Genomic DNA, 70,718 nt, shown 5'->3' with positions numbered 1-70,718 from the left:
GGCAATCTGAACTACAGAAAAATGAACTTGACATTGCAGGAAGTTCTAGACGGGCACCGTGCCCCTCCCCCTTTACGCGTGAACACAAATACGTGAGGTGCTGAGAAATACCGTATTTTTTGCTCTATAAGACTCACTTTTTCCCTCCTAAAAAGGGGACGTGTGTGTGCGTCTTATAGAGCAAATGCAGGCTGCGCAGCTATCACAGAAGCCAGAGCAGCAAGAAGGATTGCTGCTTTCATTGCGCAGTGATCCCTCTTCTGAGATTCAGAATAATTTTTTTCTTGTTTTCCTCCTCCAAAAACTAGGTGCATCTTGTGGTCTGGTGCGTCTTATAGAGCAAAAAATATGGTGATTATGTAAATAAATAGAATCATATTCTTATGGCATGAGAGAGAGCTGGAGAGTCCCTGTGACTTGTGAGGAGACCCTACCGGGAGCCTGAAGAGGTCAGTCAAGGCAGAGGAAGCCCGAGACACCTCGGGTACAGCAGGGCCTTGTTTAGGCTGCTCAGCCTCCCCACCTAACAGCTGGTCCCTGGGGCAGAACAGCAGCGGTCCCAGATTTCCCCCACGTCCTCCAGCTGGCCCCAGAGCTTCAACCCTAGTTGAAGAGCAATTTGGGTGGAGGGAAAGAGAGCAGGACAGCAGGGGGGAAACGGGTGTTTAGAGGCTTTTTAGAGTGTACTCCTAAATTTATGCAATTTCACTTACGTGCGTGATGAACACAAGCCCTGTAAGGTCATCGTCTAACTCCAGTCCTTCTGTAGTACTGGTGGGACTTGCAACATAATAAATAAGGAATATTCTGTATGGCAGATTTTCCACTTGACAAAAAAGAGCCTTAATAAAAACTACCCTTACGTTTAAAAATGAAGACTATCTTACAAGAGACTTTGGGGGGATTTTCAAAATTACCTCTTTCAGTGGTCTTGAAATATGATGAAATATAACCTATGAAAAGGTTGACAGCTGGGCTACTGAAGGTCCAAGTTTCTTTAACCTTGGTTCTCGAACGTAATCTGTTCCAGAATTTTGTTCAACTTACGAAACGTTTTAAAACCAAGGCATGGCTTCCGATTGGCGCAGGTGCCCAGGAAACAATAGCTGACAGCCGCACTGGATGTTCAGCTTCCGAAAAACCTTCAAAAACCGGAACACACAATTCTGGGTTTTCAGCATTTGGGAGCCGAAATGTTTGAGACCCAAGGATCCACTGTAATCATCTTCAAATGGATTTTTCTTAATGACCATCTACCCTATTGCTTACTGTTTTCAGAAGTGATAAAGTTTGTGTATTATAAATGAAAAACCTAGTAGAACTCTTAGTGAAAACATTTATTCTGCCAACGATACATCTCATTTCCATCATATCTAATTTTGAGATCTGACAACAAAATCATATACGGTTTTCTTAACAGAAGAGCATTCCGGCCGTTAAGATAATGTCAAGTAAAATATTGAGCATCCCAAAACCACTGTGCCTTTTGCTTAGTCCATGCGAGCTTTCAGTGTTCGGGTAGTTATCTTGTCTTTTTCACTGGTGAAGAGAGAAAAGAGGAGGAGAAATGGAGGTGAAATCTCACGCTGATGCCCAGCAGTGTAAATCATATTTTTACCTCTTGGGGAATTTCCATCAAGCATCGGCCGCTCACTAGAAAAACAAGGAGCTTAGCTAGGTTAGTCCAGCTCCCTTGTCGCAGATACTGATCATTTTCTCACTGGTGCAAGCAGGAATGCCTGCTGCTCTCTACACCTACTGCCAACTAGGAGGGGAAACTAAATTAACTTCATCACTTCCATGGGACTCATTTTTCTGGGTCAGCCTTGCTGGAGAGCTACTCTCCCTGCAGCTAAGCCATGAAGATCAATCAACCTCATGGACATGTTTTGCGGCAAACGTACTAAAAAAAAAGAGACCCAACCGCAACAAACCAAAAGCATACTTACATGACATGAACTATCACGCCCATGCCTGACACGGCGTCTCTGTCCACCGCATTGAGCATGGCTTGCCCTATGGTTTCAAAGAGGTCGTCTGGTTCCTGCATTCAAGAGGGGAAGAGAGAAACCCTTGTCTTGTACTTGGAATTCCTTTAGGTGTGTTGTATCTAGAATGAGCTTTGCACGAGGAATTACGGTAGATCACGTGGCCCTTAAGTTTTAATTTGACAATTTTAATCTTTAGTCTTTTAAAGGCCCTTAAATTTGTAATCTGACAACATGTGAGGTGGGGTGGATTACAATATTATTATTATTATTATAATTATTATTATTATAATTTGTATACTGGCCTTCATCCAAGGATCACAGGGTGGTTCACAACATAAAAATACTAAATGACAGCACAAAATACGCAACGAAACAAAAACAAACCAATCACACACCCCCCACAAGCACACCCCAAAGGCCATAAAATGTTTAATCAGCCAAAGGGCCAGTAACATAACAACAACAATTTATTATTTGTTCCCCAGCCACTCTGGGTGGCTTCCAACAAGGATCAAAAATACATCAAAATGTCACACATTACAAACTTCCCTGAACAGGACTGCCTTCAGATGTCTTCTAAATGTCAGGTAGTTGTTTACCTCTTTTACATCTGATGGGAGGGCATTCCATAGGGCAGGCACCACTACCAAGAAGGCCCTCTGCCTGGTTCCCTGTAGCTTTGCTTCTCGCAGTGAGGGAACCGCCAGAAGGCCCTCGGCACCGTTAAGAGGCACTGTGCATTAGCGAGAGCAGCCGTTTTTAGAGGCAGCCCCACAAAATCTTGCCCTTGCCAAGGTAATGAAAGCAGAAACACTGATGCCCATGCTTCTTGTGTGCTCCTGGCTAAGACAGCATCCTACTTACCATGTCTGGCTCCCACAGGGACTCGCACATGCCGTACATCTGCTCTGCGCAAGTCCCGCTGACTACAAAGTCCTCCGTTGTCATTGGGCAGCCGATCAGGTCTAAGGAGCAGATGAAGGGCTCGTACGTGACCGGGTCCAAGCCGGCTATCACTGGCTCCGTGTAGTAAGGTCCAAACCTGAAAACAGCAGGAAAAGGTGTGTTAGCTATCCATTCAGTAAACTCGTCCCAAACACCATCTAACCATGACAAAGCTATGCTAAAAAAATGCTATTAAAAACCCAACTTCGAGAAAAAGGGAAGCGGCAGGAAAATACATCCAATCACATTTCCATTGGGATGCCTAAGCAGTCAAGTTTAGGTTATGCTTAGAATTGGCCAGATCTTCAAATATCTGGAGAGAAGGGCAGAACTCCCCAGTCCCTCCAGTTCAGGTGTAGCTTGCTAGAGCTACCCAGAGCACTTTTTGCGGTACACCAGTTTTGGCCTGACATGTATATTGATTTGTGTCAGGTTTGCAGAGTCCTCCCCTCCCTTTGGTAACCTCACAGACAAGAATTAACGGAAAGTTTATATTTTATGTTGTCGTTTAGTCGTGTCCGACTCTTTGTGATCCCATGGACCAGGGCACGCCAGGCACTCCTGTCTTCCACTGCCTCCCGCAGTTTGGTCAAACTCATGCTTCAAGAACACCGTCCAACCATCTCGTCCTCTGTCGTCCCCTTCTCCTTGTGCCCTCCATCTTTCCCAACATCAGGGACTTTTCCAGGGGGTCTTCTCTTCTCATGAGGTGGCCAAAGTATTGGAGCCTCAGCTTCAGGATCTGTCCTTCCAGTGAGCACTCAGGGCTGATTTCCTTAAGAATGGATAGGTTTGTTCTTCTTGCAGTCCATGGGACTCTCAAGAGTCTCCTCCAGCACCATAATTCAAAAGCATCCATTCTTCGGCGATCAGCCTTCTTTATGGTCCAGCTCTCACTTCCATACATCACTACTGGGAAAACCATAGCTTGAACTATACGGACCTTTGTTGGCAAGGGGATGTCTCTGCTTTTTAAGATGCTGCCAATGAACCCGCCAGCCAGCAGATATTCCAGGAGTTCAGTTGCAGCTAGGGCTTCAATCTGCTCTAGGATTTATCTTCAGTTCAATCCCATGCATTCACCCCCCCGCCCGCATGTTACTGAACTTCTTAGCTGAAATGCAATTCTTTTAAATCCTTTACCGTCTCTCATACAGCAGGTTAGACACCATACTCATCAGGGTCTGCGGTTTGATTTGCCGGCCTTCTTTCAGCTCGTAAAGATTCAGCCGGAACTTGAGCCTTTGAGCGCTGTTAAGAGACAAAAACTGGTGTTTATTTCATTTTAAGGCCCCAAATCCATTTTCCACTTGGTGGCTGAGGAAGCACAATGTACATATCTCAGGACATTCTGCAACTGCTCCCCATGCCATGGCGGATAGTTGTTTATTGGAGAATTTTGGACTAATTTGAGTAATCTCCAGTTTCCTTTATGCTTGCTTGCTTGAATTTTTTTATAAGACCAAGATCATAGTCTTAGTTGTTGCAGGATACAACACAGATCTATGCAAGTACTTTGCAAAACCTGCACTGGCTGGAAGCCCAGACTTCTCTACTACTCACAATTTGATAACTTCAGCTTAAAATTTAGAACTTTGAACCTATTGTCTCTACGAATTGGGGTGGGGGAGATTATTTAATGCCAATATGTTATTGCTCTTAAACACACACCCTGTGAAAAAAATTAGGCAATGTCATTTAATAATCCATTCCTAAAACATGTTTGCATTTGATCTGATTTGAGTTTCAATTCAAAATTGCATTGTTCTAAGACAAGGATATTGCTGGACTACAAACCCCATTATCCTTGACCATGGGCCATGCTCGCTGGGGATAATGGGAATTGGGAGTCCAAAAACATCTAGAGTTCACTGGTTTACCATCTCTGTTTTAAGAGGGGAAAATTTAGCTCATTTTTAAAATAATAATAATAATAATTTTTAGTTATACCCCGCCCTCCCCAGCCAAGGCTGAGCTCAGGGTGGCTAACAAGCAATAATAAAAACAAGTTGAATGAATACAACTTAAAAACAAAATTAAAATACAACATTAAAATACTGAAACATTAAAACATTAAAATAATATTTAACAACAACAACAACAACAACAACAACAACAGGAACTTGGCTTCTGTTTTCTAAAAAAGCAAACAAAAACAAACCCTCACGGTACTGAATATTTTACCCTTCAGTTCACAGGATATGTGTGTGTTGATGATCTATAACATGCTCAGCTGCAGGGAATTTTTGCCTCTGGAAAAAACTGTCCCTGTCCAACAGCACAAGTGATGAGAAAAACTACAAAACATTATCTGTACAGTGGTACCTTGGGTTAAGTACTTAATTCGTTCAGGAGGTCCGTACTTAACCTGAAACTGTTCTTAACCTGAAGCACCACTTTAGCTAATGGGGCCTCCTGCTGCCGCCGCACCGCTGGAGCACGATTTCTGTTCTCACCCTGAAGCAAAGTTTTTAACCTGAAGCACTATTTCTGGGTTAGCGGAGTCTGTAACCTGAAGCGTCTGTAACTCAAGGTACCACTGTATTTGTTTTCTATTTTCTGATATTCGCAACTTCCAAGCAACCTTGCCAAGAGAGCCACTATTCCCTTCGGGAAGAGTTGGGGATACCAAGACCGAAAGAGCAGCAATTCACAAAAATCTAGCCACAAACCTCCCAAAAACAGTTCCCAAGGCCCCTAGCACTAGACAACACCAATTTTCCTGCTTTGAGCAAGAACAAATACTTACACTGTCTGAACATCAGTGGCGAGTCCAGCCAAACCGATGAATAATCTGTCTCCCATTGGGAAAATTTTCTGGAAATCCGTAGTCACCATCTGGGCTTGAATGCCAAACCTCCGGTCAGCGGCAATGGCAACACAGTTTTTCCCTTTCATGGCCATTACGGCCCCACCATTATAGGACATAATAGACTGGGAAAGGAGGGAGAAGGCAGGCTGGTTAGTCAACATTATTAAGGAACCAATTCGGCAACACTTTTTCACTGGGATGGAGATTCTCCAAAACAGACCACTATGTGTGAGCCTCTTCGGTAGGAAGGTCAACTACACACATGTAAGAAAAGTGTGTCAGAGATCTGACATGGTTCCCACTTTCCTCCAAATGATGTTAGAATAGAGTCTTGTCGTCTGTGCAGCCCAGGACGACAAGACCAACTCTGCCTCGCCGATGCGGTTCAGAGGAAAGCAGAGCAATACGTTAATCACCAGCTTGGCTGCAGTTGTTGTTAGAAAGAAGAAGAGGAGTCTGGATTTAATATCCCGCTTTATCACTACCCAAAGGAGTCTCAAAGCAGCTAACATTCTCCTTTCCCTCCCTCCCCCACAACAAACACTCTGTGAGGTGAGTGGGGCTGAGAGACTTCAGAGAAGTGGGACTAGCCCAAGGTCACCCAGCAGCTGCATGTGGAGGAGCGGGGAAGCGAACCCGGTTCACCAGATTACGAGTCTACCACTCTTAACCACTACACCACACTGGCATACAAAAAGCATACAAGGCGCCGCCCAACTGTGTTAAGGACCCCACTCCAGATTTGTGCACTCCTTAACATTTTCTTCTCCCAAAGATATCCCCGCAAGGCAGCAGACGCTTAAGAGCAGAATCTTCTTTCTCAAACGTGGGCCTCCAGCTATTTTTGGACTACAACTCCCATCATCCCTAGCTATAAGGTAAAGGACCCCTGGATGATTAAGTCCAGTCAAAGGCAACTATGGGGTGCAGCGCTCATCTTGCTTTCAGCCCGAGGGAGCCGGCGATTTTCCACGGACAGCTTTCTGGGTCATGTAGCCAACATGACTAAACAGCTTCTGGTGCAATGGGACATGGTGACGGAAACCAGAGCGCATGGAAATGCTGTTTACCTTCCCGCCACATCGACTTACACTGGTGTGCTTTCGAACTGCTACGTAGGCAGGAGCTGGGACAGAGCAATGGGAGATCACCCCGTCACAGGGATTCGAACCTCCAACCTTCTGATCGGCATGCCCAAGGGGCTCAGTGGTTTAGACCACAGCGCCACCCGCATCCCTAGCTATAGCAGGACCAGTGGTCAGGCATGACGGGAACTGTAGTCCAGAAAACACACACCAGCTGCAAGCCCAAGTTTGGGGAAAACATTGGGATGAGTCCCATGTGCCCCTATGTCAGCCTTTCTCAACCTGCGGGTCCCAAATGTTGTTGAACCTCAACTCCCATCAACCCTAACTAGCAAGGCCAGAGCTCAGGGGTGATGGGAGTTGTAGTCCAACAACATATGGGGACCCACAGGTTGAGAAGCTACGTGCACAATAAAGAAAGCCTCGATTCCCCCAACCCCGGGCCACTTTACGGGGCGCCAACTTTCGCTATCGCTCCTACCAGAGCCATCGCTTCCACAGCGCCATCAGGACCACTGGTCTAAAAGCATGATGGGAACTGTAGTCCAAAAAACACACACCAGCTGCAAGCCCAAGTTTGGGAAAAACATTGTCCCAGATGCACTAACTTCCTAGATGGATGAGCCCCATGTGCCCCAATGCAGACAATAAAGAAAACCTCGATTTCCCCAACCGGGGGGGGGGGGGCGCCTGGAACCACTTTCGCTATCGCTTCTACCAGAGCCCGGGGACGATCCCGGGCTGGATCAGGCCAGAGCCCAGCGCACCCACCCTCCTCTTTCCCACGGGATCTGCGGGAAGGGGAGCCGCCTTTCCCCGGCCTCTCCGTCCCCCGGCGATTCGCACCCCAAGCCTGGCCGAGGGCTCCCATCTTGGCAGAGGCGGGATTCAGCCAGGAGCAGCCGATCAGCGCCTCGACCACCTTGGTCCAGTGGCACCCCGTTCCGCTGGCCATTCCCCCCCCCCCCGCAGCTCCCCTTTAGAACCCACCATGGTGGACGCTGGTAAGAAAACGAGCCCTTATCCCCGCGCTCCTCTCGCTTCCTGCCGCTCGCTGCCGCTAAGGCCCGCCTCCGCCTCCCTGCCACTGGCTAGCGTGGCCACTCGCGCCGCTTCCCATTGGGTAGCTGGGAGCCGTCAGTCAAGGCTCGGCCTCTACCCTCGGGGCGGCCGGCAGAAGGATGTGAAGAGTCATGGTTCCTCCTTCCTCGCAGCACACTCGCACGTAGAGATAGAAAAATGGAGAGAGATCAATCTTCTCTCGTGGAGAGATAGATTCCGGGTTCGCAATGGATTATTTTTTTCAATTTTTTTAAAATATATTTCACAAGTCAGAGCTATAACAATACAAAATACATACCCATATTTAGAGATTTCTCCGAATCTCTAGACTGCCCACCTTCCCCTCCCATGGGTCCTGTTATCAACCTTTTCAACTGCATATTATTTCCTCGTCCAAATTTTATGTCTCTCTCTCCATTTTATCCATAATATCTTCTGCGTTACAAGTGTTATTGCAATCCTAATGTTTTTATCTGGAATGGGTGACAATTTTAGTCCCCAGCCCCAGGGGAAATTCAGGATCACATTCTGCGCTTCGTTTGGAATATATATATCTAGAATTTGTCTGAATATATATATATTTCCACATGACATATTTTTTTCATTATTGCCTGTATTGCATTATTGCCCATGTTGCCTTGTGTTCCATTCGCTGGAATACACCCACAATGTGCTTTTACATCTAAAAAAACTCAGGTATAAACTGACTGCAAGGACTAAGGGCTGAGATAAGAAAGAAAAGAAACACGCGTTGCCATCTAATCGCACGCTAAAATTATGGATTTCTGCAAACAAACACCTAACAGAGAAAAACCACTTTTTAAAAAAGTGGCAGAAAGGAGGCTTAATAATATTTCAAATAAATAAGGAATCGGGATTGGGAAATGATGCGCGACTCTTCTATTGCCTTTGATTCCTATCTCTATGAACAGCAACCGGAAGTGGCGTGAGATAATAATAATAATAATAATAATAATAATAATAATAATAATAATAAATTTTATTTATATCCCGCCCTCCCCAGCCGAAGCCGGGCTCAGGGCGGCTAACAACAATCAAATAATCAGTCAAATGATCACAAAATCTAAAAATATTTCATTATAAAAATTAATTAAATCAAATTGATGGCAACCAATTAAGCAAAATTCTGTGCAGGTTGCCAGAGGAGGGAGTCAGGCTGCGCCCTGACCAAAGGCCTGGCGGAACAACTCTGTCTTGCAGGCCCTGCGGAAAGATGTCAGGTCCCGCAGGGCCCTGGTCTCTTGTGACAGAGCATTCCACCAGGTTGGAGCCGCAGCCGAGAAGGCCCTGGCTCTAGTTGAGGCCAGCCTAACCTCTCTGAGGCCTGGGACCTTGAGGATGTTATTATTTGCAGACCGTAGGTTTCTCTGTGGGGCATACCAGGAGAGGCGGTCCCGTAGGTACGAGGGTCCTAGGCCGTATAGGGCTTTAAAGGTTAAAACCAGCACCTTAAACCTGATCCTGTACTCCACCGGGAGCCAGTGCAGCTGATATAGTACCGGATGAATGTGATCTCGCAGCGAAGACCCCATAAGGAGTCTCGCCGTGGCATTCTGCACCCGCTGGAGTTTCTGAGTCAGTCTCAAGGGCAGCCCCACGTAGAGCGAGTTACAATAATCCAGTCTGGAGGTGACCGTCGCATGGATCACAGTGGCTAGGTCAGGACGAGAGAGATAAGGGGCCAACTGCTTAGCTTGGCGGAGATGGAAAAATGCCGCCTTTGTTATAGCTGTAATCTGCGCCTCCATAGGGAGGGAGGTATCGAAGATTACACCCAAACTCTTAACGGACGGTGCTGGCACTAATTGCACCCCCGCAAGAGATGGGAGTTGCCCCCTCGATCCCATATCGTCCCGCCCCAGCCAGAGGACCTCTGTCTTCGAAGGATTTAACTTCAACCGGCTCCCACGTAACCATCCAGCCACAGCTTCCAGACATCTGGTCAGTGTGTCTGGGGCCGAGTCAGGATGGCCATCCATCAACAGATAGAGTTGGGTGTCATCAGCATACTGATGGCAACCCAGCCCAAAACTCCAGACAAGCTGGGCGAGGGGGCGCATAAAGATGTTAAAAAGCATCGGGGAGAGAATTGCACCCTGAGGCACTCCACACACCAAGGAGTGGCGGGATGACAATTCCCCCCCAAGCGCCACCCTCTGTCCCCGACCAGAGAGAAATGAGAGCAGCCATTGAAGGACTGTGCCCTGGATCCCCATGTCAGCAAGGCGGTGGTCCAGGAGTTCATGATCGACCATGTCAAAGGCTGCTGACAGATCTAGAAGAATCAGCAGCCCTGACCCGCCTCGATCCAGCTGCCTGCGGAGATCATCTGTTAGGGCGACCAGAGCCGTCTCGGTCCCATGACCAGCGCGGAAGCCGGACTGGAATGGGTCCAGAGCAGATGTTTCATCCAGAAACTTACCAAGCTGTTCAGCAACCGCTCTCTCAATCACCTTACCCAGGAATGGAAGATTCGAGACCGGGCGGTAATTGGATAGATCTGAGGGATCTAATGATGTTTTCTTTAAGAGCAGACGCACCACTGCCTCCTTCAGTTCCCCTGGGAATATCCCGGTGCCAAGGGACAAATTGATGATATCCCCCAGGGGGGCCCGCACCTCGTCTGGACACGCTCTAATCAGCCATGACGGGCACGGGTCAAGAGGGCAGGTGGTGGGCTTTCCAGCTTGGAGGAATCTGTCCACATCGGCTGGAGATATCCGGTCAAAGTGGTCCAATACTGGACCCGAGGACAGTCGAGGGGCCTCCAGTTCCTTTATTGTATCCAAATTGGCAGGGAGGTCATGGCGGAGCAACAGGACCTTCTCCGCAAAAAAGCTCTCGCAAATGCCTCACAGCTGTGTGTCAGATTGTTATTTAAATTTGGCTGTCCTTCAAGGGACGTTAAAGACCGAATTATACTAAATAATTGTGCCGGGCGAGAGCTAGCGGATGCAATGGAGGCCGAGAAGTAAGACTTCTTAGCGGCCTTCACTGCCATCTCATAGGTTTTCATAAAAACCCTATAAGATGTTCTTGAGGCTCCGTCACGGGCACCCCGCCAATTGTAAGCCTGAATACTCCCCCCCCAACCAAGTATCCACAGAGATAATAAATGAGAGAGATGTCTCATGGTTGGTTCCCCAAATGGCAGCAAATTAGGAAGGGTTTCTGACTTTCGACTGGTTAAAAATTGCAAATATGTTGTCTGCCTTGTATTTTGACGGCCTACCGAAAGCCTTCCTTCTACAAGGCTTGTAAATCGAGAACAATTTGCATCTGCACCGCAATTGAGTTTTTAAATATATTTTAAAGACTTTTCTGTATTTTCTCTCTGTGGTTTGGTACCCAGGCCTCCTTTGGGAGGAAGGGTGGTATAGAATTTAATAAATTAAATAAACTAAAAAGCACCCCTTTCCTCCCAAAAAAGGTTACTGAAAAAGACCAGGGAGGAGGAAAACAGAAACATACCCTCCAACATTTCTCCGATAAAAATAGGAATGTCCCATTTCATAATTATAATTTTACTATTTACACCTCACCCATCTGACTGACTGGGTTGCCCCAGCCACTCTGGGCAGCTTCCAACATATATAAAAACATAATAAAACAATAAACATATTTTATAAAACCTTCCCTATACAGGGCTGCCTTCAGATGGCTTGTGGGTCGGATAACTCCATACCCTCCAATATTTCTCTAATGGAAATAGGGACGTCCTAAGGAAAAGTGGGACATTCTGGGAATAAATCAGAAACTGACGGCTTCTCTAAATCAGTGGCATCCCTGTGTTATAATAATTTGAGGTCTCAAATATATAAATTTAATGTTTATAAATTTACAAGGCAAACACATACATAAATATATAAACCACATCTCTGAAACAGTACAGGAAGACACAGGAAGACAGTCCCGAAACCATTTTGACACTCCCAAACTGACCAAATGTTTCTCTGCAAGGAGGGAGGATATGAAATAAAACCTCCCCATTGTCTCTTTACTCACAAATCCTGCCTTAAGGGCACTTTAAAGATTTGAACAGGGCGAGCTTGTGACCTGGACTCAGGAATTAAGTATTTACCATCACAATAGGATGGCCCGGCTCTCCATGTAAACCCATTAACAGCCAGGTAAACCCAGTAGTGATGTATGTAAGTGAGAACTGGATCATAAAGAAGGCTGATCGCAGAAGAATTGCCTCCCGCAGTTTGGTCAAACTCATGCTGGTAGCTTTGAGAAGCTTTCTCCTTGTGCCCTCAATCTTTCCCAACATCAGGGTCTTTTCCAGGGAGTCTTCTCTTCTCATGAGGTGGCCAAAGTATTGGAACCTCAGCTTCAGGATCTGTCCTTCCAGTGAGCACTCAAGGCTGATTTCCTTCAGAATGGAGAGGTTTGATCTTCTTGCAGTCCATGGGACTCTCAAGAGTCTCCTCCAGCACCATAATTCAAAAGCATCCATTCTTCGGCGATCAGCCTTCTTTATGGTCCAGCTCTCACTTCCATACATCACTACTGGGAAAACCATAGCTTTTACTATACGGACCTTTGTTGGCAAGGTGATGTCTCTGCTTTTTAAGATGCTGTCTAGGTTTGTCATTGCTTTTCTCCCAAGAAGCAGGTGTCTTTTAATTTCGTGGCTGCTGTCACCATCTGCAGTGATAATGGAGCCCAAGAAAGTAAAAATTCTCACTGCCTCCATTTCTTCCCCTTCTATTTGCCAGGAGGTGATGGGACCAGTGGCCATGATCTTAGTTTTTTTGATGTTGAGACCAACTAAGTTTGTTATTGGTATCAGCTTTCGTGTGCATGCACACTTCTTCAGATACATAAGCACATGAAAGCTCATACCAATAATAAACTTACCGTAGTTGGTCTCTAAGGTCCTACTGGAAGGAATTATTTTATTTTGTTTCGACTATGGCAGACCAACACAGCTGTTACTAGAACTATGAAAGGCATACACAAAGTACCGTATTTTTTGCTCTATACGACTCACTTTTTCCCTCCTAAAAAGTAAGGGGAAATGTGTGTGCGTCTTATGGAGCGAATGCAGGCTGCACAGCTATCCCAGAAGCCAGAACAGCAAGAGGGATTGCTGCTTTCACTGCACAGCGATCCCTCTTGTTGTTCTGGCTTCTGAGATTCAGATATTTTTTTTCTTGTTTTCCTCTTCCAAAAACTAGGTGCGTCTTGTGGCCTGGTGCGTCTTATAGAGCAAAAAATACGGTAGTTCCTGCAATCCTGAAGTCTGCCCACCATTCCCTCTAACAAAGGGTAGAAATTCAACAAGTAAAGCCTCTAATCATTGCATCTCTGATGCTATGAGGCATTTTAAAACACTGGGACCCAATCAGGAAAGAAACAACGTCTTTGTCTAGGATTGGGTTTATTTGTTGTGTTTTGGCAGGTTATTTGATCATTGCAAATCGGTTAAACGAAAGGAAGCATTTAAACCTCCCTGGCGAATTATACTTTTCAGATTATTTCTGCAGGCTTCCACCCTCTTGTGCATCAAAGATTATACCTCCTGCATTCAGGAAAGTAGGGATTGCTAAAAGGAATACCAGAAAAGGCCAATTGGGGCAGGATGAAACCTTGCAAGGCTCCGAATAAAAGGGCTGAAAACTCATTTTCATGAAATAAGGGAGGAAACGATCGACATATGTTTGCAACAGGAGCGGGAAACCTGATTTTAAGAAACTGTGTTCAATTAAAGGAATTTGCTTTGATTTGCAATAATCTGGAAAATTAATAAAAATAATTGGGGGGGGGGAGAAAACTCATTACCCCCCCCATCAGGACCCCCACCTACAATGTCTGAAAACCTGCATCTGGTTTGGAAGAATGACAGATGAAGATGATGGATTTTTTTGAGCTAGCCAGCCTAACCGGAAGAGTCCACGACCAGGAGGAGGAGGAGTATCAGGAAGAATGGATAAAATTTAATGATACTGTACTTGGTTAAATATGTTAAGTTAAATTAGCCGAAAACAGCTTGCAGATGCTTAATTGCCTTAGGATTTTATTTATGTTAAGTGATGAATTAATATGTTTAATTTCATAAGGTGAAGATCTAAGGATGTTAATGTCTAAGTTAAATTTTATAAGAACTGCGATTTGGAAAACCGTTAAAAGGATATGCTGTGAAATTCAACCAAGGGGAAGCGAGGAAGTCACTTAACGATGTTAATAAGAGTAATTTTCAATAAGACTATGATTTATGTTTGTTTGTCTTATGTGTTTGTTTGTTTATAATGTTGTGAAAACCAATAAAAAATTTTGAAAAGAAAGGAAGAAAAAGAGAATGGAGAATGGAAAGTTGCAGGTTATTCTTTGTGGCCTCTACCACCTTTTATGCCAAATTGAGCAGGAATAACTAAAAATGCACGAATCCTAGAGAGGAGGCAAGACGTGCTCTGGGATCAACGGGGCAGCTGCGTTTTTGGGGGCCCCCCTCGTTTTGCAAACCGAGGGGAAGCCAGTTGAGAAACAAAAGACACCGTCGTCCCTGGGTGGGCTCGAACCACCAACCTTTCGGTTAACAGCCGAACGCGCTAACCGATTGCGCCACAGAGACCGGCTTGTGGCGGAGAAGCGCTTGCCCTGCATTGCTAACTCTGAAGCCTAGTTTGAAAAAAAAAAGAAAATCAACAACGGTTCTGGATTCGCCCGCTGGAGGCGGAGTGAGATTGGAAAGGTTTGGAAGAAAAGCCAGCGCGCAACACGATCTTCAGGTTGTGGCTGGTAGTGCAATGGATACAAGGCAGACTGCAGAAATAAAATGCATGCAAAAAAATTGGTATACCGTATTCTATTCTATTCTCCTTTTTCTGAATTTTTTTTTTTTGGGGGGGTACATGGCTGTCTTTTTTAAAGCAATCTTCGCATGCAAGAGCTGGCATTGCTGCACATTGCAAAATCAGCTTCCTCTTCTATAGCTGCCGTTCACGCGCCACGCACTGCGCTGGCATCGCTCTTGCAGAGATAAAGGCGCTCTCTCCACGCAAGATCCTGCTCCACGCGTGTCTTGTTGTGTCGTGTGCGTGGTGGCCCAGCAGAGGGCGCGCCTCCTCCCTGCTCTTTGAACAGCATCCCTAGAACTGGCGCAATAGCAGGTCTCTATCCAGGTCTTGGTTAGCAGCGAGGAAAAACTCCCCCGCGAAGCTCAGCGTGGAAAACCTGTTTTATAAAACCCTCTTCCATTGCTCTCCTAAAGCCAACCTTTTATTTTCAGTTCCCCCCCTGTTATTTTATTTCCATTTCCCTTATTCTTCCTTCACCACCTTTATTTTCTTAATAAAGAAAATAATTTAAACCAAAGCAGTTTAAATTAGCGTTTTTTGGGGATTTTCTTGTGTTGCTTTGTTATCCTTGGGTGATTCTCAGAGTCTGCATGCTCTCAGAGCAAAAATATTCAAAAACATAAAAAGTTGGGGTAGCTCAGTCGGTAGAGCACGAGATGCTTAATCTGAGGTTCGTGGGTTCGAGCCCCACTCTGGGCAAAAAGTTTTCCTACGTTACAGGTGGGTTGGACTAGATAATTCTCGTTGTCCCTTCCAACTCTACCTTTCTGTGTTCCTTAGTATCTGTTGACTTAGGTTATTTTCCTGTGTAGTTGCTGTTCCTCTGGCTATTTTTTTAAATAATAATAATAACATTGTGCCTTTTCGACAGCCCCCTCCAATGTTTGTTTGGTTAAATATCCTTTGCCAGTTGAGCTGTTGAACTTCTTGTTCCAGGTAGATAAATGTAAGTGGTATCTTTCTTGGAGTCAGTTTGGGTTTGGTTGGGGCTATGGGAACGTGTAGCGGTGAGTTCCGGATGGTGTTAAGACTCCATCAGCCCCCAGTACGGTGGGAACTGTAGTTCCCTAACCCGGGTTGGTATGCAAGCTTTTGTGTTACACAGAATTCTTGGTCAGGCAGAAGAGCAAAGACGGTGGAGAGGCTGTCCCTAAACTGTCAGTCTCTGCACCAGTTGAGGGTGCGGAATTAGAGGGATTAAGAGTCCTTCTGAGCTGTGCCACAGACCTGGATAAAACGACTTCACTTCTCCGCACCATTATTCGAAAGCGACCTGTCTAGCCAAAGAATTTCGACAATGATCACAATTCATAAAGTGATGCGCCCAGTCTTTGGAGGGGACCTGTATGCATAACCAACAACCTCAATCGCTTAGAGTCCATTGCGGGGTGTGGACATCAGCTCTTCCCTTTGCTTTCACTTGTCAGGCGACAGGCAAAAATTCAACGGGTGCAGCTTTTCCCCGTTGCAGCGTGGCAAAAGGTGGCGCTTGTCCCCCAAGAAACAGAGCATCTGTATCAAGACAATGTTTAAAAATAAGATTGCGGATTTAGGGGATGAAAACTTCACCCTGGTGTGGCCTGCCTTAGATTAATTCAGATCCTCTCCAACTTCTGCATGGATTCTCAACTGTTCTGCTCCTGTCGTTTTCTTATTGCACATAAAAGAGTATCATAATAACCACAATTCCAGCCTTTCAAGGTACTGTCGTTCCCCCATAATCGCCTAGGAGTTATGCTTTAGTCACACGCCCTCATATTCAAAACGTCAAAAAATATATCCCCTTGGTGGTTGCTCGGAGAGTCTGCAACTTCAGAATCGTGTGCATTCTGACGTTCAAAGCCACAGCGAGATTACTGTGATCTTTCATCGATCAGCTCACCCAGGAGCTCTTAAAAATGCTGCTATTCTTGCGCTTGTGTGTGTGTGTGTGTTATTGACAAGACAGAGGATGAGAGGAGAGAAAACTGGAGACTCATTGCTGAGCTTCAGAAAATGAAGTTATTAAAACTTTGCTAGGACTCTACCTGTTGTCTTTGTCCAGGGAGTTTTCTTGGCAGGGATACTGGAGTGGCTTGCCGGTTCCTGCTCCAGGTGGATCACCTTTGGTCAAAACTCTCCACTATGACCTGTTCATCTTGGGTGGCCCTGCACGGCATTGCTCATAGCTTCCTCTGAGTTATTCAAGCCCCTTCGCCACGGCAAGGCAGAGACATCACCTTGCCAACAAAGGTCCGTATAGTTCAAGCTATGTTTTTCCCAGTAGTGATGTATGGAAGTGAGAGCTGGACCATTAAGAGGGCTGATCGCCGAAGAATGGATGCTTTTGAATTCTGGAAGAAGTTCAAACCTCTCCATTCTGCAGTAAATCAGCCCTGAGTGCTCACTGGAAGGACAGATTGTGAAGCTGAGACTCCAATACTTTGGCCACCTCATGAGAAGAGAAGACTCCCTGGGAAAGACCCTGATGTTGGGAAAGATGGAGGACACAAGGAGAAGGGGACGACAGAGGACGAGATGGTTGGACAGTGTTCTCGAAGCTACCAGCATGAGTTTGGCCAAACTGCGGGAGGCAGTGGAAGACAGGAGTGCCTGGCGTGCTCTGGTCCAGGGGGTCACGAAGAGTCGGACACGACTAAACGACTAAACAACAAATGTCTCTAGATGCAATTTCTTAAGCTTTTGTATCAACAACAACCCGCCTCCCACAGAAGACCAGCTGATCTCCTCCCTCGTCTCTTTTAGGTGCAAATTCAGCTTCGCTCAGTAAAAGTTGGTCTGGACGCTCCTTGGGAGTTTGATAACGACCACACGCAAATGGGGACGCAGATTTAGGATGGGGACCATTTTAACAAAACGACGCGTGCATTTGGGGGTTGTTGTTTTTTTAAGACTGAGGGAGGAAATGCGTGATCATGACAATCACATCCTTGGCTAGCAATAATTCTCTCTTGGCTAAAGACGCGCAGTTCTTTGAAGAGGAGTAATATTTTTGATACCATTCCCACGACCCTCAAGATGCGGGGAAGGGAAGACGCGTGCAAGACGTTCTGATTGAGAACGGCCATAAAACCGGATTTCCTCTCGGAGGGAAAAGCGACAAGGAGAATTGGCGGACCTTGAAGATTTATTATACCATGAACTTTCGTGGACCACAGTATATAACCAGATGCATTAAGTATTTTTTTTCCCTGAGGCACAGAATGCACGTTGGTCGGGGTGGGGTCTGTAAGAAGAGGGGTGAGAGACCAAAAAATAAAAAATGTGGAAAGTGCAGAGAGAGTGTGAATTACCTACTGAGCAGTGGGGATTCGCAAAACAGCTGTTGATACCACAGGCATTCTGGCATTGGTAAGTCAACTAGCACACCCTTTGGCGCGATTCAGTCCATCAGCGGTAGCGCAAAACCTCAAATATGACTACTTTAAGGTCAATTACAGGGTATTATGGGGAAAAGAGCCTTCTGCTCTTTTGAGGGCTGGATTCCACCCATCTCATCCACCCATAACCCTTATTGAGTCCATTATTTTATCAAACTTTGAGTAGACTTTTTATTTTCTGGGGAAAGACGCATTGGAGAAACTTCTGGCTGACCAGATGTGCATGGAAGCAGGGCTGCCAGCCAGATTTTGAAAAGGTCTAGTCCCCGTGTCTTCCCCTCAGACCCATATTTCAAATAATATACATCCACGGGCGGTATCTCAACTCTCCTCGCTCCTTTCAGAAGCCCTTTTCAGACTTCATTCCCCAAAGGAACCTGGCCGATTCACGCGTTCAGCAGAATCACGCGTACAACTTCCACTTACTGGTGAGAGGTACCGCATTTTTTAAAACATAAAATGCTTGCCTGCAAAACCAGCTCCCGGAACAGAGAAAAATATTGCATTCCAGGGAGAAGGGGATCACTCCACCTTTCTCTCTGAGAGTGTTTTTTTCTGGGGGGGGGGGTGTCCTATGATGGCAGACGGACCCTTAAAAACAGGCGATTTCTCTGCACACCGGCAGCACGAAGTGGTAGAGTCCTGTTGTTGTTGCTGTTGTTGTTGAGTCATGTCCGACTCTTCGTGACCCCCTGGACCAGAGCACGCCAGGCACTCCTGTCTTCCACTGCCTCCCGCAGTTTGGTCAAACTCATGCTGGTAGCTTTGAAAACACTGTCCAACCATCTCGTCCTCTGCTGTCCCCTTCTCCTTGTGCCCTCCATCTCGTAATCTGGGGAACCGGGTTCGCGTCTCCGCTCCTCCACATGCAGCTGCTGGGTGACCTTGGGCTGGTCACACTTTTCTGAAGTCTCTCAGCCCTACTCACCTCACAGAGTGTTTGTTGTGGGGGAGGAAGGGAAAGGAGAATGTTAGCTGCTTTGAGACTCCTTCGGGTAGTGATAAAGCGGGATATCAAATCCAAACTCTTCTCCAAACTCTTCTCCAAAGACTTCGCTTCTGTTGCGCCCTCCCAATCATTTCACCACCTTATTTCCCCCCACTGTTGCTGCCCCTGGCACCTGCCCGATGGGCCATCGCACCCCCTCGCAGACACCCCCCTTCCTTCCGTCGCCATCCCCAAAATGCTCTGCGAGGACGCGAGGTCAAATTGACGCGGCGAATCGTTAATTCGCCGCTCGATCCGGATTAGGCGCGCGGTGGTGTCACTCCGGACTGCCACGAGTTTAGGCTCTCCAAAGGATCCGGCGACGTTGGCGACGACCTTGTAGCTTCGGATCCTCACCTCTGTGGATAGGAAGCTGGAACGCGCCACTTAATCCGTGGTTCATCGCTTGCTAAAAATCTGGATCAATCAATTTATCGCGTGTCATTTTCCTTCCCTGACGGTTCCTGTGCCCCGTACCGATTTACAAGCCTGCCTGAACCAGAATTAACTCGTTCCGCAGTAACCACCCCCTCCTCCTGGTTCTGATGGCAGCATAGAGCGACCCAGAGGGTTCACACGTGACGGCCACCACGCCATCGCGATTCCTAGGGATTCTCATCGTCTGTCCGCACATAAATGTGCTTGCAAAAAAGCTGGGATATATGCGATCGGGCTTTTTAGTTACTAGCGTTTAAGAGCTGCGCGCTGGCCGCGAGGAAGTGGCTTTTGTAGGCAATCTGGAGCGGCCACCTTCAGTTTTTATGCCCCTGTCCCCAGCCAGAGAGCTTAAGCTTTCGTGAACACGGGTGCCACAAAAAAATCGCTTGGTGGGAGAAAACTCGTGGATGACATTGCTGCAGACTAAGTCCACTGCTACCTCTCCGGAATGGACCTTGCAGGTCATCTGTCATGGATATATTAGCTGAGATCCCTGCATTGCACGGGGGTGGACTAGATGACTCGAGGGTTCCCTTCTCATTCTACGATTCTGTGACTTTAAACCGGTGGCGCCACTGAAGAACACGGCCTTCTCCAGCAAAGTCCCACTCCCCACTGGGGGAACCACCTAAGTGCATGTGAAAAAGGACATCTCAGAAAGATCTAACATTGCGAAGCAAATCAGGGCTTCGAATCTCCCTCCATAGAAAAAGTTAAAGTATTTTAGAAACAATCGACACCCCACCGGCTCACCCCTCCCCAAAAATATTTCCTTGGTGCAAATCCCACCTTGGGCATGGGCGACGTCTCCGAGAGAAGCGTGTTCTCGTGCTTGAAAACACGCGGGGGAAGCAGGCAGCTTCTATATGGAGTCCAGTTTGTCTTGTTTAGTCACGAAACGGTTGGTAGTTAAAGTTTACTAGTTGCAATGCACCCTTCTGCTTTAGGTGTTTTTGTTTTAATCTTAGTTTTGACGCCCTGCGTTTTAATTTACATGCTCTTTGTAAAAAAGTGGGTCATTCCTCTCTGTAAAACAGAAACAAAAAGCTGTAATCTTTTTTAAAAAACAACAACAAAGCTCCGTTTCCATTATCTTTTTGCACGCGTCTTTAATTGGTTCTTTGGGATTCGTTATACAGATTGCAAACTTTTAGCGAACTCTTTACTCTGCGGGGAAGGGAGGACGTTAGTGCCTGGTACAAGTCACGGTTATAAAGTAACACATACAGACACAAATATTTACACCTGGGAGAAGAAATATACGGTAATTCTCGTTCTCAGATTGTCCATAGTCTCTCTCTCTCTCTCCCCCTTTCCCAAGTTCTGAATTTTAAGGGCTGCATCGAACTGCGTCGTGGATTTGAAGCCGACTCCTGTTTAGAATTCGAATTCTTTTATACACGTGACAATTCCGCAAGCCTCCAACCAATGCATGTCTTCTTCTTGGAAGGATCACCGATTTACGCATCTCCCCGCGTAGCTCATGGAAGAGCAGAAAATCGGAGAACTGCAGTACGGTCCTTTTGTATATTCCAGAGATTAAAATACCAGGGTTGTTGTTTTTTAATTAAACTTTTTTTTTTTTGGAGGGTGTGTGTGCGTGTCTGTCCTTTTGCCTGCACCGGGTGCCTTTTCCACTTTCCCTCCTGCGCGTCTTTCCTCCCAGCAAAAAAAGACTCCGGGCCGACCGTGTGTGTGTCTTTCTGGGTGTGTGTGTGTTGTGTGTGTGTTTGTGTCAATCGGTCCCCCAAGCCGTCGCTTTTGTTCCCCGCGCGATCGCAGGCTTTTCTCTTCCAAATCGTGGCTTTACAGTACTTCGATCGACGCGTTTTTTTGTGTGCTTTCCTTTTTGCTTTTGGACGGGTGGCAAGGTTGTTTTTGTATTGTCTGGATGCGAAGTCTGTCTGTCTGGAGGCAGAGGCGGAAGGGAAACCCGCACATTTTCCTCCCCACCCCCTCTCTCTCCCCCCCCCATCCCCAGATCCCGAGTCTCTCCACCTCCTCCTCCTCATTTATTTATTTCCAGGGACTTCGCTCTTTTGCAAACACCCATGAAGGAAGGAAATCACGTGAGGCTCCCAAAAGGGGGCGGGGCTTTTTGTCCGGAGGAAAAGAGGTGGGGGGGAGGAGGGGGAGGAAGAGGAGGAGGGGGAAGGGCCATTTTGTAGATTTCTCCCTCCCTCCCTCTTTCTGTAGCCCGGCAGAGAGAGAGAGAGAGAGAGAGGAGAGGAGAGGAGAGGAGAGAGACAAGGCTGCCCAGAGAATCTCTCTGCCTCTGGAGAGAGAGAGAGAGATATTTATCTATACTATATATATTTATATGTATATATTTAAACATTCCAGTCTGATCAGTGTAAGTGGGGCGAAAAGGGGGGCGGCGTCGGTTCCTCCCCCCTTTGCTTCTCCTCTCTCTTTTCTCTCTCCCCATCCGGTCTTTCGCTGCCTCCGTGCGCCCCTCTAGAAAGGACCCGGGGATCAGGTAGGGCTGCTATACTTTCCCCCTCCGAAATCTATGTGTGTGTGTGTCCCTTTTTTAAAAATTAGCATTATTTGCTCCCGGGAACTCCCCCGCTTGCTTTCCCCTGGCGCCTTTTCCCTCCTTGCCCTTTGTCACTCCTTCTCTCTCTCTCTTTCCCTCTCCTCTTTTCCTTCTCTTTTTCCCCCCCTCCTCACCCTGCCTGGTTTTCAAGATGGCCGATCTTTTCTCTCTCTCTCTTTCTCTCTCTCACTCTCTCTCTCGAAATTTTGCCAGCCCTCTCCGGCTCCGAGGAGCCCGCCTTTGTTGTTGTTGTTGTTGTTGTGGCCGCGGGTCGCTTTCCCCCTTCCCCAAATCGCGAAAGGGGGGGGGGTACCTCCGGAGGCTCTCCAAAAAGGTCTCCTCGGGTTCCCCCTTTGGAAAGCTCAGCTCCGCCCCCCGGGACCCCCTTTCCCTTGTGTGTGAGTGTGTGTTTGCGCGTCTGCGTCCCCCCCATCGCAACTCAGGAAGCCGGCGGCCAGCGTGGCTCCCTTCCCCGGCCCAGGGCTGCCTCTCTTCGGCTGCTTCAGCCACCAGCTCCGGCTTCCCCGGAGAGGCCTTTACCGCTTCGCTTGTGCGTCTGGGGCGTGTGGGTATGGTTTTTTTGGTGTGTGTGTGTTTTGTGTGTGTGCGCAAACGGCGATCGCGGTTTTGACAGCCAGCATCTTGCAGGCCGCGGTGGAAAAAAGACTGTCCTCTGGTGTGGAGCTCGAGAGATCCACTCCTTTGGATCTCTCGAGAGATCCAAATGTCAGGCGATCCAGGGAGCCCCAAAGAGAAAGGCGCACGCGATGGCTCCTTCGGGCGCGCAGCAGCAGCAGCAGGCCCGGGTGATTTGGAGAGGATTGGGATTTATATTGTATATATATATATATCATTTAAAAAAAAGGGGGGGGAGAGAACCACAACATGGCGCGCAGGATGTTGTGGAGAGCGTTGTTGGTCTGGTGTGTGTGTGTGTGTGTGTGTGTGTGTATGTATGGATAGGGGGAAAGGGACATATTTCTTCTGCCTTGTGTTTCAACCAGCAAGGTGAGGACGGTGATGGTTCTTCCTTTCGCCCCAGACCGGAGGGGGTTTAAAAGTCTGATCTGGGGAACTCTAGAGGCAGAAAAGGGGTGTGTGTGTTTCTGTCATTCCCCCAAATCACATGGGAATATGGTTTTGTGTTGTTTTTTTGCGGTGTGTGTGTGTGGGAGGGGTGATGTTCGACAACATAGTTGTTTCCAAATGCGGGGAGGGGGTGGGAAAGCTGATCGGGCTGGGGCAGTTTGAGGCTGGAGATGCCAAAGCAACACTTGCTGGTATTTATTATTATTATTATTATTATTATTATTATTATTATTATTTGCTGTCGCGATGTTTGGCGAATGGACGAAATAAGGGAAGTAGGTGGGGATTGTGATTGTGTGTGTGTGTAAAATGTGAATGAGAGAACAGTTGTAGTGGAAAAGCCATATCACTACATATTTTTCACTGTGTGGCTACATAAATAAGAGCAGAATCCTATGGATGCCTTCTGGGAACACTACAGGGTTTAATGGGGCGCTACGTGTGTTTAGAACAACACCCTAAACTTCCCCCATCAACCCCCCATTACTGCCTTAATTTTCTTTTTTAAAAGACACCTGGTGGTAATTTAATTAGCCAGTTGCTCTTGACGCCCTTGCAAAAATAGGATGCAATGTCAGAACAGACATGAGGGTGGACTTTCAGAAAAGTACCTTCTCCTACTCTCAGTTTGTGATGGTTCATTCATTTCTGCCCCACTAAGAGTGGGGCGGGGGAGGAACCTCTCCTTGGTCACCGGATCAAAATCGCATTTCCCTCCAAAATTCTGATTTCTTCTTTGTAAGCCCCTTCAAAGAAACGTCTGGTATGTAGCTCCAGAATTCAGGAAGGAAGGCGTCTCGTTGTCTTCTCTAGAGTATAATAAAAGCAGACACCGTGTCGGTATTTTCTAGAGTGCAGGGAAGAAGCACCTTTCTGGGCTTTGCATTCCGTATTAGCTTCCAGAATGCAAGGAGGAAAGGATTGCCACCACCTCTATATTTTACTCCAGAATGGAAAAGACACCGTTTTCAATGTGGGCCTTTAGACGGAAGAAGTGACCTTCCAAGTATTTGCCTCTTAAATTCTGGGAATCCGGAACGGGAATTTGAAAAACGGGAGGTTCTAGGATGCAAGGAAGGAGAGGGGGTCATCCTACTTGCAGAAATGTCCGGGGGAAATTAAGGGTTGGATTTCCATATGTCTATTTTGCTGGAGGTTTCATGTTCCAAGCCTTTCTATAGAACATTCCCCTCTAGAATTCCAAGATAAGTTTCTGGAGAACTCGAGATAGGAGTAAGATAGGGCTCAATCCAGATAAAGTTCAGCACCGCTCATTGTCTGTTAAAAATGCTTAATTTCTTGGTTGGACCTTTTTAAAAATAGAGATGCTTCTGCCTCCAGAGTCTAAAGAGATCCGCTTTCAACCTTCCTCGTGCCTTGTTTCATTTTTCTACCTTTAAATGTCGGGAATTATTGGCTTAAAAATAATAATTAATAATTCCCCACCTTCAGATGGCTTGAAAGTCCTTCACGAAAGTGGTGGCAAGGGGAATAGGAGGAGAGGCTGTTTTATTCCTCCTTTATTATCTTCCTTTCCTCTGTTCTGGGACAAGGTTATTCTCTCAATGTCTCCTGACACCTGCCCGTCGTTCTTAACCCTAACCTTGCAGTGTAGGCCACACAAGCAGAGAGAGAGAGAGAGAGAAAGGCTGGTGTTCTTGCGTTTAGGCGGAGCAAAGCTTGTGCGTTTTTCTATGTTTTGCCGTTGTGTTAGCGCGACGAGGATGGAGCGTCCTCTCAAGACCAGATCTTAGATTATCGACTGGGCTTTGTCGTTGAAAAGAGGATCCCTGCATTGCAAGGGGGTTGGACTAGATGACCCGGGGTCCCTCCCAAAGCTGCAATTCTATGAGAAGGATGGAGTGAATGATCAGTTCAAAGCGCTGTCCTGGGAGCGGAGCTTCTTCGACTCTCTGACGGTGGGTTTCACCCTCCAAGCGTCCCCCACCCCTGCGCATCTCAGCTCCCAGAAGTTGCCCAGTGGCAGGGTGCCGGTAGCCCGGGGTACCCGCCTCGCTTTCTGCGCTTCCCAAGAGGTATCTGGTTCGGCTGGGCTGGGTGGCGGGCCTTCTTTGGTCGGATCCAGCAGAGGACTTCTCAAGTTGCCTTCCTTATCAAGGTGTTTGGATGGGGGGAACGGGACAATGTGGGCATCTTCTGCCTACACTTAAGATTGCGCACCGTCGGCTGATGGCGAAAGGGTCGCCGTTTCCCCTGCGCAGAGGCCGGGTGAATCCTAAGCGCCTTCCTGCCCTGGCCTTGGGCCGCGCAAGAGCGTTTCCCGCAGGATCGCGCGCTCTTATTCCACGTGGTGCTTGCTGGAGCGCCGCGGAAGTAAGTACAAATGGGCTTACTCCCAGGCCAGAGTGACATAAAGGATGCCAGCCCAGGGCTCCCCTCCTTCCTGTACCCATTGACCTGGGAGCAAGTCGCGCTGCGCACAGGGAGATTTACTCATGAGGAAACTGGCCAGGATCGCGCTGAAAGCAGCCACCCCCCTGCCCAGGAGAGAAGCGAGGGTCGGAGCTGATTTTGGCTTGGCTCTTTTCCTGTTCTTTGGACTGGCGTGTATTTAAATCGGCGCCGAGACCCAGTCTTGCTGGCGATGGGGGTGGGTGGGTGGGTGGGGGGTTTGTTGTGTCTCGCTGGCGGTTTGTTGAGTCTTGCTTGGGGTTTTTGTTGCGTCTTGCTGGCGGTTTGTTGTGTCTGCTTTGGAGAGCGAGTTGCCTTTTGAACCCACGTGGGATCGAGAGAGCTGATGGCCGCAGGGAATCCCCTCGGGGGAGATCGCTTCTGAGAACGCGAGCAGGGGGGCTGGGGTGGCGCGCGTCCCCGCTGCAGAAAGGCTAGGATTTTAGGATCTCTCTCTCTCTTGCCTTCAGAAGGGAAGCATCCGACGCAGGTATTTGCCCTGCTCCCCGGAGGTCAAGGCCATGGATTCAATACAGGCTTAACTCCCGAGTAAATCTCTTTCCGGATTGCAATTTTTTATAGTCTCAAATCCCACCCCATCCTTTGAAAACAGTATTCCACTTTGACATGGGATTTTTTTGGAGGTGTCTCCAAGATCTAGCCAAAGTTAGGCCTTTTAAAACACCCCATTGACTTCAGTGGGAGCGTATTCCTTCTTTTTGCTTTGAAGATTTATACGCCGCCTTTCGATGGAGTGATGGCAGGTTGTAAAGCGAAGAAACGCGAGTGCCTGGGGCTGCGCAGGCTGGTGTACATGTTCGTGGCTAAGGCATCATCAGGGAATATCCCAATAGCTCTGATTCAGGGCTAAAGGGCATGGGTTTTGCGGATAGGTATTCTGTTCTAGGTTGTCAATTGGCCTTCAGCTTGGACAACAAATCCCAGTGCTCCAGAAAACCGGGAGGGCTTGACTGGAGAGCGCAAGCTTAGCAATGGATCTGGAGATGTAACGAACACCCGGATCTGTTTCCTTCGCCGAATTCTAGAAGCTAATAAAATGAAGGGACTGTCCTTCAATTTCTGTGTGGTGCACAGAAAGCCGGCTTCTTCCCAGTGCAGAAATCAATAATAAGATCTCGAGAAATAGATTGATGTACAAGGATAGGGGCTGCGTCGTGCAGAAATCAGTAGAATCTGGAATGGACGGGTTCTAGACTGGATTACTGGATGCAAAAGAAACATTGGGGGGGGGGCGTGGAGTGTTTTCCATACTTGCCCGGTGAAATATTACATGCACTCTCCCGGGGAACCTCGGAACTTGTTTCAAAGGGCCCTTCTTGGGTCCCTGAGCATATGGAGCAATGAAGAGTGGCTCTGAGCACATGCAGAGTGCCCGTTAACTATTGAGTAATCGCTGTCCTCATACATCTTAGAGGAAAATGTCAGGCAGTCTGAAACCCTGGTCAATTTTTTTAATAAAAAAAAGCAACAACTAGGCAGTGACCAGGAGGCATTAAATAAACCATCTGAAAGATCCTTTCGCTCCACCCGTTTGTTTTCTCGTTTATTTAGGGATCTAAGTATTATATATTTCGCAAACGGCTTGGTGTGCGAGATGGTGATCCTCAAATTTCTGGAGGCTTGCCTTGGAGTTTGGGGGTGCAGGTGAGAGTGGCAGGAGGCGTTGCCCTAAATTTACAGATCTGAATCTAAGCTCGGTATAGTTCCTTAGCTTGCCCCTCCGGACTCACTTTTCCAAGAGTCCCGGCCGCGATGATGGGAACTGTAGTCCAAACCACCTGGAAGAGGCAGCAGGTTGGCGCAAAAATAGTAGTAACCTTGACCCGGATTAGGGAGAAGAGTTTCCGGGCTTCGGGGAAGTCGGAGCCCCGGGGAAAAATTTAAAATAAAAGAAGGATTAAAGAAATGTGAATGCTAACCTTTATACTGGGGAAGAGGCCAATGTATTTAGGATGCAATTCGGTGCATGGGTAGGACATCTTGAAGCCGCTGTTGCGCAGCGCAATCCTATGCCTCTCTACTCAGAGGTAAGCCGGAATGAGTTCAGGCACTCTTTGCATAGGATGGGAGCGCAACAACCCGGATTGCAGCCAGGGCTGGTTGCAGTCTCTTGCACACTTACATGCGGGGAAGCCCCATTGCTGCCCCTCCCTTTGAAATAGACCTTCGTAGGATCTGCTCCGCCTCCAGCGCTGCGCTGCGCTGTTTTTCCGAAGATCCCTCCGTTTCCTCACTTCCTGGTTGGTTGCATCGAGCAAAACAGGCTTTCCAAAGTTTGCAGGCTTAGAGAAGGAGGCTGCCTCCCGCCCGGGAGAAATCCTTGCTATTTATTTTATCCGAAGGTTGCCTTTCAGAGCAAAACCCCACTTTCTTTAAACTCAGGGGCACGTGCTTCGGAGCGGGGGTGCCAACCTGAATAAAATATTGCGGGCGCCCAGGTAAGCCCCGCGCCGCATAATGGATCACATGATGCAATGCACACACCCCGTTTGAATGGGGATGCCCATCAACTTTGTGGGAGCTCGGCCCCTTCAGATATTTTATTGTGGGGGTTGAAGTCGGCTCCTGTGCTTCGGGATCCACAGCTGCGCGCTGTCTGGCAGCCTTTTCCGACCGATCCTGTCCTTTTTTAAGCAAATAAATAAATGCCCAAATGGAGCCCCTTTTAAGGGTCTTGCTCCTTTAACAACTGCAGGAAGGCACGATCTGTCTGCAGCTTCTAGATTCTGCAAATGTATTCGTTGAATGTATAGCTTGGCTGTGGAGCTGACCGGACCCAGATCTCTTCAGCTTCTGCAATGTTACAAGATGACAATCTTCCTAGATGATGTTGGATTGCAACCATCATCCTTGCCCATTGGCCGCGCTTGGTTGGGGATGCTGAGAGCTGGGGGTCCAATATCTGGCGGGGTGGGGGCAGACGTTTCCAGTCCCTAGCGGTGCAATGATAAAGGGAACTATCTTAAAGTAGTTCCTTTATCAGATGAGTTTTCGATTCATTGGGGCGGGGGAGGCAAGGGGATGCAAGGACGCCCCCCCGGACCACTCCAATTAGAAGAGATCCAGGTTTTGAGTGACCCCAGCATTAACTGGAAATTTAAAATATGAAGCATGGTTTATTTGTATGTAAACGCCGTCATCATAAATAGGACCTCCTTCTCCCCAATGAGGTGTAGAATGGGAACATCAGTAGCTCGAAGGGGCCTAGAGAAACTCCCTCTGCCCATCTCTGCGCCCCCTCCGATCCCCAGCACCCACTATTTTGTCTGGTGCCACCGCTGGATATTTTCTCGAAGCGCTGAGTTTCGTTTTCATAGGGAGTGGTTTTAGTAGAGTAGAGAGTGCGTCTGAGCGCGTGCAGAAGGCCTTTCCTTCCAGGGCCCGTGTAACCAGACCTTCCTTGATCGTAGCGGATCAAGAATTAGGATTGGACCCAAAACGGACGATCCAACTTTGGGGAATCTTGAGCACTTTTGGGGGCGGAAGGGGGTGAGGAGGGAAGCCGTTTTTTAAACGAAAATTGACCACTGGTGACCCCAAAGGGTTCACCTTATTTCCACACCTCCATTGCTCCTGTCCTCTGGGGAGCATAAAATCTGCGATGGTGGCCTGTTTGCAAACATGTATTGGTTTTCCCCTACACACGCACCTATTTTATTTTTTATTTTTGCCTGTGTAGGATTTTGGTCTTCTTGGTTTCTAATCTTGAGCCGTTTGCCTGTTTCAGGAGCTAAATAATTTAATGCAAAATAGGTGAACGGGGCTGCCCGGCGGTATTTCACGTTGAAAAGTCCCTTTGATTTCAAAGGAGAGAGCTTGATCTTCTGTAAATCGGAAGAAAATCCAAGTCTGTTGAATGGGACGTTAAGCGGAAACCTAAGCAGGCTTGCTCAGAAGTAAGCCCCACTGAGTTCAATAAGAGTTGATTTGGGGGTAACAGATATGCAGCAAAAGCCCCTACCTGGGGGTAGGGGGAAGCCAGTATGGTGGAGCGGTTAGGAGCCAGGAGACCCGGGTTTCTATCCCTATTCGCCCATGAAGCTCGCTGCGTGACCCTGGACCTGCCACAATCTTTCAGTTTAACCCGATTTACAAAGTTGCTGTGCAGATAAAATGGGGAGGGGGAGCAGCAAGCGCCTTGCAAGAAAAGCCGGTTATAAATGTAAATAAATGTAATAATAATAATAATCCCAAGCATATACTTTTCGCATTGGAACAGGAGGAATTCCTAGAGCAATTGTGTGCATGTCTATTTAAAAATGAAGTTCAATCGGTTACGTATACCCTAAGCCTGTACAGGATTGCATTTCTTAAAAGTGCATAACTCTGGCTGAGCTGTCAGGGAAGTCCCGGCCCAGGCGAGGTTTGTGAGAAGGCGCGCCAGCTTTCAGGCTCTGCAGAGCTCTTCTTCAGGCAGTCTGTACCTGTTTCTCTCCCTTGCTGATGCTCCTGCGCTTTCGGCAGTACTTGCGCAGGAGTCAGGAGCACATCAGGTGGAAGGAAGCTTTATTCAGTTCTTCCTGACAAAATTCCTTCCCTCTAAAGCATTTGGGGAGCGGAAGTAAATAAACAACACGCGATCTCTCTAATCGGGCTGCACAATTAAGGGTTTACCACCATGCAATGTAACTCCTAAACCAAAGAGACGCAGGGGTGCATCTACCCAAACACGTGTACAAGGGACCATTTAAAGGAGCCCGATTTGTTAAATAAATATTCACATAATTGCAGTAGAACCTCTGTACTCCGGAGCCCAATTGTGGCCAGTAGGTCATGCTTGCGGGTAAGCGTGCGTAAAATTGCGTTGTTAGGATCAGTTTTGCTGAGCGAGTGAGATCCTGTTGAGATCCACCCTTTGCAGGGGCAGCAGCCGAGATCTCTCTGCCCATTTTATTGAAAAATTCCTTCCAGTAGCACCTTAAAGACCAACTAAGTTAGTTCTTGGTATGAGCTTTCGTGTGCATGCACACTTCTTCAGATACACACCATTGCTTCCCATTTTATTGGGAAGCAAACCCCATTGCCTCCTCTCCGATGGGACTTTTCTCCCCGGGAAAGTGGGCGTGAGATGGTTTGCAAACGGGAGTGGGTCGCGACCGTCTGCACCGTCCGTGAAAGGCTGGCTTGGTGACTTGAGGTCGCCTGATTCTTAGCTAGCCAAAAGTGAAAAAGAAAAGGCCATTTTGATCACCGATAAGAGAGAGAGAGAGAGAGAGAGAGAGAGAGAGAGAGAGAGACTAAGTCGATTGATTTCCAGCTGCTCCACAGCCCATTCAACTAAAGAATCTTGCCAGAAAATAAGATGGGAACACGTTCTCAGGTTTACGCGTAAAATGATAGTTTAGCCTGAAAAGACGCTTGCTTGTTGCTCGTCTGGCTTTCTAAATGTTAAAGCAAGTCACAAGTTTCATAAGAGGCCATTCGGCTCAGCTTCCTATCCAACTCCTTTCTCTTGCGCTGCAGCTACAATCTCTCCACACCCCCTGGGTCCGGGTTGTAAAACAGCCTTGTTACTTGGATTTCCTTTGTTTCCAAAGGGAAAAAAATGCTTCTGAGATCCCTTCTCAACAAATTGTCCCCAAGATACTGAAATGCGATTAGGCTGTAAATTTCAAGGTTCCTTTAGCTGCAGGTTCCCAGCCTGATGCGCTTCTAGTTAGAAAAAACCCCTTTAAGCTCAATGGGGTTTGCCTCCAGGTAAGTATGCAGATAGGATTTCAGCCTTTAAGCGAAAGCACCGCTGGGAGATGTGCAAAAGCCTAAGCAATAATTTGGGAGGTTTTGGCTACACATCTGTGCAAATATTTTTCCTGGTTCCTAAGCAAGTTGGGCGAGGGGAGGGGAACCTGATGCTCTCGTGACCTAAGAGTAAAACAGCAGGTTGGGGAGAAAAAGAGCAGCAATGGATGGATGCCTTCCAGCCCAGGCGTGTTGATTCACGGGTCATTGATATGTCTAGCCAAAGACTGTTTGATCTATCCATCTCCATGCTGGAAGGTCGTGTGGGCTGAAGCACATCTGAAAACTATACAAAACGGGAAGGCTGAGGAAATGGGGAAGGTGGTTCATTTTATTTTATTTTATAATTTGCGCACCGCAGAATGGGTGGGGAGGACGCTCTGGGCTTTTCACCTGCACTTTTGTAAAATATATTCCTATCTGAAATTGTCTGTGCAATCAGTTCTCTGGAATTATCCACTCAGCCCTCAATCTGATAAATTTATTTTTTTTATGTCTGTCTCTTTTCCACAGTCCCATTTTCCACAGATTTTTTCTGTGTGCAAAGGATCTGTTTGATTAAGATGGGAGGATCACTTGTAGTTTATAACCGTGTGTGTGTGTGTGTGTGTGTGTGTGTGTCTGAAGAAACAAATTAACTTCACATCCCAATAATAGACTGGGTGGGAAATCAGCCAAGCTCCTTCTTTTTCCTCCTCTTTTGTCTGGAATGAGATTAGCCCTTCCTTAAATATTGCCTATATAGTCTCATCCTTGGTCCAGGATATGCAGTCTTCAGCCCTGCAGATGTTGCTGGACTCCAATTCCCATCAGCTCCAGCCAGCATGGGATGATGGGAGTTGTAGTCCAGCAACATCTGTGTGGAATAACAGCGGAGACATGTCTTAAATGCATCACAGTAATCCTGCAATTTATGCAGGGGGTTACGTTCCAGGGATTGCTCCTAAAGCAAACATTGCGTATAGTCAAAACACATTGGGTTCAGAGGCGGGTGGGATTGCCCAAGTCACTTTTTCAGGAATCCCACCCCTTTTAAAATTTTTTATTTTGCCCCACGTGCGAGTTAAATGCACATAAATTGTGGGCTTACTGTAATTGCCTGAATGCAGGAGGAAGGTATCCCTCTGTAGAGAGGAATGGGGAGGTTGAGAAATGCTCAGGTTTTTTTTGTGTCAAGTAGGATCAGGTTGGTTCCATGGTTGCGTTCCGTTAATAAAGCTATTTCCACTTAGCCTAGAATCGGCTGGTGCAATGCAGGCAGCGGTGGCGGCCAACTAGGGTGAGGATATCAGCCGTTCCTCTTTCTTCTGTTCCAGGGGTAGGCAACCTAAGGGCCGTGGGCCGGATGCGGCCTATTTGCCTTCTCAATGCTGCCCACGGACGGTCCGAGAATCAGTGTGTTTTTACATGAGTAGAAAGTGTCCTTTTATTTAAAAGGCATTTCTGGGTTATTTGTGGGGCCTGCCTGGTGTTTTGACATGAGTAGAATGTGTGCTTTTATTTAAAATGCATCTCTGGGTTCTTTGTGGGGCATAGGAATTCGTTCATACCCCCCCCCCCAAAATATATATATATATAGTCCAGCCCACCACATAGTTTGAGGGACGGTGGACTGGCCCACAGCTGAAAAAGTCTGCTGACCCCTGCTGTATTCCCTTGGTCCATCTTCCTTAACTCAGTTAGTTGCACTGTTAGGTAATGCTAGACTTCTGGATTTAAAGGTCTTGTGGGCCACAGCTCGTCTTTAGATGATCGTTGCTGTAATTTCACTTCCTGCAAAATGTGATAAGCCAGCCCTGCAGCGTTGCTTTGGTGGGGAGGTCTTGCTTCTCTTTCCTCTGAGTGGGGCCTTGCACCTCTGTCACAAAGTCTTATTTTGATTGGCACCATTGAGCCTAACTTCTCCAGCTCAGGAGATAGTTAAATGTAAAGGTAAAGGGACCCCTGACCATTAGGTCCAGTCGTGACCGACTCTGGGGTTGCGGCGCTCATTTCACTTTATTGGCCGAGGGAGCCGGCGTACAGCTTCCAGGTCATGTGGCCAGCAGGACTAAGCCGCATCTGGCGAACCAGAGCAGCGCACAGAAACACTGTTTACCTTCCCGCTGGAGCGGTACCTATTTATTTACTTGCACTGGTGTGCTTTCAAACTGCTAGGTTGGCAGGAGCAGGGACCGAGCAACGGGAGCTCACCCCGTTGTGGGGATTCGAACCGCCGACCTTCTGATTAGCAAGTCCTAGGCTCTGTGGTTTAACCCACAGCGCCACCCACCTCCCCAGGAGATAGTAAGTAGCTCAAATTAAAATATTCAACTGAAGCAGGTCAGGTTGGTGAAGTATGCAAGTCTCCTGGTTTCTTGGTGCTCCTTAAGTGGTTTTTTATGGTACAGTTTTGAAGGGGAGAGTCTTGGATTAGGGGTTATGAGACCACTTCCATGCTCACTCGTGAAGGTCACAGGGTGACCTTGGCTCCCCCTCTATCTCATCTAATCTATTGTGAGGATAATATGCGTGGAGGGAGACACCATGTCCATTGGCCCTTAGCTCATTAGTTTTATATAGTTTTTATTTTATTTTACAGATATAAACTTATAGCAAAATCAATTAAAGGTAAAGGGACCCCTGACCATTAGGTCCAGTCGTGGCCGACTCTGGGGTTGCGGCGCTCATCTCGCTTTATTGGCCAAGGAAGCCGGCGTACAGCTTCCGGGTCATGTGGCCAGCATGACTAAGCCGCTTCTGGTGAACCAGAGCAGCGCACGGAAACGCCGTTTACCTTCCTGCCAGTGCGGTACCTATTTATCTACTTGCACTTTGATGTGCTTTCGAACTGCTACAAATCTATATAAAGAGATTACTCCTGAATCTCACAACTTCCCCCCATGGGTCCTAATGTCAACATTTACAATTGCATATCAATTCATTATCCACATTTTCTTAACCATCTGAATTATCAATAGTCGTTGTTAGCTTACAAGTGAGGTTAAAATCCTGCCAATGTTTCCATCTGCTTACAATGGTCTCCTAAATAAATTATAAATTTTTCCCATTCTTTTTTAAAGTTCTTGTCCTTTTGGTTCCTGAGCCTTCCAGTTAATTTTGCCATTTTGGCATAGTCCATCAAGTAGGTTTGCCATTCTTCCCTGGTTGGAAGGGTTCCTTCTTTCCATCTCTGGGCTAGTAACATCCATGCGGCTGTTGTCAAATGCATAAATATTCTTTTCTGAACCTTTGGAATCTCGGTACCTATAATAATAATAATAAAAAGCTTCAGTTTTTTTAAAAAACATTATTTAAAACTCCCTCCCCCCATATTTCATTATATATCATCTTCCATAAAGTTTTTATTACCTTATATGACCACCACATATGATAAAAGGTACCTTCTTTTTCTTTACGTTTCCAGCAGGTATTTGTGCTTGTTCTATACATTTTTGCTAACTTACTAGGTGTCAAATACCACCGGTACATCATTTTCATATAATTTTCTTTCACCGTACAACGTGCTATAAATTTCTGTAACTTCTCCCAATCTGCCATAAAATTAATAAATAAATTAAACCGATACGTTAACTGAAAGATATATAATGCTAGCTGGATTGTAAAAGACTGGGGTGAGGAGATCCCATTGGTGGAAACGGGCTATTTTGCAGAGCTGCCATCAAATGAGAGATAGCTAATAAAAGGGCATGGTGCCATACAAAGAGAAAACGTTCGTGAAAAGAAAAGACCAGATGGGTGTCACTGGAGTAGAGTTGAAAGACTTCTCTTCCAAAACCCACTAGTATCTGCTAATTAATTATCTTTCAAAGAGGCTTTCACAGAAATTAATTTCTTTTACAGGATTAATCTGTAAAAAGGGCTGTTGATTGATTAAAAGATTTTCAGTTGACTTATCTCCTGGCTTCCCATTAATTCATTTAAAGGAAGAAGCATATTGCAAAAGTCTTGATACGTTTCTTCCTGAGGAGACCTGTAGTGTTTCTCTGAAGTGTGAGAGGGATTGATAATTCTGTAAATAAGCTACTACTTATTGCTAGATGGAAAGACCGTATTTAATATTTTCAAAAGAAGCTAAAGGATTTGAACAATTCTCCCCCCTTCAGAATATTTTTACTGGTTTTTCTCATTTATCTAAAATCTGAACGATTTAAATCTCTTGTAATGCTTTGTTTTGCCAGTTAAAGTTTGCAGCGCTACAGAGAGAGGTACAGTGGTACCTCGGGTTAAGTACTTAATTCGTTCCAGAGGTCCATACTTAACCAGAAACTGTTCTTAACCTGAAGCACCACTTTAGCTAATGGGCCTCCTGCTGCTGCCGCGCCGCCGGAGCCCAATTTCTGTTCTTATCTTGAAGCAAAGTTCTTAACCTGAAGCACTATTTCTGGGTTAGCAGAGTGTGTAACCTGAAGCGTACGTAACCTGAGGTATCACTGTACTGGGACACTAGACTTTGTGGAAATCCCATTCCCCTTGCTAAAGAAGTTGTGTTCTTTAATTCCAGATGTGTGGGCTGTTACACCAGTGATGAATAGTGTAGGGAATTCATTATGCTTATGTTAAAAGATGCGTTTGTCTATCAAATTGTACAGTATTTGAAATGTTGGCACGGGGAACAAATTCTAGGAGAAACCTCAGCTCAAACTGATTCTGATTCAACATATGGGGGCAATGCTATGGCAAGATCCGGACTCAGCAAGGCTCAACCAGGGTTAAGTCTCCAACCCTGGAACACCCAAAGATACAGTTGCATTGCTGGCTGATTTAAATGTCAAAAAGGGTGGTGGTGGAGACAGGGACAAGAGAGGGAGAATTTAGGTTGGATCCTAAACCCATTCATCTTGGTTGCATGATTTGGCAACACATAAGGGACGCGGGTGGAAAAGGGACGCGGGTGGCGCTGTGGGTAAATGCCTCAGCGCCTAGGGCTTGCCGATCGAAAGGTCGGCGGTTCGAATCCCCGCGGCGGGGTGCGCTCCCGCTACTCGGTCCCAGCGCCTGCCAACCTAGCAGTTCGAAAGCACCCCCGGGTGCAAGTAGATAAATAGGTACCGCTTACCAGCGGGAAGGTAAACGGCGTTCCGTGTGCTGTGCTGGCTCGCCAGATGCAGCTTTGTCACGCTGGCCACGTGACCCGGAAGTGTCTCCGGACAGCGCTGGCCCCCGGCTTATAGATGTGAGATGGGCGCACAAACCCCAGAGTCTGTCAAGACTGGCCCGTTCGGGCAGGGGTACCTTTACCTTTACCTTTAACCATTTCATAAGGGACGCGGGTGGCACTGTGGGTAAAACCTCAGTGCCTAGGACTTGCCGATCGCATGGTCGGCGGTTTGAATCCCTGCGGCGGGGTGAGCTCCCGTCTTTCGTTCCCAGCTCCTGCCCACCTAGCAGTTCGAAAGCACCCCTAAGTGCAAGTAGATAAATAGGTACCGCTTTATAGCGGGAAGGTAAACGGTGTTTCTGTGTGCTGCGCTGGTGCTGGCTCACCAGAGCAGCTTCGTCACGCTGGCCACGTGACCCGGAAGTGTCTCCGGACAGCGCGGGCCCCCGGCCTCTTAAGTGAGATGGGCGCACAACCCTAGAGTCGGACACGACTGGCCCGTACGGGCAGGGGTACCTTTACCTTTAACCATTTCATAAAAGGGAGCGGGTGGCGCTGTGGGTTAAACCACAGAGCCTAGGACTTGCCGATCAGAAGGTCGGCGGTTTGAATCCCCGCGAAGGGGTGAGCTCCCGTTGCTCGGTCCCTGCTCCTGCCAACCTAGCAGTTCGAAAGCATATCAAAGTGCAAGTAGATAAATAGGTACTGCTCCGGCGGGAAGGTAAATGGCGTTTCTGTGCGCTGCTCTGGTTTGCCAGAAGCGGCTTAGTCATGCTGGCCATATGACCCGGAAGCTGGACTCTGGCTCCCTCGGCCAATAAAGCGAGATGAGCGCCGCAACCCCAGAGTCGGTCACGATTGGACCTAATGGTCAGGGGTCCCTTTACCTTTACCTTTAACCATTTCAAAGTCTTGTTTTCCCTCTGCCAGAGTTAAGCAGAACAACAGCCCCACTGCTGAAGTTTGGATCTGGCTTAACTTTAGACTGGCTTAACTTCCATGGTCTTTCTTTACACTAGCTTCTTGTACATAGGATTTTACTGTAGATGTACCTAACAAAGGAGGCGTTGGGGCTTCAAACCGAAAGGAAACATTATTCGAAGAGCTTTGTTTTGATTTGATTGTTCTGCGGGGAGCAGAAACTGATGTATTTTTTACTAGGGCGAAAAAGCTGATTGAGGGAGTTAATTAACGTAGGGAAAGTCTCATAGACTAGAAGTTACGTCATGCACCGTATTTTTCGCTCCATAGGACGCACCAGACCATAAGACGCACCATGTTTTTGGAGGAGGAAAACAAGGAAAAAAATATTCTGAATCTCAGAAGCCAGAACAACAAGAGGGATCGCTGCGCAGCGAAAGCAGCGACCCCTCTTGCTGTTCTGGCTTCTGGGATAGCTGCGCAGCCTGCATTCGCTCCATAGGACGCACACACATTTCCCCTTACTTTTTAGGAGGGAAAAAGTGAGTCTTATAGAGCAAAAAATACAGTATGTATCATGTGGGTTTGTAGCATATATGTATGTATATGTGACGCGTAATTAATGTTACTTGTTGGGTGTCCTTAGAGAGAGAAACAGATATTTCCATGTAGCCCGAATGAGGTCTTGATGTCTAGCATGAGGATTTTATTAAAACTAGCTTGCACTGGCAGGCAGGCTGGCTGGCTTCTTTCCAGCGTTTAATTTCCATTTAAGAAATAAAAGAGTGGTGCTCAGGCAACATGCTCTTAAGCCCCGACCCCTAAATCCAGATGTGTGAGGGCTGAGAAAAACAGTCTTCACACGCAAACCTCCTTCTCCCATGTATTGGGAGAAAGAGGCCCCCCCCAACAATAAAAGGACTCGAGAGACAATGGAGTGCGCCTTAGGGGGTGAAGTCAAACCGCTGCAAAGTGACCCCCCCAGGGCACAAGCCTGGGCAGTGTGTATGGAGGTCTTCGCATGCAGGGCAAGTCTAACTCACCAAGGGTTTTTGGACCCATTGGCTACCCTCACCTGGTTTAGCTGGCTAGTCGAAGCCATTCCCTGGGTGCGGCTGCTGTTGCATGCTAAATAATAATAATAATAATAATAATAATAATAATAATAATAACTTATTATTTATACCCCGCCCATCTGGCTGGGTTTCCCCAGCCGCTCTGGGTGGCTTCCAACAAAATATTAAAAAACAATTGTCTATTAAACATTAAAAGCTTCCCTAAACAGGGCTGCCTTCAGATGTCTTCTAAAAGTCTGATAGAGTGGTACCTCAGGTTACAGATGCTTTAGGCTACAGACGCTTCAGGTTACAGACTCCACTAACCCAGAAATAGTACCTCGGGTTAAGAACTTTGCTTCAGGATGAGGACAGAAATCGTGCTCCAGCGGCGCGGCGGCAGCAGGAGGCCCCATTAGCTAAAGTGATGCTTCAGGTTAAGAACAGTTTCAGGTTAGGAACGGACCTCCGGAATGAATCAAGTTCTTAACCTGACGTACCACTGTAGTTGTTTTTCTCTTTGACATCTGATGGGAGGGCGTTCCACAGGGCAGGTGCCACTGCCGAGAAGGCCCTCTGCCTGGTTCCCTGTAACTTGGCTTCTTGCAACGAGGGAACCACCAGAAGGCCCTCGGCACTGGACCTCAGTGTCCGGGCAGAACGATGGGGGTGGAGAAGCTCCTTCAGGTATACTGGACCGAGGCCGTTTAGGGTTTTAAAGGTCAGCACCAACACTTTGAATTGTGCTCGGAAATGTACTGACGGCTCCCAGGAGCCAGAGGTGGGAGAGGGTGGGGACTAAAGGTGGACAAACTATCCCCAGAGGAGCACAATGTGTCCTCCACTATACTATCCCTCACGTAACACTTCATATATCCTCATAGAAGTTCTGAGTCTAGTAAGCTGGATAGCTCAGTTGGTTAGAGAGGGGTCAGCAACCTTTTTCAGTCGTGGGCCGGTCCACTGTCCCTCAGACCTTGTGGGGGGGCCGGACTATATTTTGAAGGAGAAGAAAAATGAACGAATTCCTATGCCCCACAAATAACCCAGAGGTGCATTTTAAATAAAAGCACACATTCTACTCATGTAAAAACATGCTGATTCCCAGATTGTCCACAGGCTGGATTTAGAAGGCAATTGGGCCGGATCCAGCCTCGGGTCTTAGTTTGCCTACTCCTTAGAGCACGGTGCTGATAATGCCAAGGTTGTAGGTTTGATTCCCATAAGGGACAGCTGCATTTTCCTTCATTGCAAGGGGTGATTCTCAGGGTCCCTTCCAACAATGCAATTCTATGTTCAGGGCTCACTTTAAAGCCCATTTCCCCTGAATTTGAGATAATGGGGAGCTAGGTATGATAATGAAGAGTGGCATTCTGCACATGTTCAGGTACATTTTTTCTTTAAAGTGCATCTGTTGCAATTGCATGTTCTTTGTTGCAATTCCAGCGTGTCAACGGTTCCGAGAACTGATGGGCTTTTACTAAAACTCTTTGCAGTAAACCGGACCGCCCCTTCTCAGTTTTCTTGCCTGCTACCTTTGACAGCATTTGCAGATGGAAGGAGAGGATTTCTTGCCGTGAAGGAGGAGAGGAGGGGGGCAGCCAGGAAGAGAATAGATTGCAAAAGCAGACCTCTCCCAGAAAATAAAAATGAGGAGGGAGGGAAGGGGAAAGACACACAATCTGGAGAATAGGGGGGTTCCCAAGGGTACCAGATAGGGGAATTGCGTTTCAGGACCACAAAGATGCAATGTAATCGGCTGGATTTCTCTCCGGTGCTGGCATCCTGCCATCTGGAGCAGCCATGTAACTATAGAAACTGGCTCGCTGCCTTACACCAATCAGGAAATGTAACATCACCTGAGAATGCAATGGAGAGAGCCACTTTGTTGATGCTGTGAAGGGAGGGAGCCAGCCCGCCATTCCTTCTTTGCTGTTCCTATTAAGTGAAATTAGGGGAAAGCTGGGGGGTAGGGAGAAAAATGTGAAGCGGGGAGGGGAAGAGCTCATGGGCAAGGTGGGGTGTCTATGTCCCCCAAGGAAATTGCGGAATGGAAAATGTGTGTGTGGCAAATAACATTTAGGGGGGTTAGAAGCAGGAGAAGCAGTAGAGTTGGAAGGGGACACGAGGGTCATCTAGTCCAGCCCTCTGCAATGCAGAAATCTTCTGCCCCATGTGAGGCTCGAACCCATGACCTTGAGATTAGGAGTCTGCCGACTAAGCTATCGCAGCTTCCGGTCTTCGGGACTTGTATATTTGTGGCTGATAGGTTCCCATGAAACGATGGGTGGTATTCAACTATGTTTCTATCAGAGTAAAGGTAAAGGTAAAGGGACCCCTGACCATTAGGTCCAGTCATGACCGACTCTGGGGTATCTGAAGAAGTGTGCATGCACACGAAAGCTCATACCAAGAACTAACTTAGTTGGTCTTTAAGGTGCTACTGGAAGGAATTTTTTTATTTTGACTGGCAGACCAATACGGCTACCTATCTGTAACTTTTTCTTAGGTTCTCCACACAAAGTGAAAATGTGGCAAATACTAAGTTTCCCCACCCTCTGGAAGCTGCAAGGGGCAATTTAATAGCTAAGTGAATGACAATAGCAAGTGAATGGCAAGTAAAAGGCACATAAAGAGTCTCCCAGTGATGTCCTCTGTGTGCCCCTAGAAAATTGCAGGGGGCAAATGAGGTTGGGGGCGATGAGTAAATAAAAATGGAAGCGATATCATAATGAATCAAAGCAAAACACATGTATGAGAGAGACTCAAAACATCCTTTCCTTTCCTCACCTCTCTCCCCTAAATTAGCATATGTGCCTATGTTTGTGGCAATGCTGGCTTGTTTGTTGGTGGTTTAAAGAATCCCAAAACTAGGCCTAGCAGGAGTGGTGTGGAGAGGAAGCTTTTTTTTTAACAAGCTGGTTTCCTTGATGAAACCTGAGACGGTCGCCTCCATCGAATTTCATATCCAGACCTTTTGCTGTTGAAACCGACAGAGCGAGCAAAATAATTGCTCCCCCATCTGTTAGGGCTGCTTATCCCTTATTCAGCTTTCCTTTCTCTTATGCCTCTCAGGTAGAGGGAGAAAAGGTTGACTTCTGTCCTGAGCTGTTTTTGCTTTTCATCAGCAGACCTGGAAAGATTTTTTTAAAGCAATATGAGAATGGTGCGCCCCTTTTGCAAAGAGCTGGGCTCTGAGGAATCTGTGACCCTCCAGATATTTCTGGAGTATGCCTGGGCCTGACAGTTGTTAGAGACCAGCAAACATGTGGAAGCCCAAAAGCCTTGAAATGAAATAGGGCTTCACTTCTGCCACCATTGCTGATGTAAAATTCAACTAGTTATCTGGATGATTTCCATAACATGGATCTGACGGGGCATTTTATCCTTTGCTTTGGGTGGTGGTAGGGATTGCCCAGGCCCAGAAACGATGTGGGTCTCAAACCAATTTGCAAATGCCACGCTGGTATGGCATTTCTTTTTTTTTTTTTTCATTGCCTGCTTTCCCCATCTTCCTCCTCCTTCCTTCCCCTCTTTTTTTCCCACCTCCACCTTGGGTAGTTGCAATAATAATCTGGCTTCTTGCCAAGTATAGGCGTTACTATGGAAACAGAAAAGCTGCCTCGGTGAGCCAGGAGGGGTTGTGGCTTCTAATGTCTCCTATTGTATATATTCAGCCCTATATAGTAGAGAGGAAAAGAGGGAGAACTATAATCACAGGATTCCCCCCCTTCCTTTAAACCCTTCCTACATTTCATTGTATAAAACGAGGCTGCATTTCCTGGAAGAAACGGGGGGGGGGGGAGAGAAAAGGCCTATTTTCCCTTTTCCCCATCCTTGAAAACACCCGACATGCCGCTAAATTTCTTCATCAGCCACAAAGGAGAAAACAACTTATTTTCTTCTTTGCATTTTAATATCGAGAGGGATGCTTTCGAAAATGTTGCTGTTGTTGTTGTTGTTTTGCAGAAATAGTGCCTATTTGTGGTGCATGAAGGGGTCCCCAATACGAGCGGGGGGGGGGGTGTCACACGTGAAGTTGTTATTAAGGCACCTGCCATGGCAAGGTGCCGTAGAAAGGTTATGGCAGAAGGGGAGGCAGACCCTATCCAGAGGCTTAAATGTTAATCTGGTAAGGCTACATAAGTCTTATGGGGCCCTTCCTTCTCTGGCCCCCCAAGCAGACTGTGTTCAGGGGATCTGCAAGCCTTATTTGTTTCTGTACAATTATTCCGTTATGTCGTGTTGACTGGGCCCAGGGATGGACCAAAACAGTTGGCTGCCTGAGGCAAAGGACAATATGATGCCCTCTCCCCCTCCATTTCACGTAGAGAAGCCAGTTGAATATTTCCTCAACACAGATGAGGGGGCAGGAGGTTTGTTTAGGATGGGCAATATAGCCTGGGGGGCACAAACAGCCCTGTCCTCCAGCAGAGGGGAACAGCTTAGGGTAGGGACTGAGAAGAACAGCCGCAGTGCTGCTGCTGCCCCCCAGGACCTGACGCCCGAGGCAGCTGCCTTACTCTGACTAATGAGAGGACTGGCTCTAGGGTTCTGTATAATTACTTTCAGACTTGCCATAGGGTTTTGTTTTAGTCAGTATGGAGGGGGGGGGAAACCAACTCTCTTTTTCAAATACATTTTTAAAAAAGATAGAAAGAATATGAAGAGAAGTACGGCAGAAGAACAAACAAAATGGCAGACCTGGGGTGGGATATAAACCGTGTTTATGGAAGACAATCTTATTCGGCTACGAGTGATCGCCGAAGGAGAATGCATTGGTCTGAATCCAGGGAACAATGGAAGGCTATGTGATTGTTACTGTGCTCGACAGCCAAATTTACCAAATGGCCCAATGTTAAGCCATCCTCTGTTCAATATGGGACGTGTGTGGCGTTATGGTCTAAACCATTGAGCCTCTTGGGCTTGCCGATTGGAAGGTCGGTGGTTTGAATCCCAACGGGGTGAGCTTCTATTGCTCTGTCCCAGTTCCTGCCAACCTAGCCATTTGAAAGCACGCCAGTGCAAGTAGATAAATAGGTACCGCTGTGGTGGGAAGGCAAACGGTGCTTCCTTGCGCTCTGGTTTCCGTCATGGTGTTCCGTTGCACCAGAAGCAGTTTAGTCATGCTGGCCACTTGACCCGGAAAGCTGTCTGTGGACAAATGCCAGCTCCCTTGGCCTGAAAGCAAGATGAGCGCTGCAACCCCATAGTCACCTTTGACTGGACTTAACCGTCCAGGGGCCTTTTACCTTTACCATATTTGGATGTGGGAAAGAAACGTGGCTCAAAATCCAAAGTTGCAGCCACAGTGTCTGGCAATGTTGCAGGGTCTTCTGGGGGTGGGGTGCACTTTTTTGCCCTTACGGATGCAGAGGTGGTCTTTGAAAAGGTGTGGCACAAGACCTGGTTGCATATCAGCAGTGAGCTAGTGCCCTTGGGTTAATGTTAATGGAGCACCAAAAATCCATCAAGGATGGATTTTTCATCCCTATTCAGTTTAGCTAGTGATCAACGCTCTAGAAAAAGAATCTCCTTGTTTTCAAAATTGTGCCAGATCAGCTTTAGAATAAGTATTTTATGATACTCTTCATCTGGTACCTCAATGATGCATTGGAGTCAGGGAGAGAGGCTTCCCTAGTCTCGCAAATGCTTACAAAAGTTAATTTAACTTGGTGTCACCTAGACTACCCCTTCCCCATGCCAGTGGATCTGGGAAACTACTTTCCTAGCAGGAGATATTACTTAGCCTGAACACATGTGGGGCTTGCAATTGGTGTATGTTTGCAGTCTGCTACAGAATAATGTCCAAAAAGTCAAAATTCTGTCAGATTATATATTCTGTGCATTGCATTTTTTTATTTTATGGATTTATTTAGATTCCTTGGGCTTCCTTTTTTGGAAGAAAAGGTAGGGTTTTAAAAATAACTTTCTATGACACCATTATACACACCGACGTTTTGTATTGGTCCTCTGGGAATTGAAAAAGCTCAGTGAGTAATGTGGTTTGCATGCCCCCCAGCTCTGGGGACTGCAAGGACTACTATATCCCATCCCTATTGTATCTGATGGCACTACTCAGGATACAATATGGAAAGAGCTTGTTCGTTCCCCAGATGGTTTGCAGTCTGCATTTGATAGGCAAGTATACCAAGATTCATGTACAAACTGTGACAGCACTATTCATACAGGTGTACAGAAGATAGCATCCCAAGTCAAGATTGAAAACACACACCCTCTTTTCACTTCAGGGCGTGGTATTGCTCTGAAAGTGTATGAGCAATATCGGGTGAGGTCTCCAAAAACCAGAGAGTGAGGAACTGCGCAAGCTTTTTCTGTGGTCTGGGTTTCAGTGACTCTGTCTTTTATGTGCAGAATTCTTTATTATTCTTCAGAGGCAGCTTAATAAATGATGCAACCTGAATAACCTGTATAGGGCACAAAATTTTATATATATATATATATATATATATATATATATATATATATATATATTTGCTTTCGTAGATTTTCACGGGTACAGGAATGCAGGTTTTGGTGTCTTCGGGTGTCTTCCCGTGTAAGAGTCGGGGTGTCTGCATTAAGAAAGCACAGTTGATGCCCATCACTGCCCCTAGGAGAACTTCAAAGCACACAGTTTCTTGCAGCCTGCTCTGACACCCTGGTTTGAAATATTTGGCTATTTCCACAAATTTTCAGCATGACTGAGGTTGTCTTACTTACCCTGGGTCTTTCCCCCCCTTCTTCTTCTTCTTCCAGAGAGGATCTGCTGAGCTTCTCAGGATCCAAAATGCACAGGACCACCAGGATAAAAATCACAGAGCTGAACCCTCACTTGATGTGCGCTTTGTGCGGAGGCTACTTCATCGATGCCACAACCATTGTGGAATGCTTACACTCTTGTAAGTTTAAAAACCATATCTGGAAACTCCTGAGGATTAATGGGATACGTGCCTCATCCCTGGGCTCTCTTTTCAGCTGTTGAAATATGCAGAACAATAATCACCCCCCTTTGAGCATATGAAAAGGGCGTTTTCCTCACTATCGACTGGGTGAAATCCCATGCTCCCCCCCTCGGCTGCCTCTGCCACCAGGGCCTTCCCCCCCAAAAAAGTCCAGGCAGTAGCAAGACACGGGCATTACCTGAGACCATCAAGCCTTGGAATTTTGGCACTCCATGTGGCTTCCTAAGTTCAGTTCTGTTAGTCTTGTGAGGCTTTGCCTCATGGTAGGGCTGGCCGTGGCTGTTGTCCGCTGTGTCGTAAATCTTCCGCTGTGGTGACTTTGTCCTCCCACCCCTGTTGCCTTCTTTCCTTTACAGTCTGCAAAACCTGCATCGTCCGTTACCTGGAGACGAACAAATACTGCCCGATGTGCGATGTCCAAGTGCATAAAACAAGGCCACTCCTCAGCATCAGGTATGTCATATTCATTTATATGTCAGCTGGGGCGGTTATCTGTGTCAGACAAGTAGCCAGGCAACGCGCTCATGTAACCTTGAAAATTTTGGAGCGGGGGGAGGGGCAAGGTCCCTTGACTCTCCCTATCTGGCACCCCTGCAGCCAAAGATGGGTTCATATAGGTGGAAGCAGCATGTAGCAGCTAGAGCAGGGGTCAGCAACCTTTTTCAGCCATGGACTGGTCCACCATCCCTCAGACCACGTGGTGGTCTGGACTATATTTTGAAAAATAAATAAATAAAAAATGAACGAATTCCTATGCCCCACAAATAACCCAGAGGTGCATTTTAAATAAAAGGGCACATTCTGCTCATGTAAAAACACCAGGCAGGCCCCACAAATAACCCAGAGATGCATTTTAAATAAAAGGGCACATTCTGATCATGTAAAAATATGCTGATTGAGAAGGCGATTGGGCCGCATCTGGCCCCCGGGCCGTAGGTTGCCTACCCCTGGGCTAGAGCTTGCCCTGTAATGTCTGTAACTGTGGAGAGGTTGTCACTTAGACCCAGAGAGACTTGCACAGAGCTAGGCAAAACCTGACGGTTGGCTTGAACCGCAGGTGAGGACAAAAGCAGGTCACCTGCTGTTATTGGGACATGTGATTGACAGGTGGGCAGCCCAACCTACCTATCAAATTTGGCATGCAGGAAGCTGTTGGACTGTGCTGAAATGGCAAAACTGACCGGAAAGCTCAGGAACCAAGTAGATCAAAACTTTAATAAGAAATGGGAAAAATGTATAACTTATCTAGGAGACCACTGTAAGCAGATGGAAAACATTAGCCGGATTCTAATAACACTTGTAATGTAGCAATACTATGGACAATATGGAGAGATATAAAATATGGATTATGAAATAATATGCAGTTGAGAAGGTGTACAATAGGACCCGTGGAGGGGAAGGTGGGAAGTCCAGAGATTCGGAGGAATCTCTAGATATGGTTCTGCAGTTTGGATTGTTATAATTCTACATTTGTAAAATCAAATAAAAATTATTATTATTATTTTTTAAATTGGCATGCCAGGATGTGAGGGAGTTAAGAGTCCAGCCTGCTGGCAAGATCCAGTTCCTCCCCAGTGAACCCACAGCACACCTTGTCTTATTAGGATTCAGCCTCAGTTTTTTGGCCCCCGCCCAGCCTGTCACTGCTTTCAGGCACTGATCCAATACATGCACAGCCTAACGTGGCTGTGTTTCTCTATCGGGCGACGAACGGCTGCATTTCTGTATGGCAAAGCTGCACTGCTAATTAATGGGCTCTGATAATGTCTTTGGACCACAGTCTTTGGACCACAGATGAGCAAGCTATTGAAGAAGCTCTAAGAACTATTAAATCCGAGTATGATTGTGGTTTATGATGTATCGATCCATTTGTCTTGGAGCTCTTGCATTAACCTCCTGCCCGAGGCATGCACGCGTCACGCTTTTCCCAACTCTGCGTCAATTTAAAGCCGCTGTGCGTCGCGGAGAGCCTGCCTCTAATGCAAGATTAAAATGCAGAATATTTGCACACGTTCATGGATTTTGCACAATTTATTCAGCTTTAGCAAGTTGGAAAGAGAGTCAATGGGCTAAGCAGAGCACTGAGACTCACCCCCATCGCCAACTCTCCTGCCTTTGTGGCTTTGCATTTTTTTTTGATGAAACGTTTCTTTTCCAAAAGTAAGCCCGCCCAGCAATGCTTGGCTTTGAAGTGGTTATCCGGCTGCTTCCTTGTTCGTCTGGATTTTGGGGGAAGCCAGACGCACCTTACTGAACTCTGCAGATGGTTGGCATAGAAACCAAGAAGGCGACTTCTCACAGATGCATCTCTCGGGTTGTATTTTTAGCTCCTGCGCTGTGCAAATTAATTTCTCTAGTAACACTTCAGGCGTTCTGCAAAATATTTACAAGCCGAGCTCCCACCAGCCTCTCCTCTTAGGCCCACGAACATCCACGCTCCCAGACGCATGCATGCGCCCACCCATCCACCCGGCAGATGCGAGCTGCCAGTGCAAAGAGGCATGCGAGAGGGGAGAAAATGCGCCAGGTTAAAAGTGCAGCGAAATGTCACTGGGGTTTAGCAACCCCATGGCGAGACCGCAGCCTCTGATTGATTTCAAATGTGCCACTGAGAGCAGGTGTACTGGGTATATTAGTTGTGATTTCCTCTCCAGCTTCCCTGAATGTCCCCAATCTCCAAGCAGTTTTATGATTTTTAGGGAGAATGTTTAAAAAGCCATGCGTATGCCTCAATGCTGGAGTACACGGCAGTATTTTACTTTATTTCACAAGGAAACTGATAAGGCACTGATCTGTGAAGCAGGTCTGCTTTGATGGGTTGCTTTGATGTTCTGCTAGGGGCAGAGCAGCCTCGGCCCAGTATCCCTGAAGGAGTGTCTCCACCCCCATCGCTCAGCCCAGACACTGAGGTCCAGCTCCGAGGGCCTTCTGGTGGTTCCCTCCCTGTGAGAAGGAAGGTTACAGGGAACCAGGCAGAGGGCCTTCTCGGTAGTGGCACCCATCCTGTGGAACGCCCTCCCATCAGATGTCAAGGAAATAAGCACCTATATGACTTCTAGAAGACATCTGAAGGCAGCCCTCTTTAGGGAAGCTTTTAATATTTGATGAATTATTGTATTTTAATATTTTGCTGGAAGCCACCCAGAGTGGCTGGGGAAACCCAGCCAGATGGGCAGGATATTATTATTATTATTATTATTATTATTATTATTATTATTATTATTATGGATTGGAAGACTGGGGTGGGTTTGCAGGAGCTGTATAGGCAGCAGTATGGCAAAGTGCATTGGCTCAGTGGTTCATGGTTGCTCTTCCCTTCCCACCAATGATTTCTTAGAATGATTGCATTTTTTTGGGGGGGGAGAGGCTTTTTATATTTTATTTTACCAGGCCCCTTGGTTGCAACAGGTGGCTTCAGGGCTCTGTTGAGGTGACATGACTCGTCACACTTTATAGCAGCTCAGGAATAATAGGGTGTCCTGGATGTCTTAAGTGTCTTATTGACTCGAGCAAATATAATGGCTTTCCTTGTAACCTAGCTGCCAGTCACGCAGCCCCTGGACAAAGCTTGTTTTCATTAGCTTGCCATAAATCACAAAACAAAGTCAATATGCATGTGTAATAAATAACATTACCAAATTGGATTGGGGGGGGTGCTCAGGACAGCCCAACGGTGTGAAGATTGTGACGTTGTAAATTAAAACAAACACTGCCTGGTGTGTGTGTGTACACACATACACACACACACACACACACACACACACACACACACAGCCTTTTAAATCAAACTCTGCATGCTGTTCAACACAGAAATAATTGTGTGTTGCCTCCCTTACCCCCAGTAAATCCAAATACAGAGGGGTTTTGACACATTTATATGTTTCATCAATAGATCAAAGCAGCAGTTAATAGTATTGCAACACTGGAACTGTGCATTAAATGAAATCAAAACTTGGTGCCAAGAACACCTGAACTCCAGCACCCCTGCCCATTAAGTGACTTACAACAAGTTTTCATCATGTGCTTATTTTGCATAATTGTTTTCTCACGGCAGGAAAGGGTGAACTATGAATCTTCCTGACTGGCTGGTACGGGGTGTGGGCTGGGCTGTAAGTTCCATTACCACGAAGAAAAAAACTTTGGCTAAAGTGTAGGTCAGGACTGGGAAACCTGTAGCTTAAAATAGCTTTTATTGATAGCCACTCTCTTAACCAACTGAACTGATCCTCTGAAATATTCAGTTCTGAATTTGGTCCTTAATTGGCTGCATGAGAGATGCTGGGGCTAAAGGCTTATCTTCTAAAGTTAGGCATACTTCTGTTCTCTTGGCACTAAAAAGAAAAAAAAAGATTTTGTAGCAAGCGTTGGAACACCCTAAGTCCGATTAAGCAACAGAGATAGTGAGCGCTGTGTTTTGAAATGTTAAGCCTCTTTTTCCTGCCTTTGCTGCAATGCCTCCTGTTCAGTTTGCAGAGGGAATTGCACTAGAGTTGCTATTCATTTTAATAAGTCTATATAGTGGGGCTGGGGCAAGAGAGGCTTGCTCTATGTTTCTGTTATTGTCAACAGCAAAAATGAATTTGAATTGGGATTTTAATATTCTCCCCCACTTTCCCCCTTGCAATTGACCTTTGCTAACCCATCTTTTTCTCCTCGTGTTTCAGATCAGATAAAACCCTACAGGACATAGTCTACAAGCTGGTACCAGGACTTTTCAAAGGTGTGAACATGTTCAGATTTTGTGGCTGTTTTTCTGTTTTGTTTTTAAGAAGTTGCTTCTGTTGACTTTGATGCAGTTAGAAAAAGAAGCCATCTGATTATTATATAGGGCTGATGAACAGTATATAAATAACTGAGCAGAATAGGGCCAAATATTCAACTATAGTATTACCTCATTAAGTAATACAAATAGTCTTCGAAACTATGGCTGTTGTGCTTTTGGTCCTAATGCAAATTTAATTCTAGTTCTTTTATTTGTTTTCCATTCAGTCAGTGATTTAAAATGTACGAATAATTATATGGTAGCGTGTTGCTAAACATTAATGCATTTATTTATTCACTGTGATATGTAGCCCCACCTGCAGAATAAGTGAAAGATAGAAATGCTAATAAATGAATTAACTGTTTGCTTTTGCCTGCAGATGAAATGAAGAGGCGACGTGATTTCTACGCAGCATACCCTCTGGCAGATGGTATGGCGTCTCTCATGAATTTCCCTCCTACATGTCAACAGTGATGCATTAAAAAAAACACCCCACAAAAAAGGTGTGATCTTTATTTTTTCTCTGTCTCCTCCTTTCCTCTCAATTGCTTGCTTGTCTAGTTCCTAATGGATCCAATGAAGACCGGGGAGAAGTTTCGGAACAAGAGAAAGGGAACCTGACAGACGATGAAATTGTCAGCTTATCCATAGAGTTCTATGAAGGAATCAGGTAATACAGAAAAAAATATGAGGGGAATAATTTCACTTAATTTTCTTAATTTGCCCTTGTTTTTTTTTCTTTTACTACACACATATTTTAACAAATTTTATATATTTATGCCTGGTTAATGCTTTGAAAGAATGTATGTATTACACTCACACACTTATGTACAGTCGTACCTTGGTTGTCAAACGAATTCTGTCCCAGAAGTCCGTTTGACTTCCGAAAACATTCGGAAACCAAGATTGGCTGCAGGAGCTTCCTGCACTCAATTGGAAGTCACGGAAGCCACGTCGGACATTTGGCTTCCAAAAAAAGTTCACAAACCGGAACACTCACTTCTGGGTTTGCGGTGTTGAGGAGCCAAAACGTTCGAGTTGCAAGGCGTTCAACAACCAAGGTACGACTGTATATTAATTGTATTTGTGGTGTAACATTATGTTTTGGCATTGTATATGTCACCAGGAGCATTCTTACTGAAAATGTGATTGATACATATGATTTAATAATAAACAAGTCTAGGCCTGTGCAGGGAACAATCAAGGTTTTCATAATGCGATATTGCTTTTTGTTTGCTTGCTTGTTTGTTTGTTCTATCATACAATAAGAAGGATGTGGCCAGGACTAAGAGGAGGAAACTTTGTTACTGAAAGACAGTATAGGAGTCATGTGTGTGTGCATGTACGTATTATAATCTCCCAGGGTAGACACAGTCTATCTGCACTATACTACTGTTGAACAATATTGCTGATGAAAACATGATTTTAATAGGCTACACAACAGAGATCAAGTGCAAACACACATCACAATAGTGGTGTGCATCTGATTTGCCCCGCACCCACCAGGAGATGGAATCGCCCTTGTGGCTTAAAGGTCTTGTTGGGTGAGGTTAGGCTTAGGGAACGTGCTGCAAATTAATTATTTTATTCCCTTACATCCTATACTTCTGTATTGCTCAGTCAGTGTTGTTCTTTGGACAGTTTACAATGAAGGCTAAGACCACAATACAATGGTACCTTGGTTTTTGAACAGAATGCGTTCCGGGAGTCTCTTTGACTCCCGGAACTGTTTGAAAACCAAAGTGTGGCTTCCAATTGGCTTCAGGAGATGCTTGGCTTCTGAAAATTGTTCGAAAACCTAAAAACTCACTTCGGGGTTTCGATTGCTTGGTAGCTGATTTGTTCGGGAGCCAAGGTGTTCGGCTTCCAAGGTACGACTGTACAGAACAATACCTATCACAGAATAATAATAAAAAGAGCACTATGAAAACAAAAGAAAAACGGCAACAGAGAATAAACAGTACAGAAGACCTAAGGAGCTCAAACACTTTCTAAAGGCTCAGTGGTACAGAATGTTGGTTGAATGGAGGTAGGGACTGATAGCAGAGCAGGAAAGGGGACAGAGGGAGGAAGAGAGACACAGAGATAAAACAGAAGGAACCATCTTGTTGTGTGGAGAGGTCCTTTTCTGTTTCATTCTGAGACGTTATTGTAAAATATTCCTGGAGAAAGAAGTCAAATGTATCCCTAGAAATCACTGGAGAACTCCCAAGATTTTTAAAAATGTGGCTGGTACTAGTGTGTCCATTCCCCCTCCCCACAACCTGCCCTCTTCAAATATTAGCAGAAAGAGAAGAAGTCCTGCTCTTTCTGAGTTCTAGTTTAGTGTGAAGCAACATTTTTTTTTAAAATCCTACCAGTGCAAATTCCAAAGCAGGCTGGAAGTGATTGTTGCTGGGAAAGAATCCTAATCCAACCATATCTGGAGCGGTGCCACACAGGTGTGCTCAAGTTGCGCTGCTAAGCTACTCACCTGACCACGGCACTGCAGAAGCAGTGGGTGAAGTTGGGGTTGTGTGGGTGCAACAGCAAAGCCAATCTGGAGCCCAGGTAAGTTGCAGCAACACTGCTGACAGGAGGAGGGCTCTGCCCCACTCTACTGGCTGCTTCTGGGTCCTTGCTTTTGATTGTGATCTTCCACACATGGTTGAAGTGTGCACAAATAACCAAAGTTCTGGACCCACAGAGGCCTGGATAATCTGGTCCGTGCTCTTGTGTATGTGTGCGTTTCATTAATTCCCCCTATTTCTCTCTCTCTCTCAGAGAAGAAAACAAAGGGACCGTTGAGAATGGGAACACAGAGAAAGACAAGGTGAGCTATGTAGCTTCTGCCCTTGAATAATGCTTTAGAAATGTGGGAGAATCCCATGTCCCCTGCATGCCCTCAAATTATTGAATTCATAAAATAAGAGGTTCAGGGGCTGCCTGGAAGCCGTGTCCTCTCAGCTGGGATCCCAGAGTTGTTCCATAGGTGGTGATCTCTAAAGTGAGAGGTGCAGGGGCTCAAGGTGGTCGTCCTCCAACCGGGAGGCCCTTTCCATTAATATTTCATATTTAGGAACCAATCGCAAGGCACCCAATCTTAATTAGGATTTTTACGTCCTCTGGGCGTAAATCATGATGAATCAAGTTAGCGCTCAATACCTCAAAAGCCCCCTACACTGCCTCCTCTTGCTTCCCACCTCCAACCTTTCCCCTCAATTTGACTTTCAATTTTTCTTTTCTATTTAGTCCATTTTTCTTTCCTTCCAGCTTTCACCTTTGCTGTGTCCCTTTCCCTGTTTCTGTGGCTGTGCTAGGATATACTCCAACTTTCTCCTTTCCTCTTTTTAAATTTCGGATTCTGTTTCCCTCCCCCCGCAGATGTTGTGCTTTCCCTCCCCCCTCCAACGGTATATATATAGATTGCAAGGGTGTCCTTTGCCTGTGACCCCTGACCCTTCCCGGACTCCTCCCCCTGCCCCCTTCCCCGGTATCCTTGCCTTTTGGCAGATTTACAGCTGCTTCAATACATATTTCAACGACTCTGCCTGCTCCAGCTGCCTAGCCCTCTCCCAATAAAACCTTTTCTCTCACCTTCTCTCTCTCTCTCCCTCCCCTCCCTCCCTCGCTTTCTCTCTCATATTCCTCCCTAGAAGAACAGCATGAGATTCCTCCGCTGCCCTGCCGCTATGACGATCATGCACCTGGCTAAGTTCCTCCGCAACAAGATGGATGTTCCCAGCAAATACAAAGTGAGTTGCTATCAAATGCTATCACACTTTCCCCGGGCCAAGGTTGATGCTGCATGTTCAAAACTATTTGCACATCAAGGAAGCTCCAGTTCCACACTCATTATAAAATAAGCAAACAGCAAAATGTGCAAACAGCATTTTAAGTGTGCATGCTTTCTCCCTGCCGAAGAACTGGCTTCGCTCTGAAGGCTTATATAGTTTTTTTTAGCAACAGAGGTTTGCCAAATTCCAAACCCAAACGAACTGCGCAGATTGAGAAAACATGTCTCTGTTTGCTTGCTCTGCGTAATTTAGTTTACTTCTAGTTAGGGGAAGGGACATATGCTTTCAAACTTTCTTTACTGCTTAAGGGCTAGAAAATTACTTCTTTAAAAAACAGCAACAAAGATGAAGATGTTCAGGAGACTTTCGACCTGTAAAAGGGTAAAAGAGTACATAAAAGAGTATATAATCTATAATGAAATTAAAAAAATGTTTGAAAGTACTTTTCAAAAAAGGAAAAAAGAAGAAAGAAAAAACAGAGTCCTTTTTGTTGGGGATAATTCAGACAGAAATTCCCAGGTGTCAAAAAAAGGTTATTTATGTATGCCACTACTGCGGCCTGTGTTTTGTTAGCCCCCAAATGGAAAACGAGCGAGGTCCCAAGCAAAGAAGAATGGCAACTTAAACTGATTGAATATGTGCAGCTTGCAGACCTAATACATAGAATAAGAGAACAAGAAGAACATATGTTTAAAGAAGAATGGCAGCATTAAGATAAATTCAACCGTGTAAATAAGTTTTGATTGATGTAATAACGGAATACTGATTGGTATAGTTTTTGTAAAATATGCAGGGATTTATGATATGCAGAATGAACCATGGATAGAGAAGAGAAGTCACTGCTATTTTAAGATTGTTTAAAAGAGTATTCTAAATTGCAAAACAGAAAATCTAATAAAAGTGTGTGTGTGTGTGTGTGTGTGTGTGTGTGTGTGTGTGTATGTGTATGTGTGTATATATATATATATATGCAGATTTTGGTGTCTTCGGGTGTCTTCCCGTGTAAGAGTCGGGGTGTCTGTGCGACGTTTCGACGAGGTCTCACTCGTCATCTTCAGGCTGGTGCTTTCGGCTTCTTGTTACTGGAACAGAGCAGAATCTGGTGTTTGAGTTCCTATAAATACTGTTGAGGGGTGTGGTGTATAGCCTCCAACGTTCTGGGCAGAGAGGAAGTTCCTAGATTAGTGTGCCTCTTCTTCTTTTGTTCCTTAATTACTTGAGGGATATCTTGAGTGATTTCATGAGTGATACCCCGACTCTTACACGGGAAGACACCCGAAGACACCAAAACCTGCATTCCTGTACCCGTGAAAATCTACGAAAGCAAATATATATATATATATATATATATGTGTGTGTGTGTGTGTGTGTATATATATATATAAGTGTGAGAAAGATGCTCAGGAGACTTAAATCTGTGCCCAGTACTTATTCATCTGTGCCTGCCATGTAACTCAGAATTTCTTTACTTGTGTTATTAAATCTGTTAGGTGGAAGTTCTCTATGAAGATGAACCTCTGAAGGAATACTATACCCTAATGGACATAACTTATATCTATCCTTGGCGACGGGTGAGTGCGCAGAGAGAAGCGACCCCTAAGGGTGATCTAGCCCAACTTCCTGCAATGCAGGAATCTCAACTAGATCATAAATGACAGATGGCCATAGGAAGCTGTCTTGTCCTGAGTCAGACCGTTGGTTCATTTAGTTCAGTGTTGTCTGCACTGACATAGCAACATCTCCAGTGAAAGACTCTTGTCCGAAACCCCCGAGAGCCGCTGTACCTTTGTATAGACCAGTGTTACCCAACCATGGGTCTCCAGCTGTTTTGGGGCTACAACTCCCATCATCCTTAGCTAGCAGGACCAGTGGTCAGGGATGATGGGTATTGTAGTCCAGCTTTGGGAAACCCTGGTACAGACTGAGCAAGATGGACCAACAGCTTCATTCATGGTAAGGCAGCATTTCGTACATTCATAAGAGACAAATAAAAGCAGAGGAAATTTGAGTTGTGACCCAAGTTGTCTGAGACAGAACTCATTTGAGAACGAGGAGCAAGTGTATCTTCCATTCAGAACCCACCAAGTGGGATGGAAGGGTACGTCTTGTTTGTTACATCTGAAAACAACAATGAAAACAAATGCCAAATTAGCATTTTGGATTTAGGATGGGGGTGGCACTGTGGGTTAAACCACAGAGCCTAGGACTTGCCGATCAGAAGGTTGGCGGTTCAAATCCCCGTGACGGGGTGAGCTCCCGTTGCTTGGTCCCTGCTCCTGCCACCCTAGCAGTTCGAAAGCACGTCAACGTGCAAGTAGATAAATAGGTACTGCTCCGGCAGGAAGGTAAACGGCGTTTCCGTGCGCTGCTCTGGTTCACCAGAAGCGGCTTAGTCATGCTGGCCACATGACCCGGAAGCTGTACACCGGCTCCCTCGGCCAAGAAAGCGAGATGAGTGCCACAACCCCAGGTTCAGCTACGACTGGACCTAATGGTCAGGGGTCCCTTTACCTTTACCTTGAAGAATTGAAAATGTTACATCGCCCTCATATCTGGAGGAAGAAGTTAGAGTAGAGGAAAGGAAATAGTCTTTTTTAAAAAAATGTTATTAAGGTTTATAGAGAAAAGAATAAAACTTAATATCTTTTCCCTTTTTTTAACCAACCAAGACTTTTATATAGATACAATAAAAACACAAAAAGGCGTGGGGGAGGAGGAGAGAGGAAATAGAGAAGTAAAAAATAAATAACGTCCAATTCTTCATCTGTCCGCTATATGAAAATGGGGTGAGCTCCCGTTGCTCAGTCCCTGCTCCTGCCAACCTAGCAGTTCGAAAGCACGTCAAAGTGCAGGTAGATAAATAGGTACCGTTCCGGCGGGAAGGTAAACGGCATTTCCATGCGCTGCTCTGGTTTGCCAGAAGCGGCTTAGTCATGCTGGCCACATGACCTGGAAGCTGTACGCCGGCTCCCTCGGCCAAGAAAGCGAGATGAGCGCCACAACCCCAGAGTCGGTCACGACTGGACCTAATGGTCAGGTGTCCCTTTACCTTTTAAAATGGTTGCAGCCAAGCTGTGAAGAAGATGAAATGTTACGTCTATTCTCTCCCTCTGCAGAATGGCCCTCTCCCTCTGAAATACCGTGTCCAGCCGGCCTGCAAGAGGCTAAAACTCTCCTCCCAGCTCCCCAACTCCGAATGCACCAATACCAGCGGCGCGTCAGAGTGCGAGTCCGTCAGCGACAAGGCGAACAGCCCGGCCACCTTGCCGGCCACCACTTCCTCTTCGTTGCCAAGCCCTGCCACCCCTTCCCACGGCTCGCCCAGCTCCAACACCACCACGATGAGCATCCCCGCCAACCCTGCGCCCGGGACCATGCTCAACGGCACTTCGAACTGCCACCAGATGCAGCCCTTGGCCAGCAGGGGGCGCAAGGCAATGGTAAATGGCGGCCCCACCATGTCGGCTTTGACTTAAAGGGACGGGACACCTTTTTCTTTTTCTTCCCTTCTCCTTCTTGGCTGGATCTCACGTTTTATAAATAAGTATATTATGTGTAGATAAGGGCAGTGGAGGGGTGGGGTGGGTGGTGGGTGGGGAAATTATACATACTTATTTTCTATCAATCGACCTGATTTAATTTAAGAAGAAAAAAAGGCAAAAAGACAAAAAAACCCCGATGTGTCCTCCCTCTTTTTTAATTTTTAAAAAAGAAAAAAATGCTCCTGTAACTGCATGATGTCATCTGTGTTAAAGCGGCAGCCCCTTCCTGTTAAAAAACTCTTTTTTATTTGTGCCCTCTGTTTGTAGTCAGATTTAATGCACAGTCCCCGAGAGAGAAAAACGCACAGTTCTGAATCAAGCAGGCTTCCTGTCTTAGAAGCACACGTGGCTTTCTCATGCTTTCTTCGTCCTTTGACTTCTGCACCGTCACGGAATCTGGTTCCCTCCCAGTGTTTCTGGACTTCAACTCCCATGAGCCCTAACCAGCACAGGCTGAGGGAAAGGGACGATGGGAGTTGTAGTCCAACAGTATTTAGAGGGTGCCAGGTTGAGGAAGGCAGGACGCCTTCCACCTTCTGCACCCTTGCTGTCTCCACCTATGCTTCCTTTCAGCGCCCCCCCCTCCCCGGCTACACAAGCGCAATGCCTTTAAAGATGTGCGGAACCTTTGGCTCTCCGTGTGTCGCTGAAACATAACTCCCATCCGCCGCAGCAAGCATGGCCAATGGCCAGAGGCGACAGGAGTTCATCTGGAGGGCCAAAGATTCCTCTCACCTGCTTGAAAGCACATCCGAAGCACTTTCCCCCACCCTCTCAAAGAATTCTGTGGTTTGTTAAGGGTTGCTGGGAGCTAACTCTGAGTGGCTAACTACAGTGCCCAGAATTCCTGGAGGGAAATAATGTGCTTTGAGCGTGCTTTAGAGGTGTAGAGTGTACACAGCTTTAGCCTCATATTCCCTCATCTATACCTCCCGTGGTCTCCTGCAGAGCCGAGATGCAGCTATAAAGCCTGAAGGAGAGGTCTGGACAGCTGCACACATCAGAAGGGTTGACGCCGCCAGTCTCCTTCCTTTAATGATGCGAAAGGCCAACAGCCGCTGCTGGTTTGCAAGCAGCCATGTGACAAAACATGGCAGCTAGGAACAGAGGGGCAGCTGAGATAGGGCTGAGGACCAGAAGCTTAGCCCCACAAGGTTCAGGTCTGAAGGTGGGCCTTGGGCCATTGGTGGAGGGACAGGTTCCGTGAAATGCAATGCGATTGTCTCACACACAGGGACCCAGGCTAGCGTGGCACCCTGAGCTTCACAAGCAAGGCCACAAGCAAGGCCTGCCAAGATGTCTAGCTGTTTTGTTAGTCGCTGGGGCCGCTTCTTCTGTCTGCCTTTCAAACCCAACATGTGGACTGGGATGTCCTTGGAGTGGCAAGTTCCGCACATTCCCCTCTCCCGCCTGTTTCTATGCCCGCAGTAGTGCAATGTTGCAGGTGGCAACTGTCGTGGGTGGCGCTGTGGTCTAAACCACTGAGCCGCTTGGGCTTGCCGATCGGAAGGTTGGCGGTTCAAATCCCTGCGACAGAGTGAGCGCCCGTTGCTCTGCTCCAGCTCCTGCCAACCTAGTAGTTCGAAAGCATGCCAGTGCAAGTAGATAAATAAGTACCACTGCAGCAGGAAGATAGACAGCGTTTCTGTGCGCTCTGGTTTCCGTCACGGTGTCCTGTTGTGCCAGAAACGGTTTAGTCCTGCTGGCCACATGATCCGAAAAGCTGTCTGTGGACAAACACTGGCTTCCTCGGCCTGAAAGCAAGATGAGCGCCGCAACCCCATAGTAGCCTTTGACTGGACTTAACCATCCAGGGGTCCTCTACCTTTTTACCTTAAATGTTGCATCTGGTGAGGCCAACCACTACTGGCGTCACATCCCCAAAACCCATACAGGTGTGGCGTCGCCAGTGACGCTGTTACAGTGGACATAGTGCCTTGTGCTTAACATGGCTTCCTCCTGGTCAATCCTCCAGACATTTTGAACCATGACTCCTTCCACTCCCACCCCCAGCCGACATCAATTCTGTTCCTTTGTGCCAGACATCTCTGCCTGTCTCTCAGGAGGACTGATCTTCACTTCTGTTTCCAACCACTTCAGCCGTCCCGCCAACAGACCTGGGATTTTTTTTTTTTTGGGGGGGGGGTTACGGAGAGTGCGTTTTCTTAGGACACATTCACACCACCTATTTCACACACGTTTAAAGCACACAGCTCCTCGCCCCACCCCAAGAATCCTGGAAACTGCAGTTTTCTTGAGTGTGCTGGGAATCGTAGCACCTATCAGGTAAAACAAGGTAAAGGACCCCTGGACGGTTAAGTCCAGTCAAAGGCAACTATGGCGTTGTGGAGCCTCTTGGGCTTGCTGATCAGAAGGTTGGTGTTTAGGATCCCTGCAACGGGGCGAGCTCCTGTTGCTCTGTCCTAGCTCCTGCCAACCTAGCAGTTCAAAAGCACGTCAGTGCAAGTAGATAAATAGGTACCGCTCCGGCGGGAAGGTAAACTATGTTTCCCTGTCCTCTGGTTTCCGTCACGGTGTCCCATTGCACCGGAAGCAGTTTAGCCATGCTGGCCACATGACCCGAAAAGCTGTCCGTGGACAAACGCCGGCTCCCTTGGCCTGAAAGCGAGGTGAGCGCCACAACCCCATAGTTGCCTTTGACTGGACTTAACTGTCCAGGCGTCCTTTACCTTACACCTATCATTCATATGGTTTTTGAGGGGATGTCATGCGCTTTAATGGCATGAGGTTGTATCAGACGCTAGGTCTGCTCAGAGCAGACACATTGAATGAAGTTAATGGACAGGACTTCACTTGATTACATTGGGTTTTCTTTGAGCAAGACTTAGCTGAAAACACCCCTCTGTGTGGATGTGCCATTAGAGATAGCTATTGGCCATTTACTGGCCTACAGTTCTCAGGGCTTGAAGTCGTCGAAGACAGAAGTGGAGCCCTCCATATTCGGAGGTAGTATACTGGGGAAGAACGAGCAGAGCATTTTCACACCCAGGATGTGAACCGCCCAGGGACATTGGCTGGCCATGGTCAAGAGCAGGGGTGGCGAACAGCCTGCAGTGACCTGTTGTATGACTCCTGACTCCCATGAATCCCAATCAGCATGGCCTGCAGTGAAGGATGATGGGAGTTACAGACCAGCAGGTTCACCTCCACTGGTCAAAAGACAGATGGTTACGTGCGGCGGGTTTTTCGGTCTTCTCCAGAAAACCAGCTTGCGCACATTTAATGATTTCTTGGCTGGGAGCAATGACAGTTGGAAACAGTTTAGATTTGCGGTGTTGATCTGGCCCACGTGTGTGCTTTCAGGGAGTAGCAGTAACTTTGAAACCAGGAGTCCATAAAACTTGGTCATGGAAACTTCTACCCATCTTGGAGGCTGGGAGCATGCATACCTTGAGTTCGTGAGATCTGGGGCAGCCAAGACCCACATTCTTGCAGCTGTTTGCGTTATAGTTACGCAAGCAGATGCGCTTGGGGGGCGGCCCGATTTGGCTCATGCCAAGTTTTTGTTTGAACTGGCTCTTGAGATGAGAAACAACTTGTAGACTTTGAGGGATCCTGTTCTGCATCTCTCTCTCCCCCCTCAAAGCCTCCCTTTTCTCACTCACCCTGCTTGTAAAACGAGTTTCAAAGAAATAAATACAGTGCCTTTGAAAAGGAAACCTACTGCTTGATCCGCTGGGGTGACAGAAGAGGGTTTTGTGGTTTAACTAGGTGGGGTGGGGTTGGGGGAAGACAATGTCTTTTCATTTGCTGACTTGTGTTTTCAAGGCTGCCAGGTGGAAACGCACAACTTCCAGCGGGAAGAGTTCTATTCTTCCGTCAGCTTGAATCCTCTCCCCTTTTTTCTGATTGGAAGAAAAGCGATCCCAGAGGGCAGCCTTCGCCAAGCCTGTTCGCATCCAGATGCTTTGGACTACAACTTCCATCAGCCCCTGCCAGCACGGCTGATGGGAGTTGTAGTCCGGAGGGGGCAACAAGTTGGCAAAAGCTGCCAGGGTGATCATCTTCCTTTTTTTAATGTAAGTTAGGAAGGGCTAACTTGACACAAGCACATTTTGTATTCCTGAATGTCAAAGGAACTTTTGATAGGCTTTCCCCACCACCGGCTGGCTCACAAGAGCGGCCGACCTCACAAAGGCAATCCATCCTCGGAAGTTTTTGCAGGTGGATCTGTTGTGCTCGATGTGCACTGAGACCAAGATGTGCAGCGGAGAACACGTTTGGCAACCTGGCAATGCACCTGGACTCCCAAGTCTTACCCCATGTCACCTAAACCTATAAACAAGGGGTCATACCCTATTGTGTACCTGTGCTGATGGAAGGGTTATTTGATCCAGCTTGAGCAGAGGGGGAGAGGAGGTGTTTTGTTTTATTATTATTATTTTGAAATTCACCCTTTCTCTGACATCCCCTTGCACTACCTTCCACACTGTTCTAAGGGGATCCTCAACCATCTTCAGCAGATTGGGAGGCATAGGGAGGCAAGGGCTGTGGAGGGAAGGGGGAATAACACAAAAAATATATTCCTCTTTCACTTCTGGATCAGAGTGTCTTCCATCAAGGGGAGGGACACACCTGGGATACAGGCCATCTGCCGGTGCAATAGGATGGGTCCAAGTCTGCTGTTGTTACCGTGCTGCTCTGCATCAGGACCACTGTGCAGCAGAAGCCACAGCTAAGAATAGGAAGCTGATCTAGGGATATGTGGGGCCTTGCACAACATGACATTTGGAGGATGACTATAATAATAATACATTTCCCCTTGCTCTTGCCATTGACATACTGCATTTGAAGTGAGGAGGAAGAATCATAGTCCTGGGAAGGACCCCAAAACCCCCCTTTCCAGTACCACTTCACAGAGGACCAGCACATCTGAATCATCTTGCTGGGACGGACTCAAGGTTTACTTGTCCCGGCACTCTGACCAAAGAGCTGCTTAGGTTTGTGTGGCAGCCCAGTGAGATATTTTGGGTTAACTTTTCTCTCTGTAAACAGCTGGCACCTCTGATTGCCCTCTTCCTGCACCGTGTCACAGATCACATCACTAGTTTCCCTTGCTTTCCAAGGCGGTTTGCCGCCTAGCGAGGAAGGCAACTGCCAGATAGAGAGAAACAAAACCTTGCTGCTCGGGTTCTTGGCATAGCTGTGGTCGACAGAATCTGGCAGTGAAAGGGATGTTGCCTCCTGGAGTTTCCAGTTTTGTAATTGTGGCTAATAGCCATTGGAAGGCACATCCACTTCCTCTGAAACCGAAGACATGTCCAAAAGTTTAGCATCCCAGAGGCAACTTGTTCTACAGCTGAGCTCCTCTTAGAGTGAGGAAGGCTCCTTTTCCTAATCTGCTCCTCATAATTTCCCGCTCCTTGCTGCTTGTCCTGGCTGCAGGCTGAGCATTAGTTTTCTTGAGATTCTTTATATTAAAAAAAAATAGAACCTTGCAGTTTTATCACACTGTTCTAAGCAGCATTTGCAGCAATGCCATAATGTCAAGGGTGTCTGTGTATGTAGGGGGAAGCCTCTTAACAACTACACACACACACACACAGACACACACACCCTGATTTGACAAGCTCTATTGTGAAGGTGACGGTTCCTGCATTTGGGGGAACTGAAGTCACTGGGGAGAGGCATGCCTTATGCCACCACCTCGTAGGGAACATAACAACCGTGGTCCTCCTTTAAAAATGGCTTCATGGTAAGCATCCCCTTGCAGACAGAAGGTCCAGATTCAATCCGCAGTGTTTTCAGGTAAGGCTGGGAGATGCTTCTGTCTGAAATCTTAGAGAGCCACTGCTGGTGTAGACAATAAACTAAACAAGGTCAGTATAATAAGACTGTTTCTTCTAACAGCCTGCTGGCAAAACGCCACTTTGTCTACATCTCTTGCCTCTAGGTTGGCAACTGGTGTGGGTGAAGGCGGCACCTCCCAGTGGGCTGGATTTGGTTCTGGCGCCTCCATCCGCCAACCCATAAGATAACCAGTTTTTTTACCCCCTTACAAGGAAGTATAGGAGGCCCAGAGGGGCCAACAGGAAGAATTTACAGAAACACATGCACATTTTATTGACCAGTCCTATTGCTCCTCTCTTTCTCGTTGGCCGAGACCAAACTTTGGCCTTGCTAATGGCGTTGCGCCATGTTTTAAGATTTGCTGGACTTCAAACACCCAAAAGGTGTTTCCCACCTGCGCATTAACTTTGTACATACCGAGTGAAATGACCAAGGCGACGGAAGGCCTCACGTTTTTCTCTTCTGAGCTCCCCACCCCCACCCCAACAACCTTTTTTGTACATTTTTTTAATATGGTACAAGCCAAATCGCTCTGTATGTTTGCAAACCTGTATGATGTTTTAATGTGCTGTAATATATTCTGATATTCATATATTGTTATTGGTTAAAACATTTGTATCAATAAGACAGTTTGTAAATGGTAATAAATGCTGCAACTTTGTCCTTCAGCTCCGGTGTCTGGCATTGTTGTGCTTTGCAAGTTTTTTCTCCCCCATCGCTAGCCCACAAAATCCTAAACTTTGCAAAGGGGGGCCCCAAATTGCTTCACCCCAATGAAGAGCTGAAGCCTCTTATCAGTTTCAAGACAATAGGGTGATGGATGTTGTTCCGGACTTGGTGGTGGAGTATGAAATATCTATGGCAGCAACTAGATAAAGGGATTTCTCTGATTATTATGCTACTTGCTTATTGCATCATGATTGCCTTATCTTCCTTCCTAGTGGTTTTGACACCTTAGGATTTGCCGTTGTATTTGGTACCACAGAACTGCTACTGTGTATATATGTTTTCAGTGAGGCCGAAACTAGAAGTGACATTGAATACGTCTTTGCATTTAACAGGCACCATTTTTAAAAAACCCGCAAATAGCAGCTGGGTGAGTGTGTGAGCAGCTTAACCCTTTCAGTGAGGGAAGTTCCCTTGAGCACCGATAGTAGCTTTCCAATCCCAATACTGTAGTAGTTTCAAAGGAGGAATTTTCCTTGGGACTGAAACAGGGGAGACGTCCTTCCAATCTGCTGTGATCCTGATAACAATCAGCCTCCTCCTTGCATTTTAAAAAGCTGCTTGTTGTATTTAACTTCCAATCTAGTTTGTTCCTTGTGTGCTAAGCGTTCCCCATCCCCCAAACAATCTCTCAATTTCTTTCGAGTGCAGCCCTACCAGTAACTCTGCAAAAACATTTAACGCAATTTTAAAACTGCCAAGAAAAGATGGTTTGCGATCAAACAGAGCCCATCTGCCTAACCCCTCCTTTTGCATAACATCTGATTCTGTTCAGATGCATTGGAATTTTGTTCTGTCTGGGCATTCCAAGGACGTTAAAGCCCCACCCACAACCACCAAAAATCTTATTTAGTAACCTGTCTGGTGTCTGAGATTTTATCAGGCGTTGTCTACACAGTTTCAAGTGTTCAAAGCCAATGAGGACTAGAAATTTGCCTTTTATTTATTTATATTTTAAAAAGGTAAGATTAGCAGGAAGCTGGATTTTGTACCTTCTGCAGTTGTTGTTTTGTACATCGGTTGCAGCACGAACACAATTCTACACAGACACACAAACAATAACAAGGCATGCAGTTTTAAAATCCCAATGTACATGCCAGGTGGTAGTGTTTCGAAAACATTCCTGAACAGCAAGTACAACATGTGCATTTGCATCAAACCCCTGTCTCTTATTTTGCTGTTTCCTATTTGAAGAACGCTTCATAATCTTGGGATTTCACTTTTGGCTGATTTCGACAACAGTGGACTCTCTGCACTGGCAAGTACATGGCACTTTTCAGAATCCACAAATGATCCTGTAAGAGCTGCAATTGCCCGATAAGTATGTATGCAGACATATAGCCACATAATATAGCCACCCTGCACAGTGAGCACTACACAACCACTTAGCTATGGGTGCAAATCTGGGACAGGAATTCCAATTTCTCCATTGCATGCTGAACTCCAGAGCCAGGGTGGTGTAGTGGGTAAGAGCGGTGGACTCATAATCTGGTGGACTGGATTTGCTTCCCCGCACCTCCACTTGCAGCTGCTGGGTGACCTTGGGCTAGTCACACTTCTTTAGAGTCTCTCAGCCCCACTCACCTCACAGGGTGTTGGTTGTGGGGGAAGAAGGGAAAGGAGATTGTGAGCCGCTTTGAGACTCCTTAGGGTAGTGATAAAAGCGGGATATCAAATCCAAACTACTACTACTACTACTACTACTACTACTCCTCCTCCTCCTCCTCCTCCTCCTCTTCTTCTTCTTCTTCTTCTTCTTCTTCTTCTTCTTCTTCTTCTTCTTCCAGCAGGTCAGGTAAACCTGTGTTATCCCTGCAAGTTACCTGTGTTATCCCTGTGCTAACAGAGCAATTTAAAGATTTCTGGGCTGTGTACTACAGATAGAACACAAAAATGCAGAAATACACAGGATCCTTATTTGGGTTAGGTGCAGCCATGGCAGAAACCTGTACCTCCACCAGCTGGCATTCTGCGCCTCCTTTTTAGTTGTTTTCTTGCTGCATCATTCATCTGTCTTGACATCCAGGTAATGCAAACATCAAGAGCTAAAGCCAAGTCAGGAGAGTAAGGGAGGGAAAGAGAGATCAAGAAATTGGAAGGAAGAGGGACCTCAAGCAGTTGTGGAAGTTGTGGTGGGACCCATTGGGTTGCATCCCGAGTCTGGATAATGCATTATTTTTGAAGAGAATACCTCAATTATAGATACGCCAATTGAACACTCATCACCTGACGTGTTTTTATCAAGCTGCGTTCTTGCTGGACACAGAGCTGCTTTCAAAACATCACTGAGGTGAGTAGCATAGCATGTTGGATCAGGGAGTTTCAGAAGTGTCAATTCAGCTGAATTCGAGGGACGCGATAACCGAAACCAGCTCTGGCCACGTGGTGGCAGCAAAATGCAAATTTTGAAAGCATCTGCATTACATCCTATGGTGTGCTGTCACTAAATAAACGAATACTTGTCATTTGAAAGGCTATAGAAGGGCAAGACGCAGGTTTTAATTTGCGTTGGAGATCTGTCAATACCAGCCGTGGATAAGTGGACTCCCTTATTTCACTCCCAGACACTTTTCAAAAGTTGTTCCACTAACTCTTTGAATTCTCTCTCCTTATTTGGATTTAATTTGGGGATTTTTGTGGCAACGGTGAGAGTCTTAGAGGCTGTGTGTTGATGAGCTGATCTCTCATTCTAGCGCCATGGCTCATTACCCAAATTCTCCAGAGCTTGTGTTGCCTCAGCGGGGAGCTCGGTTTTTTTCTTTTTTGTTTGCATTTATAGAAAATTTTATTCATTGTTTTTAAAAGATGGCATGTCAAGTCATCAAGCACAAGGAAAGAAAGATTAAACAGCAAATCCCTGGGTTATGTATGGCAAAGAACAAGAACATTCAATATAAAATGTCATTTTTCTATTATATTTTTCCGTCTATAAGATGCCCCCATATATAAGACGCCTCCTATTTTTGGGGACTCCAAATTAAGAAAACATCACTCAGTACTACACATGTATAAGACAGGCCCCAATTTTAAACCTAATTTTTTGGTAAAAAAACCCCTAGTCTTATACATGGAAAAATAAGGCAGGCCTCAGGGCGCTTGACATAAAAAGATGACAGTATATAAAATAAAGATAAACGCAATAACCCAATAATACCCCCCCCCAAAGATCCACATTTTAAAAGGGTATGGGATGTTGATCAGGTCAACCAAAGGCCTGGTTAAAAAGGAACATTTTTGCCTGGTTCCTAAAGGTGTATAATGAAGGCGCCAGGCGAACTTCCCTGGGGAGACCATTCCACAGACGGGGAGCCACTGCAGAGGACTGGTTGGATGAGTTCCAGATAAATATATATCTAATTATGTGAATCTATTTTATTCTAAGGTGCATTAGGGTAACTGAGACCAATGGTTCGTGCTGCCTGGAATCTCAGGAAGGACATTTTTATGGGATGCAGAAATCAGTCAGATTTTTGCTGAAATTGTGACCCCGGGGCTTAGGGATATTTTCAAAAAGAAACCTTTTCTGCCGCTTAAGTTGTTGAGGGCTGATTTCTTGTCCTGTGATAAAAATCCTTCTGTTTTGACTGCCAAACCTGTCAGGGGAGCATTTGCAACTGGTTGGCACCATTTTTGAGTGAATTGTCAAAAGTCAGTTTTTTGCCGAAATTGTGACCCCGGGGCTTAGGGATTTTTCCAAAAAATCTTTTCCCACCGTGTCAGGGAACTGACATCGGAGCGAGAGGCGAAGGGGAGGCTCCCAGAGGATGCTGGCGAAGGACCCAGCAGCAGGGGGAGAAACAGCTCAGTAGAGGGAGAAGCCAATCAGCGCAACACTGGGGATAAAGGGAGGCAGACGGGGGAAGTGGAGAGAGGGCTCCAGGACTCTTCACTGGACATCAGTGAGGAGAGTCCAGGTCCTCCGCTACCCACGCCCAGAAGAGGCCCAGCAATCCTTTGAAAAACTGAAGAAGGTGTTCGCATCGGAAGAGCAACTCCTGCACGTGGATCTGGAGAAACCCATGAGGCTAGAGACCGACGCGTCCGACAGAGCCATCGGTGCGGTCCTTTTGCAGCCAGGGAGGAGCCAGAAGGAATGGAAACCGTGCGCCTTTTTCTCGAGAAAACTGAACAAGTCGGAGCAAAACTATACCGTGTATGACCGCGAACTGCTGGCGATCTACGCGGCCTTTCGTCACTGGCGTCATCTGCTGATAGGGGCGTAACAACGGATCCAGGTTTGCACAGATCACAAGAACTTGGAGTACTGGAGGACAGCACGAGTACTCAACCAGAGACAGATTTGATGGGCACAGGAGTTCTCCAAGTTTTTCTTTGAAATCCGATACGTGCCCGGAGAGGAAAACGTACGAGCAGATGCTCTCTTGTGCAAACCGGAGTATTTGGAAGGAGAGGGGCCGTCGGAGAAACAACACGTGATCCCCGAGGACCGATGGGTGTGTGTGTGTGGGAAACTTTGGTGGGGAAAAGAGAACTAGCCGGGCTGACCAGAAACGACGTGTTTGCACAAACTAAAATCCGGGAGCTCCGAGACGGAAGGGGGACCCAAGAAGGGTTTAAGGAGAAGGAAGGGGTACTGTACTATAGGGGAGCGCTGTACGTACCGGGGGAGAACCTAAGGGGAAGGGTACTCAAACAACTCCATGACAACCCCACAGCAGGGCACTTTGGACAGCACAAAACCATGATGCTGGTGACCAGGCAGTTCTGGTGGCCCAGGGTGAGGGGGGATGTACGGGAATATGTACGGGGGTGCGACTGCTGCCAAAGGGCAAAGGGGGAGAGGGCTGCCCCAGCAGGATTACTGGAACCCTTACCCATGCCGGGAAAACCCTGGGAGGTGGTGTTCATTGATTTCATGACAGATTTGCCCAAGTCCCGGGGAAAGACAGCAGTCATGGTAGTGGTCGACCTACTGACAAAAATGTGCCCCTTTATAGCTTGCTCGCATGCGGTAATGGCAGAGGAAACAGCCCGGTTGTTTGTGGAGCACATCTTCAGGCTGCATGGTGCCCCCTTGAGGGTTCTCCGATCGCAGAAAACAATTTACTTCCCGGTTCTGGAGGAAGCTCATGAGCTTGTTGCAGGTCGAAGTGGGTTTCTCGACGGCGAGACACCCGGAGACCAACGGGCAAGCAGAAAGAGCGAACAGTATACTCCAGCAATACCTACGCTGCTATGTCAGCGAGAGGCAGAATGATTGGGTAGAGAATCTAGCGCTGGCTGAATTCGCGTACAATAACGCTGAACACGTGTCCACGGGAATGAGCCCATTCATGGCCAACCATGGGTGTCATCCCAGGGCCTTCCCGGGGAGTGGGGAGGAAAACTGGAGCGTACCCGCGGCAGAGCAGTTTGTGGAAGAAATGGAGGCCCTGCACCAGCAACTTAAGATGAACTTGGAGCGGGCCAAGGAAACTAACAAGAGGCAGGCAGACAAGCACCGCCGGGAAGGGGAGACCATACGGGTGGGGGACCGGGTGTGGTTGTCCACCCAAGGGCTACCTTTCAAAGGGGGGTGCAAGAAGTTGCAACCCAGACAGCTGGGACCTTTTGAGGTAACACAGCAAGTCAATCCCGTGGCCTTTAAGCTCAGGTTGCCTGATAGCATGAAAATACACCCGGTTTTCCACAGGTCCCTGCTCTCACAGCATAGGGAGGGGCGGGGATTCCAGGGGCAAGATGGAGAAGACACCACCCACCCGCAGGTAGAAGAAAGGAAACACCATCACAGGGCCATGGAAATACTGGACTCAAGGTGGCGAGGGCGCCGGGTGGAGTATTTGGTAGCTTGGGAGGGGGAACACGGGTCCGAAAACACGTGGGTTCCCACTGAAGCCTTCAATGACAGCTACCTGGTGGAGGAATTCCACCGCCGGTGCCCGGACAAACCCAAACCCCTAGAGAGGTTCTGGGAGGGAGGAGAGGTTTTTTCCGAAGAAGAAGAATCAGACGGGGAGGACCACCCAGTTGGCAGGTATAAGAGGGGGTGGGAAGCGGGTTTCGAATCCACAAAAGATGGTGACAGTTCCTTCCGGGGGTTTCCTGCCTCGTCAGCCGACGAGGGGGATGAAGTTGATTCCACAGGTCGGTCCAGGGGTGGAGGGGGTCCTGGGGGAGGAGGTGGATGTCAGGGAACAGACATTGGAGCGAGAGACTCTACACGGGACATCAGTGAGGAGAGCCCAGGTCCTCCGCTACCCACGCCTTCCCTGCGCAGAAGACTCCCGCGCAGTGAGAGGAGAAGGAGACTGGGTGTCAAACAACTTTTATGTTGGAAGAGGTTCAAGAAATGCCCACTGACGGATTCTGCCAGCAACTGAGGCAGCCGCAATGAGCAAGGGCTGTGCAGTCTGAAAGGTTTAACAAGGCAAATTTACCAAGAAAGGCACCAGTTTACGCACGAGTAACTCATACCCATTACACACCGGTTTAGTTGTCGAGGGTTGATTCCTTGTCCTGTGATAAAAAGCCTTCTGTTTCCATCACCAAAGCTTTCAGGGGAACATTTGCAACCGGTTGGCACCATTTTTGAGTGAATTGCCAAAAGTCAGATTTTTGCTGAAATTGTGACCCCGGGGCTTAGGGATTTTTTGAAAAAAAATATTTTCTGCCAGTTAAGTTTTTGAAGGCTGATTTATTTTCCTGTGATAAAAAGACTTCTGTTTCCATTGCCAAAGCTTTCAGGGGAACATTTGCAACCGGTTGGCACCATT

General features: G+C 46.8%; 2 protein-coding genes across 7 annotated transcripts; one reads left to right on the top strand and one right to left on the bottom strand.

Annotated features, from left to right (window-relative positions):
- Positions 1–1,322: 1,322 nt before the first annotated feature.
- On the bottom strand, positions 1,323–7,973 carry PSMB3 (proteasome 20S subunit beta 3). The gene is made up of 6 exons (XM_082195155.1): positions 7,824–7,973; positions 5,686–5,870; positions 4,080–4,187; positions 2,856–3,033; positions 1,950–2,044; positions 1,323–1,539 (listed from the first exon to the last, which is right to left on the bottom strand). The coding sequence occupies exons 1-6, from the start codon at positions 7,824–7,826 to the stop codon at positions 1,491–1,493; spliced, it is 618 nt and encodes a 205-aa protein (XP_082051281.1). The 5' UTR covers positions 7,827–7,973; the 3' UTR covers positions 1,323–1,490.
- A 13,734-nt stretch (positions 7,974–21,707) lies between these two features.
- Positions 21,708–63,926, top strand: PCGF2 (polycomb group ring finger 2). Of its 6 annotated transcripts, none has more exons than XM_082195036.1 (10): positions 21,708–21,878; positions 45,162–45,304; positions 45,724–45,820; positions 50,032–50,087; positions 50,509–50,559; positions 50,691–50,799; positions 52,893–52,941; positions 53,765–53,863; positions 55,396–55,476; positions 57,022–63,926. In XM_082195036.1, the coding sequence occupies exons 2-10, from the start codon at positions 45,193–45,195 to the stop codon at positions 57,379–57,381; spliced, it is 1,014 nt and encodes a 337-aa protein (XP_082051162.1). In that variant the 5' UTR covers positions 21,708–21,878; positions 45,162–45,192; the 3' UTR covers positions 57,382–63,926. The 6 variants fall into 6 exon arrangements, with proteins under 6 accessions (XP_082051162.1, XP_082051160.1, XP_082051158.1 ...); XM_082195034.1 differs by having other exon boundaries at positions 21,708–22,004; XM_082195032.1 differs by lacking the exon at positions 21,708–21,878 and adding an exon at positions 41,885–42,028.
- The last annotated feature ends 6,792 nt before the right edge of the window (positions 63,927–70,718 follow it).

The sequence above is a fragment of the Podarcis vaucheri genome (genome assembly GCF_965113315.1).
Source record: "Podarcis vaucheri genome assembly, chromosome: 13".
Lineage (NCBI taxonomy): Eukaryota > Metazoa > Chordata > Lepidosauria > Squamata > Lacertidae > Podarcis > Podarcis vaucheri.
The sequence above is the reverse complement of the archived record's forward strand: the minus strand, read 5'-3'. Positions and strand labels throughout refer to the sequence as shown.

Coding starts and splice junctions, on each gene's coding strand:
- PSMB3 (XM_082195155.1), bottom strand. Junction 3,034..4,079: donor AACCTGCTGTATGAGAGACG/GTAAAGGATTTA, acceptor TGCTGTTTTCAG/GTTTGGACCTTACTACACGG. Junction 1,540..1,949: donor GGCGTGATAGTTCATGTCAT/GTAAGTATGCTT, acceptor TCTCTTCACCAG/TGAAAAAGACAAGATAACTA.
- PCGF2 (XM_082195032.1), top strand. CDS start 42,006: ATGGAAACAGAAAAGCTGCCTCG. Junction 50,800..52,892: donor GAGTTCTATGAAGGAATCAG/GTAATACAGAAA, acceptor TCTCTCTCTCAG/AGAAGAAAACAAAGGGACCG. Junction 55,477..57,021: donor ATATCTATCCTTGGCGACGG/GTGAGTGCGCAG, acceptor CTCCCTCTGCAG/AATGGCCCTCTCCCTCTGAA.